Here is a 67,149-nt window from a genome sequence, read left to right on the forward strand (position 1 = left end):
CTTTGCCAGGACTTTTGAAGGTATGTTGGGAGCTGGGGTGCCTCTTGCTGGGAGCTTGGGTGCCCCTGGGGAGCCATGACATCCCTCACAGTTTCCTGTCCTCATCACAGTGGGATGAGGATGGCTTTTGGTGGGGATAAACCTTGGGAACAGACACAGAGTATGATGCTGTAGCTGGGAGTCCCTGTTGGGCACCTCTGGCTTCAAGGGGACCCTGATTTCTCTGGATAAAAGGGACAAAGTAATGTATTTGTCTCTTCTGGATGCTGGTCAGGCCACCATCCCTCCACCCCCTTTGGACCTGAGCCCATGTGGGGCAATCAGCCCACAGCCAGGGTCCATCCAGACTGCCCCAGGGACAGGTTGACTGGGAGTCTAATCCTGTCCAGGGTTGGTCTGGGCTTCTCATGTAGATGGCCTCCGTTCATTTGATAACTCCATCTATGTTACATCTGCCAAGAAAAGGTCATGCACAGGGGCAAGGAGAGAGCCCTAAATCTGTGCCCTTTGTCCCTGGGCTGTGGGAATAGCTGGAGGGTGCCAGGGAAGGTGGGAGGACCTGTCAGTTTGCTGCAGGCGGGCAGCATGGTGGGGAGGGTTGGTTGTTTATCCTTCCTCTCCATCATCCATCTCCTTGCTTTGATTCTCATTTCAGGGAGCAGCAGCATAGTGGAATGCCTTGTTTGCAGGAGCCAGCTCCTTCCCATGCACGGTCCTGCATGGGCAGTAAGCCCTTCCCGAAGGGCTGACCATCCCCAGCCAGACCTTAACACCCTCCAAGCCAACCGGCAGCTCTGCAGGAGGGGAAAACGTGGAGCCTGACCAGGAGAGCGGAGTAGCTCCCATTGGAACTGATCCTGGCTTGGGACTGAGGAGGATGCTCTACGGGGACAGGCAGCTCCTTTGCCTTCAGTCCTCGGCTCTAGAATCCCTACTGATTCCCTTATAGCTACAACCTCACCCGCTACCTCTCAGCAGACCTGATGTTATGCCCTGGGGACTGCCGCCGTTCTCCCCAACACTGTTTGATGATGAGACACGGTATGTCCCCCTTGGGGACCATCCTCCCCTGCCTGACGGAGGCCTGTCCCAGCACCAGCTCTGCCAGGGCAGCTTTGCTGTCCCTCATCTTCGTGGCCACGCTGAGCAGCCCCTCGCTGCAGAAATCCCTGCCTGCGGCGTACAGAGACCACGAGAGTCCCCAGGATGGCACGGGCCTGATCCAGTGCGGGGAGTACAGCAACCAGGTGCTGCCCAACGGCCGCTGTAAGATCGTGGCCACGCTGCCGCAGGGGGACGAGCAGCGGTGCCCGGATTTGTTCCGTTGCACCGACGAGGTGTCCTACTGGCTCCATGAGAATGAGGAGCGCAAGCAGCAGATCCTGGAGCTGCGGGAGCTGATTTCAGAGCTACAGGAGGAGCTGAGGAACCACCGGCACCGCATCAAAGCCCTTGAGCTCCAGGTAAAGGGCTGCCCCTCGCAGACTCCCGTCCCTGTAAGTCCCTCCCCTTGGTTCCTTCCAGCTCCCAGCAGTTTGCAGGGTGAAGACGCCCGGTGAAGCATATGGTATTGCTCTGACCACAGGCTGGGATATCTGTTAAACCCAGCTGCTCCTGGCTCAGGAGCCTTCCAGGGCTGACCTTTCTTAACATCAGCCACAAACCCCTCAGTCTGTCTCTGTGCTGTCTCCTCCACCTCCAAGCCTGCCTGGGGTTGCTGATCCATCCCATTGCCCATAACAGTATCCCAGATTACACGTGGAGTTTCAGGTGCTCAGTGAAGGACCACATCTTAGACAGCAACAGCTGAGCAGGAGAATCCCTGACCTCCAGCCCATGGTACCATTCCTGCTGTGTCCTTTCTGAGGCTCATCCCACCCCAGCTCCATTCACCAGCCCCACAGCCTAAGGTTAAGGATCTTCACAATACTTCTGATTGCTAGGTTTAAGAAATGGGGAGAACAAAGGCTGTGTCGATGACGGACATGGCCTTGACCATCTGTGTGTGATGGACATGGCTGCATGGGCAGCACACACCGGCTGTGTGATGGGCACGGACTTGACCATCTTGGTTTTGTCCACAGGACACAAGAGGCAAGTTTTTCATTGTAAGAACAATCAGACATTGGAATAATCTCCCTAGGGAAGTGGTTAGGTTTTGGCTGGACGAGGTGCTGGCCCATTTAGTCTAGGTCATGCTTTGCCTGGAAAAGTTGGACCAGATCATCCTTGAGGTCCCCTCCAATCTGGGATTCTGTGATGCTGTGATTTTATGACAAGTTACTCTCAAGGGTGCTGGAGTGTGCCAAGCTGTGTGAGCCGCACCATGAAGCAGCTCTGAAGGAGATGGGGCTGCTGTAGGTGTTGCTGGGCTCCTCACCAGCAGCGGGGAGCAGAGGGATGCAGGATGCACTCAGGTGTCCCAGAGCAGCCAGGTCCCACGTCCTACCTGAAGGTCTCCAAGTAGTTTATACCTGGGGGGACAGTACCAGCAACATCTGCACCACCAAGATACTGCCCCACTCAGAAAGGGGACATCCTCTGAGAGCATCTGTAGAGCATTCCAGACTTTGACCAGAAAAGGCCCTGAGCAAATGGATCCAGCTTGGAAATTGTCCCTGTTTTCTGCAGGGGGGTGGGATGAAGGCCTCCAGCCATTCCTTCCAACCTCAGTTTTTTGCCATGAGTCTAAAATCAAAGGGATGGGAGGCCCAGAATCATAGAATCCCAGAATGGTTTGGGTTGGAAGGGACCTTAAAGCTCACCCAGTTCCAACCCCCTGCCATGGGCAGGGACACATTCCACTAGACCAGGTCACCCCAGGCTCTGTTCAAAATCAGGAGAGTTTAGCTGAGAAGTAAGTGTGCCTCATCACCCTCCAAGCACTGGATAGTGGGGGAAACAAGAAGAAAAGTTCCATGCTGCAAAGGCTGCTGTAGCTGAATGGAGGAACCCAGAGGCAATAGCAGAGCTGCTTTCCTCTGCTCCCCGCCAGTGTTGGGATTCTCCCACAAGGAGTTTACCTGCGGTGTTGCTCATTTCCCCATGCCTGTGCCCAGCCCAGGAAGCTGCTTTCCTCCTGCATGCCTGTATCTCCACCGCTGTGTCAGCCTGGGCAGATCTCCTCCCACTGAGGAGCTGTTGCTCCCTTAATCCGCCTTCATCAATCAGCCTCCGGCTGCTGCTGCTTGGTATCCCTGGGGTTTGCCATCAGTATATCTGTGGAGCTCAGCGTGGGCTTGTCTGTCCAAGCGGAGACATCTCTCTGAGCTCAGCATCCCTTTCTGAACTGAGTGAGAGCAACAGGCTCTTCCAGGTCACAGCTCCTCCCGGGCTTATGGGGACACCAAATTGGGCCAGGCAGGTTGCCCCCATCTCTGCCATGCTTCCCTTCTTCCAGTGCAATTCAGGGAGCATAAGGAACCCCCTCACCCAGCCCTCCCTGTGCATTGCCAGTCCTATTTATTGCATTTGCATGGCTGGGGTATGCACAGAGCAGGACCCTGAGGTGCAAAACCACAGCCCTGGTCCCACCAGTGCAGGGGGATGCAGGGAAGGGAGCAGCACCAGGTCGCTGTCGTGGTGGTCTGGCTGTGCTGGCTTTAATCAGCAGCAGGAATAAAGGAAAGGTATCAACTGTGGAGGAGGGGACTGTCTGGGAGAGCTCATCATGGGATTTACTTGGAGAGCTGATGTGTGGGTGAAGGAGCTGGAAGGAGCCTGTGTCAGTCACAGCTCACAGAGCAGGTCAGGGGGGACATGGCTGATTTATGGTAGAGCTGGAGACATTGCAGTCCTGAAAAGGAAAGCACCGTGGCGTTGCATGCTGTAATTCCCTCTTCCCTGCCTATCTAGCTGCTCTGGATTTCGGGATACAGGCAGGCTGAATGGGCTTTCAGCAGGGCCACACAGATGATGCTCAAGCAGCATTGGGAAAGATATAGAGTTTCTGTTAGTTGCTGGTACAATGACCCAGCAGTGGTGATGCCATCTCCTGGGAACAGCAATCTGAGATGTGTTCCGGCAGGAATGGGGACTGAGGTGTGAGCTGAGTCCTGGGAGCAGCTGAAAGGGAACAAAACATACTTTGGGATGCAAACCCTCCAGTGGAAGGAAATCCCTGTCCCTCGGCAGCCCCATGGCAGTTTTGCCTGTAGGGATGATTCAAGTGCCGAATCTCTTGCTCCCAGGGATATTCAATAAGCTGCATGCTTGCACAGACATCTAATAATCCAGATTTGCCCCTGGTGCTGTGACATAGAAAATAAACAAGCTCACTTCTTTCCAGGGTCTTGGGGTGGTTTGTGAGCTCCAGGCAGTGACAGCGAGTGGGTGATGGAGGAAGAGATGATGCACTCGGGACAGAAAAGAGCAGTGCTGGTGGAGAACCAGCACCCCTGCACTGCAGATGGGGGTCTGGGGTTGCCAGACCCGCACAGGATGGATTGGGGAGCACGGGGTAGAGCTGTTGCATTGCCCAGGGGAGGGAAGGGGGGTTCCCAGGCTGCTGTGGGATTTTGGAGGTGCTGTTTAAGGCCTGTTCTGCCATCTAATGGACAGGGAGCACTGAGCAAGGCAGGAGAGTGTGTCTGCAGTGAGTGGCGGGGCGTGTTTGCAGAATCATAGAATTGTAGAATCCTAGACTGATTTGGGTTGGAAGGAGCCATAAAGCTCATCCAGTCTCAACCCCTGCCATGGGCAGGGACACCTTCCACTAGACCACGTTGCTCCAAGCCACTCCAACCTGGCCTTGAACACTGCCAGGGATGGGGCAGCCACAGCTTCTCTGGGCACCCTGGGCCAGGGCCTCAGCACCCTCACAGGGAAGAACTTCTGCCTAAGATCTCATCTCAATCTCCCCTCTGTCAGGTTAAAGCCATTCCCCCTTGTCCTGTCCCTACAGGCCCTTGTCCAAAGCCCCTCTCCAGATTTCTTATCAGCCCCTTTAGGCACTGGAAGCTGCTCTAAGGTCTCTGTGGAGCCTTCTCTTCTCCAGGCTGAACAAGCCCAGCTCTCTCAGCCTGTCTCCATAGCAGAGGTGCTCCAGCCCTCGCAGCATCTTCATGGCCTCTGGTCTTGCTATGATTCCACATCCTTCTTATATTGGTGGCCCCAGAGCTGGACTCAGTGCTGTGAGCGCTGGCAGGGCTCGGGGTGCCCTTCTCCTGGTATGAGCTAAGGGCATCTCCAGCCAGCTTTTGAGTATTTTATATTTGATTAGAGACTGGTTGTCCTAAAAACAAGCAGCAACAGGGTCACGAAAGGCGTTGGGGTCCCGCATCACATCCCCTCCTTGCATAGCATGGGTGTTGTCACTGCTGTTTTACAGGACACCAGCTGATGCCCAGAGAGCAGGAGATGGCTCATATTGCAACATGTTGAGAAGCTGTGGAGCTCCTTGCAATGTTATAAAATATAATATGATTCAAAAGGAGATTGGATAACTTTTTGGAAGGAAAACCCAGCTGTGGTGCATTGCTAAACACTTCCATGTTCTTCCAGGCTGCCTCCATGTTGCAACAGGTTGCAGACTGAAGGGTGTTTGTATATCCTATATGTTTGCCTTGTTCTTGCAGCTTGCCTGTGCATGCCCTGCCTGCACCAGAGCCTGGGAACATTGAGCTACTTATGGTTCCCATGATGGGCTGGGGGCTGGTATGGGGATGGGGATGAGGATGAGGGTGCAGGCACCATCCTTGGGGTCTTTTATCTCTGCTGATGCATGCAGCAAGTGCTCCTCTGTCCTCTTGCTCCCCTGACTGCCCATCTCCATGAGGTCCTGGGGCCACGACGGTCCCCAGGCATCTCCCACATGGCACCTTTCTCCCTAACCACAGCACGAGGAGGCATCCAGCCGGAACCACAGCCTGGTTCAGCGGGTGCAGGACCTGGAGCATCGGTACAGCGAGACCAGCACCCTGCAGCACATCCAGGCCACGCTGCTCTACGACATGCAGGCACAGATTAACAACATTTCTGTCCTGACTGACTGGGCCTGTCGCAACCCCACCTGCCTGGGTCCTGCCGAGATGAGGCTGCAGGAGGAGATGCACCATCCAGGTGACGGGGAGCTGCTGGGATGGATGGGATGGGATACTTCATCCTCTCTCACGGGTAGTGAAGGAAAAGGCTGTGGGGAAACTGCTTTAAATCTCCTTTGCATTGGCCAGGAGTCTGATCTCACCCAACCTGCCTTCCCAGGAGGGCTCCTCAGAGCAATGGACACCTCTAGGGATGGCTTCCATGCTGTCTAGGAGATGGGTCCTGTCCCTCAGTGCCTCCTTTTTGTCTCTATGGGTAGTGTAAAATGCTCGCAAGGACCTGCTTGGGCTCTGGCAACCAGGCTGGCATTGTTCCCACCATCACCCCACTGCAGTCAGCTGCATGAGCTTTCCTCACAGACTCAGGGACTGTTTGTCATCCGAAAAAACACACAAAACATAAACAATTTTTTTTTCCTTCAAAAATCACAGCATGAAATTAGGGTTTTAATAAAACTCTATGACTTTGAAAAAAAGCAACAAACCTCTTTTCTGTTATTACTCACACTTTTCTTTAATGAATGCATTTAGATTTTTGCCAGGATTTGGGCTGTTTTCCTCAGAGGGGTTCCCATGCCAAGATTGAACAGGGCCACAGGCTAGCCAGCCTCTGCAAAGCTCAGCCTGGAGGTGCTAGCAGGGAAACTGAGTTGCTTTCACAACCTGTTCATGGTTGTGGGTCCATGGCAAAGGGTGGTGGTCTTTGAGAAGACAAAACTAGATGAGCCAGTCTGGTCCCCATGCCCCAGATCCCGTGTCTAGGAGGTGCATTGGAGAAGGATGAGTTGATACTTTTCCAGCATATTTTTCCAGCCCTTGAGGCTGGAATTCAGGTTGAGGGACAGAACTTTTTCCATATATTGAATCTAAATCTCCCCTCTCCAGCTTTCTTGTCAGCCCCTTTAGGCACTGGAAGCTGCTCTAAGGTCTCTCCGGAGCCTTCTCTTCTCCAGGCTGACCAAGACCAGCTCTCTCAGCCTGTCTCCATAGCAGGGGTGCTCCAGCCCTCTGATCATATCCCGATTAAAAACCTCTTTAGATTCACCAGAATGGTTTTGATCCCCTTCCCTTGTAAGACAGAACCCAGGTTTGCATTACAGCAGCAGTTTAGGAGAGGGAAAGCCACCTGCTTTTGTCTGCACTGACCATTGCTGGAGAACCAGCCTATTCTTTATCAGTGTAGAAGACCTTTAAGGTGTGAGATACCATCTAATTTGAGCCTTGAGAAACTCATATAATTTCTGTGTTGCCATTAACAAAAGAGTTGAACCAAAGACCATTCTCCAGCCCCAGCAGAGCTCAGCTAAGGAACCTTATCACTGATCACTACCCTCAGACACGAAGCCAGTGTGCTTCGGAGGTTTTCAGCTCCAGAAGAAGGTCTAAATCCAGGATTATTTGACTGACTGCATGAACACTGTGCTGGCTTTTGTTGTGTGCCCCTTCTTCCATGCCATGCACTAAACACTGCGTTTCTCTGCTTCCTTTCCTAGAGGTGAGGCACGGCAGGAACTGCCCCATAGATTGTGCCTCAGTTTACTACAATGGGCTGCGGCGGTCTGGTGTCTACAGCATCATGCCCATAGTCGGAGGGATGCCTATTGAAGTGCTGTGTGAGATGGACACTGAAGGTACTCCTGGCGGCACCGACAGCATCTTCCAGCAGAGCTTTGGGTGGGATTTGTCAAACCTGAGAGTTGTGTCTCATATCTGAGTTATTCTGAGGCTACCTTATAGTCAGTGGGAGCAGAAGGGCTCTTCTCCAAGGACAGAGGACTTGTTCTCTCTGCTGGATATAGAAAGGGTTTGGGTGAATTGCTCAAACTAGACATTATGGCTAGAATTCGGTTGCCTGAATGCAGGTGTTCAGTGGTCTTTAGGATGTCCTCATGCATCCAAGATATTTGCACTGCACTAGTGGACATGACACAGGGCTTAGGGGAAAATAATCCCTTGTGGGGTAGCAGCTGCTCACTGGGGGTATCTGGAGCATCTCTGCGTAGTTGAAAGCTATGTGTGGGCAATCACCAGTTGTAACTGTGCTGGAGTGAGGAGGAGGGACATAAATGCTCTCCCACATTTCTTTTGTAAACGAGGGTGCAGGTGCCTTCTCTGACCCTTTCTGTCTAAATATTCATATGGAGACAGTCCTGTCATCACAAGGCACAAACTTACTAACAAAATTAGTGTGCAACACTTCAGTTTTGGAGGAACAATGTCAATCAGCAAGGAAATGGGGCAGTTCCTTGCCCCATGGATCTACTCCGGTCTGGATGGATGTGTTCATCCACACACCCTATTCTGGGGGAAGGGGTTCAGCTCCCTACATGTAGGCATCTTGCCTGTTGGGGGATCTACAGGTGAACACAGCCTTGGTCATTAAGAAACAGGCTGTTCAAACAATGTGGCCTCTGTTATGTCATCTCTATTATTTGCCTGACCATCAACACAATCTTGGACACTGTAGAGTGACAGGCTGTACAAACAGCAAATAGAAAGATGGTCCCAATTCTCAGTCTCCCCCCCAGCTTACAATATTGGAATAAAATGAGAGGAGAGAGTAATTTGGACAGATGGGAGAGCAGATGGAGACAGTGAGACAATACTGGGAGAGCTCGTGTGCTCGTGTGCCTCTGTGGTGCTGCAGGAACAGTACATAATAATCTCCAAACTCCAGGATCTCTGGTTTGTTCCAGGCCCAAAACATTTGCCTCCTGAGAACTACCAGCTCCCTCTCATCTAAAAGCACCTTAAAATCTGAGGCAGTCAAAGTGGAACATCATTATGAACCAGTGTGGGAGAGGTGGGAGCACTTTTCTATGACCTTTTATCCCTGTGCAATAACCAACACTATTTTGCCACTTGGTGGGATGCGGCATTACCTTGTTGAGCTGCAGATGGATCCTTCTAAGGTGGTCACCTCTAGATGACATCACTAAGGAGTCTGTCTGGGACCCCGTGGATGCTCCCTGGATGCTCCCAGCTTACATTATGTCTCTCCTGGCAGGTGGGGGCTGGACAGTCATCCAGAGGCGTCAGGATGGCTCAGTTGATTTCAACCGGACCTGGAACGAGTACAAGGAGGGCTTTGGGGACCTCAATGGCGAGTTCTGGCTGGGCAATGAGAACATCCACAAGATGACAAACCAAGGGGACTACTCTCTTCGCATCGACCTTGAGGACTGGAACAGCAAGCACAAACATGCCTTCTACCAGGCCTTCAGGTAGAAAGTGGGGTGTCAGTCCCTGTTTCTCATAGTTCAACTGGTTCAGTGTTGGGAGACCTTGAGGCATGGGAACCCCTTTGAGGTCAGAGTGACACTGTCTAGAATATATTTCAGACTGAGCCCAGGCTGTTTATCCTTTCTTTCCCACCGGGATTTGACCATCAATTTCTGCTGTGTAAGCTAGGGAATGTTCAGTGTCATTCAGCCCTGGCCAGCATCCCTAGGGGAAGGGAGCTGCAGGACGCAATGGACAGTCCCTAGTTGCTATGGGATATGATTTTTTTGTCAAAAATTATTGATCTCTATGTCAAAACCAGGATTTTGAGTCCTTGCTGGGCAGGCCCTCCTGCATCTCCCTGTTTTAGTCATGTTTTGTTTTTTACCCTCTCCATTCATGGCTTTTGCTTGCTGGGCCTGATGTAATGTCTTATAGCATTTATAGCCCTTCCCCTCCACTGGTGTTTTATTTATCCATATTACACCAGTCACACCCTTTCTTAATCAGAGGTGACCAGATCTGTCTACACTGTCCCAAATGAACTCCTTCCCTGTCTCTACTGGAAATGCTTGTGGGAGTAATCCACCACAGGAGGATGTTCAAGGGAAGCACTGAACTTTAGATACATTGAAAGCCTGAGGTCTTTGAATAGACCCCAAAACTGCTGGAAGAAAATATCATAGAATCATCATGGAATCACAGAATGGTTTGGGTTGAAAGGGACCTTAAAGTTCATCCAGTTCCAACCCCTGCCACAGGCAGGGACACCTTCCACTAGACCAGGTTGCTCCAAGCCCCGTCCAACCTGGCCTTGAGCACTGCCAGGGATGGGGCAGCCACAGCTTCTCTGGGCACCCTGTGCCAGGGCCTCACCACCCTCACAGGGAAGAACTTGATTTAAATCCCAATTTCCTAAGTGTGCATTAGAGCATCCCCCAGGAGCAAATGTGTGCTCTGAATGGCCATCCTGATTTTTCTCATCAGATGTCATGTGCAATGGCATTGACCTTCAGTCTTTGTTAACCCAGGGAGAGATTACTCATTAGCTCCATTTAGGTGAAGAGCAGGATACTTGTTATGTGGAGAGGAGGCAGTGCTGTGTAATTAGAGGGACTGCCTTGCCAAAGCTGCTGCAGTCCTTTATTGTGGTTTTAGAGTCACAGCCTGCCTGGTTCAGCCCTATAACAAGTGCCTTGAGTCATGACAAAATCATGCACATCCCATTGAAGGGAAAACCACACAATCTTGGGCTTTTAGAGTGATGAATCATAGCAGGGAGGCTGGCCAGAGCAGCAAGATGATTGCTAGGTGTCCACACCAGGAATGCAACAACCAGGTTGGAAAGGAGACTCAAACACTCCCTATTGAACAGTTCCACCTTTGTTGCTTGCAGCATTGAGGACGAGGCAAACTATTACCGCCTGCATGTGGATGGGTTCAGCGGGACAGTGGAGGATTCGTTTGCCTGGTACCACAACAAGAGGAGCTTCAGCACACCCGACACAGGGAGCATCTGTGCTGAGATTTCCCATGGAGGCTGGTGGTACCACCAGTGCTTTTTCTCCAACCTCAATGGGGTGTACTACAAGGTAAGGTGGAGGAATGAGGATGCAGATGTCAGCACATGAGATCCAGGGCTGGGAGGAGGCTGCTGGTCCTCACAGTCCAGCAGTCCTTCCTGGATTGCCTTGCTGTCCAGGGAGGGAACAAAATGAGTGCTGGGCACCAAGGCAGCCTGGCTTTTTCTGTGTCACGGGTCAGGTACAAGTATTGTGACATCTCTGCACACTGAGGATGGGGCTGCATGGTGGAAACTTGTGGTACAGGTGACCCATACTGAGATGGATGGATGCCAGCTCCATTGGGACCATTTGGAAAATGCTAGGTTTTACGTGCTGTTTTCACCATAGTGTCATTAAGCTCTTTGCTCCAGTGTTTCAGAGCAATTGTTTTTCTGATGCTCCCTTCCTGATGACACTTCCGTGTGTTTCCCATACCTGACCATCCTTCTTCCTCTGCACCACAGGGCGGCCGATACTCCATTAAAAATCGCAAGGCCCTGGGGCCGGATGGTATCGTGTGGTACTCATGGAAGGACACAGACTACTACTCCCTGAGGAAGGTGGTGATGATGATTCGACCGCGCACTTTCCGACCTCACCTCTCCCCGTGAAGGAACCTGGGGTGTTCATTTCTCTTTGCATTGAACGCTGGGGATAGAGAGCTGGGAATAGTTTGCTGTGAGCAAAAACTGATGCTGGAGAACCTGGAGGGACCATGTCACCATGCCTCTTGCTGCCTGTTTGCCTTTGAGAGGATTGAACCAGCAGCAGAGGGGTCAAGACCCTCAACAAGCATTTGGGTGGTAAAAGCTCTCCTAAAAATGTGGAGGTAACTGCTGAGAAAGGCTTTACAAAGACAAGCATTTGACTTGCCGTTTCACTGGGTAGCAGCAGTCCTTGACAGGCTTGGGCATCCCCAAGGCTTGAGACTAAATCTGATGGAGTGATGATGGACTGAGGCTGAACCTTAAGCTGAAGGGAGATGCTGAGTGCTCTGGCCACCAACCCAATGGTATTTTAGAAAGGAGCAAAGAACCAACAATTCTGTATGTGTTTTCCACATGGGATGTGATAAACCAGTTACTGTGCTGTAAGGTGGGACTTTCTGGTGCTGGCAGAGTTTCTTTGTTCACATCACCGAGTACGTATTTGAAGGTCCACCACTGCAGGGATGTGCTAGGGTGCTGAGATGGCCCTGGGGAAAGCCAGGAAATCCAGCATGCATCACCCAGGAAGAGTGTCACAAGCAAATGAGGAGAAAGGTGTGCAGTGACCCTCACCTTGTCTGGCAGAGATTGTGTTACACATGTGGACATGAGCTAGCTGCAGTAATAATACTCAAAATGAAAAGATTTCCAACTTTTCCATTCCATTTTCACCTTTATGTCCTTTCTCTGGCAAAGAACTTGGAACCAATTTTGTATACACCCTAAAAGTGGTCTACAGGAATGATTAGACATGATTTTAAGTCTTTTTTTACTGCCTTACAGTGGATAAAGAAAAGTCATTGTTGCTGTCTTTACATTTCCACTTGTAGTTGCAGTGAGAGACCCTCCTTTTTTCCTGACTTTGCCTCTTTGCAGTTATCAAGAGATGGAGGCTGGGACTTGGCCTCAGCCCTTACTGTGTTTGATGATGGATATTTAATTAGATTCTCTTTTTCCTGTTTCATGTGCACAGATGAGTTCAAAGAGGGTTCAGCAAAGGGGAAAAGCAGATGTATTGTAGACAAAGGACTGTTCCTCTCAAAAACCTGCCTCCCAACTGATGCTCTGCTCACTCCTTGATGGTTTCTGTAGCTTTTTTACACTATTCTGGACTATATTTTTCCTGGAACTTCATTTTTCCTGGGCAAATGAAGCAGAAAAGTTACCTTCCAAGCATCCTACAGACTAACATCTGTAACATAATGAAACAGCATCATTTGTCTTTCCCTCTGCTGGGTTTGTCTTGGTAGTCTTCCTTAGGGGATGTTCCTAAGACACGTCTGATGATGTTTGGGAATTGCAATGGGCTGGCCTACATGCGGTTGTACCATTATGCATCATGAACATCTGGGCACTACCAGCAGTGGGAGGAGAGCTTTATTGGCTCATGGCATATGCATCTCTAATATAATGCCTTTGTTTCATGACCTGACCTTCCCTCTTTGGACTGCAGGTGTTCAAAAGGCCATGATGTCCCCTGGTTAAGCAATCCTCTACTAAGACACTGATAAATCACTTGAATAAGCAACAACCTAATTAATTAATGTTATCATTATTAATCTACAGTCTGATTTTGCACATTATTGAACACAATGATAAAGGTATTGCAAATCTTATGAATTGCATGCTACTGTTGCTGTATTACTTTACTATCCTTCCCTCTCCACATCTGTTCATACCAGGGTGCAAATGTCTCCCTTTTTAACCTTCGTGCTAAACCTTTTGTACATAGCCCTGATGGAGAGTCTAGCAGGTTGTCCAAGGGTATCCCATGTAGCTGAGTACTCAGGTCAGAGTCACCACTGTCTGTAGGCATTCATCCTCCATCTACTGAAAGATCCCATTCTCCCGTGTTCCTTACCCAGTTCCATAACTTATTCCTCTTTTTTTCTCTATTTCTACTTTATCACATTTTTTTCTAAGCCAAATCAGCCCCTAGTTATTTTTTATTTATTGGTCCAAATCATGTTACATCCATAATCAAATTTGTTATATCTGATGTCATGACTGGCAGTCTTGGCCTTCTATGGCATTCCTGATACAGTTGTCTGATTACAGGTGGCTTTGCAAGACTCTGCACCCCAAAACTCCCCTAAAGTTAAGGGATTCATATTGGACTACACTAAGACAAATCATTCTGCCTCATTCTATGATTCATTCTATGATTCTGTCATCCTATGAGTCTATGATCTGCTGGGTGCTGGGCTTTGGGCAGCACACAGCGGTGTGTGGCTAAGCAAGAAACTAAAAACACTCAATCAAATGACCCTGTACACTCAATCCTGACTGGGGGAGGAAAGTGTGTCTGACTCCCCTCAGGACAGGATGCCCTACTGCGAGCCTGGCTCCTTCTTCCACTCTTCCCTTTCACACTCAAGCTAACCCCTGCCTTGTTAATTTGGCTGGCTGCATTATAGAGCTGTCTAAAGTGATATGGGGCAGGAAATTATAATGACAGAGCCTCATCGAGTGCAGCCATGAGGCAGACACCCCACAGGGTCTGTGCATTGCTGCACTGACCAGACAGCCCTGCAGGCCCCTGCACACTTGGACGTGCCCATTCTTGCTGCAGAATACCTTGGGCTACCAGCTGCTGCTGAGCTCTGTGTGTATGTGTGTATCTTGCTGGGGGAACAGCTACAGGACCTTACATTGTTTTGGCTCACAACTACTCAAAACAGAGGAAGGTCCAAGGACAGTTTACATCTGACGTGTTAGGTCAATTCAAGTATTTCCACCTCTGTGATAATTAGGACCTAGTGTCCTTACTGGAGATGGAGGTGGTTTATAAGGGCTACCAGCCCATGCTCTGCAGTTTCCAGTCCCATAGCTGGGAAAGGCATCTGGACTGAGACTGGAAAAAATGCAAGAAAGGGGCACTGGGGTGGTGGTCATCAAGAAATCCTTGGTGAGGGTGGGATCTTGAAACCAAAACCATTCGAGGATTCTGTGAACACTGGTCCTGTGTCGTTTCTTGAATGGTTCCTTTTGATACAGCCCCTTTGCTATTATACCTGCCCATAATGGGAACCCTGAGCACGGCTGCTGTGTTCACAGGGAGGTCTGGCCTTTGTTTTAATGTTGGCGCTGAATCCCACACCCATGGGACCACCAGCTCTTTGGCTGGATACCCACCTTCCAAGGCTTCCCAGGGTCAGAGAGGGCCTGCTGAGCCCAGATCAGAGAGGATCAGGTCAGGGAGGACCTCCTTGGACCAGGAGGAAGGGGCAATTGTCCCCTCTGGAGTGCTAATCCTAATATTTGATGCCATCACCTCTCTCAGGGTGAGGAAAAACAAGAGGGGAGTTGGTGCTGCTTCCTCCTTAGGGCTGGAGAGCAAGAAATTCCTGGCTCTTCCCCTTGCCTTGAGGATGTGACGTTTCCCTGTTGCCTGCTCCATGAATAGACGGAATGGCCTCAGCTTAGACTTCGGCATGTCTCCAGCTACCTCCGTGCTTCCTTGCCATGCCAGCCAGCTCCCAGCACATGGCTGCAATCTGGCTCCAGCTCCCTGCTCCAGGTGTGGTGTAGGAGAGCATCACCACTGGGTGCCCCGAGGGGTGCATGAGCCCAGGGTGCACAGCTGGGTGCAAGGGGCTGATAGTGCTGGAGGGCCAAGGGACTCCAAAGCTGCAGCAGTCCCACCATGCTGGGGTTTGGGCCGTGGGGGTGAAACAGACCCATCCCCTTGATACAAAAGCTCCCTCCCTCCCTCATTTGCCCCAGCCATGGTCCCTTTCCCCTTCCCAGTCTGACACTGGGATGCCCCCTCTAAAAAAAGCCACACGGAAGACACTGCACAGATCATGAGAAAACGAAAGAAATGCCAAGGCAGTTTATTTACAACTGTTGTATACAAAAAAGGACAGCTCGTGCCACAGCTGGAACAGCCCCCCCATCTCCTTCACCCGCTGCCCTCTCCCGTGTTCTTCCCCCCAGGGCTCTGGGGTCTGGGTGAGCATCTTGGAGCACCGGTAAAGAGATGCGGTTCCCTCCAGACCTGAATCAGAGCTTGGGAAGCCTTGTCTGGCCATAGCGGAGAGCAAACCCTCTGCTAGCATCAGGGTTGGAGGCTGATGAGGTGCCAGGGCACCACAGCACTGGGACCGCTGCCTGCTGCTGCTTTCCCTCTTGTTTTTCCTTGTCCCTTCCATCATGGTTTCCACAGCCCTGCCCTGTTTTCCTCTCCTGCTCTCACTCCCTTTTCAATAGCCATCTGAGCCACCACCTCTAGAAGCCGATGGCTTTCCAGCTGCTCTAAAGCAGAAAAGGGGATTTCATCTAAGAGTTCCCACAGAGATGATTCTCAGGAGGTTTTTACCACCCCACCCCCCAAAAAAAAAACACCAGCTCTTTGGGAAGTCATGGGCTTTTCAGTTTTTTCTCTTGAAAAGGATCATCAGCATCTCCTACACATAAAGCCTTTGGAGCTGGTGAGCCTCACTCTCTGACCACCTCCAAGGCAGGGGATCTCTTCTCCCCCTTCCCCAAAATGGTTCTGTAAGGTCTATGGGCAAATAATGCCCACTGGGGGCAAGAAACCTTGAATCCAGGCGGGAAAAAGAGAGGGAGGGACACCAAAAGATGGTGCCCATCGATGGGGTGGGATGAAGGAGAAGAGTGATGCCGGAGGGATGCCCGCCTGCCCGCCCTGCCTGCCCAGCACCAAATTAAAGTCACACACAACGCACATTTCCCCCCCTTTCCCTCCCCACCCGCTTCATCCCCCTCCAGCTTTTCCCTGGGGGGGGTTCACCTCCTCCGCTTCACCAGCTCTTGGCTGTCTCTCCGGACCTGGTTGATGGGTGGCACACGAGACCCACCAAGGAGGTGGGCATCCCGAAGCCAGCTCCCTCCCTCCCACCCTCCCTCCTTTCTGCTCCCTCCCCACCCACCCCAAAACGACTAGGATGGCTTCACTGGTCAACTCTTTACATTCACGAACAAAGAAAGCAGAGGAACGTCCACCCTTTCACCGTCCGACCTTGCGCTGCGGCAGCCTCTGCCACCTCCCCGGAGCTGTCAGTTCAACCATTGCCTCTTTACCTGGAGGCCTCTTCCTTGAGCTCCTTGTTTTTCCTCACTTCTTCCGCGTGTTTGTCCTGTGGGAGGGGGTAGGAGGGAAGGAGGGGGGGGACACGCGTTAGCTGGATGGACGTCAGGGTCCCCACGGGCAGGCCAGCGGCTTCAGAGGGGTTCGAAGGCACGAGGGCGTTCGCGAGGTTCATCCCCCGAGGGACACCACCGATGGGTCAACAGCGTCCTCTCCTCCCCTTGGGGTGTTTTAAGGACTGTGGAGGCACTCAGGGACAGATTGTCCTCGCCCTCTAGCTAGGAGGTAGACGTCAACCAGACAGGATGGACCGGGAGCCCCAAGGAGATGGGGTTAGCTCGGATTGTCCTTCATTATCTCGTGCTCTCTGCCTCTGACCCAAGGCTAGCTGAGGCGTTTGGAGAAGGGCACTGGGCGAGCTCCTTGCAGAAGGGATGTATTGGAGGGAGCTGGAGGTGGTGAGGGTGGGACCTTCCATGCTGAGGTTGGGAACAGACCTGCTTCGGGGAGAGAGAAGAGGTCTGCACAAGCTGGCAGGGTGGAAGCATCTCCTAGCACGGCAGCAAGGACCCCTCCAGCTCCACCAGGGAGCTGATGGATCCACAGCTTCCAGGGAAGGGACCAGAGGAAGATCTGCCACCCAGGAGGTGGAAAGCTTGAAAGTGAAGGGTCACAGCCATCATGGTGGGACATGGGGAAAGCAAAAGGTATGGGTCCCAGCTCTCCACCCGCCGACCACTCGTGAGCCTAAGGACACGTCAGGCTTGGTGGATCCCTGGGCAGGACCCCCCACCCCGGGTGGGATGCTGCACTTGGGTATTGCTGCATGGTGGGAAGGGAAGAGGTGGCTCCCATTTTGGTGGTGTCCCCAGGGGATAAAGCCAGCCCAAGAGCCATGCAGGGTGCCCAAGTGTGCCGTGACACCCTCCTGGACCAGTGACCCAGCATGTGCCCCCATCCCTTCTTACCTTCTCTTGCAAGCGCTCCAGCATGGCTGCTAAATGGGCCTCACGGTTCTCCTTGTTGGACTCCATCTTCTGTGCCAGCTTCTCCTTGGCCATTTTGATGAAGTTGTTGTTCTCCTCAATGGCTTTCTGGATGACCTCCCTCTCATGCTCCCGCTTCTCTGCCAGATGCTTCAGCAGCTCGGCTTCTTGGTACTGCGCAGACAAAGTAAACATGATGGTCATGGGGACCATGGGTCCCATCCCCACCTGGCTAAAACCACTCTCTCCAGACTCAGCAGTGTCCCCAGAGGTGGGTGTATGCTGCTGAGTGAAAGCTTGCATGTCCCCATGGCATGTCCCCATGCTGCACTGCTACACAGAAGCCACTGGACTTACCTTCCTCCTTTCCTCTGCCGCCTCCAGCTTCTTCTGGATCTCCTCCAGGGATGGGTCGCGTCGCCGGGGCAGGGAAGCATTGAACTCAGGGATGCCATCAAATGATGGGGGCTTCAGGATGACCTCAAAGGACTGCCCTGAGGTGCGCTTGTTGAGCTCAATGACTTCCATGTCGGAGATGACACACCAGGTGAGGTCTACCGTGTCTGCTGGAGAGGGGCATGGGGTGACCACCAGCACGGACACATCCCATCCCTTCGGGCAAACCACCTCCGCCTGCAGCCCCACCAAAGGGCCACCACCTTCACTCAAATCCCCATACCCTATAGCACCCCATTGTCATGGGCTGGGATATGCACACCTGTTAATGAGGCTGAGTGAGATGAGGGGCTGTGCATCCCACCGAGGGAGACGTGAGCAAGGCAGAGTTCACCCTGCTCCAGGGAATGGGAACAAGACCGTGAAGCTCCTTTTTCTGCGGATTCCCCCCCACCTCCAGCTACCCAGGATGAGCACCCCAAGGCTGGGCATCCCCCTCCATCGCCGCTGTCGCCTCTGAACCTGCTGACATGAATCAGCCTGAATCACCCGGCACCGTCTGCCTAAAAATACCGAGCCCACGCCTGGTGCTTCGTGCAACGATGGAACCGTGGTGGAGCCGTGAAGGAGCGGAGCTGCCAGAGCCCCCCCATCCCAACCCAGCCCCCTGCTTCCAGACACTGCCAGAAACTGTGGAGCCACCCCTCTTGGTTTGAAGGTGACCCTGCTCATGCCAAGGGACTCCTGCAGACCCCTGCATCCCTCCCTTCATGCACCCCTTTGGCACGGGTGGGCAGCAGGGTCCTACCTTCATATGTGTATGCAGGCTTGCTCAGGGGGTCTGAGAGGAAACAGGAGCAAAAGAGGGAGACGAGAGGCAGCTCCTTCATCTTCTCTTTATAAGCTGGGAAGAGACGGTGGGATTGGGGTCAGAAGAGTGGGAGGCTCCATGTGCCAGGGGAGGACAGGGATGGGGATAGTGGCCGGCACTGAATGTGCCCAGATGTTGCAAGCAGGGTGAACTGACTTGGGGAAGCAAAGCGTGCAAAGGGGAAACTGAGGCACGCAGGGGTGGGGTGCTTTATTGATGGCCACATGGGTTATGTCTGTCCTGGTGTGTTAACCACACGCATGACACCTTGCTTGTCACCACTGGGATGCTGTGAGCATCTCAGGGCACGGCTTAGCCTGGGGCACAGCCATCCCCAGGGTGGTTTGGATGGGGTCCTGCTCAAACTAGGGGTGCCCCAGCATGGGGTAGGTGCGAGGGTTGGATACACAGGGCCAGAAAAGCCATGCTGTCCCCTCTCCCTATGATGGTACCGTACCAGCCAGAGTCATGGCTTGAAGATCCTTGGGTGTCTGCAGCAAAGAGTGTTCCTGGGGCCTGGAGAAGGAAAGAGCCAGGATCAGTGCTGGGTGTTCAGGGGCTGGGGGTATTGCCATGACCACTGCCCATGCACGGCCTCCCACCCTGCACACTGGAATGAGCACACACTGGTGTGATGGGTACCCACCAGTGTGGTGAGGGACACACTGGGAGGTGTGAGGGGCACACAGACGTGGCACGGTGTGATGGGTATGTGCTGTTGGGATAGGCATACCCTGGGATGGTGTGATGGGTTGGACATGCACTCGCCAGATAGGATGGACACACACTGGTGGTGCGATGGGCACGCACTGGGATGATGGCAGCAGCTGGTGGGGAAGGAGCCTGCACAGCCCACACGTGTGCACACATGTGCCGGGAGCAGCAGGAACACACATGCGCACACACATGCACCGCAGACAAGGGTGACCCCTTTGCACAGCCTCTGCTGTGACCCAAGCACACCCCTGCTGCCCCTCCATTCACGTCTAGAGAGCCGCAGTCCTCAGCTCAGCCCCTGCCAGACCACACACAGAAGGACCACCTCTTGCATCCCCCTCTCCAGGGGTCTCTGTGGCTGTGGGTGAGGTGTGGGGGCACCCCCAGGGCTCCCCATCCGTCTCCCAGAGTGAGCACAAGAGCTGGCATGGGACAGCAGCACCCAGAGATTCATTAAAACCTGAATAAACAAGGGCCATCCTCCTTTCTCGAGGTTTCGGGGGGACACAGTGAGGTGTCAGTGGCATCAGAGGGTTTTCCCAGCTGTACCAAAATGGGGGCTGAGTTTGTTTTATGGAATTATTCATGGCTTTTGTTTTTAAGGGAAAGAAAAAATCCATTCTTTAAAATAGGGTCTTAAATCCTTGCAGCCTCCCAGGGAAGGAGCAGTATCTGTATACTGCTGTCCCACAGCAGTAACACCCCCAACCCAGCTGAACAAGGGAGGGTCCAGAGAAATCCCAGCCCCTCATCCCTCATCCTGCTGAGATCTGACACTGGGATTGCACAAATAACCTGCCCACAGCTTCCATGGATTGCTGGGGAGGAAACACAGGGGCAAAATGTGGGGGCACCTTTTGGGGACAGCTTCCCTGGAGATGCCCCCCTCTTCTCAGTGACCCCTGGAGCCAGGGCTGTTGGGTTTGGGGGTTACACAGGGGTTTGCTCCTCACCTGGCTGAAGGGTTTTGCCCAGGGCAGCTCCTGCCAAGCACAGTGCCGAAGCAGGGTGGGGATGCTCTGATGGATCGTGTGCCAGCACGAGGATGTGCCTGGCTGGAAAAACCATTTGCCTTGCTCGTGCCTCCCTATCCCTTGCACAACCAGCCCTAATCCTCATTTTCCCTGGTATCTGGATGCATTTTGTGCTACAAAAACCCCTGCTTCCAGACCTCACGTGGCTTTCATGCCCTGGCTGGAGGATAAAATGAAGACATCATCCATCAGACCCGAAATGGGGAGGAGGATGTGGTCCATGACCAGCGATGCTGTCAGCAGCCCCATTCCTCCTCCTTGCTGGATGAAGATGATGTTCAAGGCATTTGGAGAGGAAACACCCTCCGTGATGAGCTCCCTTCCCTCTCTGCCACCCCAGTGCCCCCGACCTGCATGGCCAGCCAAGGGGAGCGGGGTGTGGTTGGGGACCTGCTGCTGCTGTCACCCCCAGTCTGAAACCTCGCTCAAAGCCCAGTGTGGAGAGGCTGTGGGAATGATCCTGCTCCCAGGGAGATGCACTGACTGGGAATCAGTGGGAATGATCCTGCTCCTGGAGAGCACATGGCGGAGGAGGCGATGCCACCCCAAAGAGCTGCAGCTCTGAAACCCATGCATTGGGTTTCAGAGCTGATCTCCACTGTAGATCCTCTGAGCCGGTGGGGCCCCCCCATTTTCCATCCCCTTCCCTGGGAGAAGCAGCAGAGGGAGGTGATGGAGGAATGGAGGGGCTCCCCACTCCCCCCCTTGAAGCGATGGATTCTTCACCCCATCTTTCCAAAGGAGAGACAGGGTGGCAGCTGCCTCCTCCCTCCCTTCTCCTTTCTTTTCCTCCCTCCCTGGAATAAATCTTTCAGCGCCTGCTGGAGCAGGTCACCTCCACCAGCATCCTGCCACCATCAATAATTCAGACCAGCCCTGCCCTCCGGCTGGGGGCTCCTGTACCCGCGTTTGGGATGAGTGTGCTCCGGGCAGGGTGACGCCCCCACCTCGGGGTCCCGGGGATAGTGGGGTACGGCTCCCCCCAGGGGTGCTGGGGCAGAGGATGCTGAGCCCCATCCCTGTATCCCCACAGCATGGGCGTGGGCTGCCACGCGTGGCTGGATGAAGCCCGTGGAGCGAGGGAGATAGAAGGGAATGCGAGGAGCTCTCCAGCAGCCCGAGCTCGGCTGTCGAGGCGGGGAACACACACCAGCCCCCTGCGGGAAGACGTACCTGCTCGGGTCGCAGTGGGTACGTCCCAAAAGGGATGTACTGGGGGACGATGGAGGGATGGGGAAAAAGAGGGGTGTCGCGGGCACAAAGCGACATCCAGGTACCCCCCTGGAAAAATGCCCCCTCCTCAACCCCTCCCAGAAGAACTTTTCTCTTTCCAAACCACACACACACCACACACAGACACCCCCCCATGGAGCAAAGCGGTCCCCCCCATCGCACTCACCGCTCCGCCGGCGCTCAGGCTGCTCCTCCGCGCTCTCTGGGCTCCTTTAACGCGGGCGCGGGGGGTCTGCACGGAGCATCCCAGCCGGGGGGCCCGGAGCCCCCCATGACATCACCCCCCCGCCCCCATGACATCACCTCCCCGGCCCGCCATTGGAGCAGCAGCGCCGCCGCCGCTGATTGGCCCGGGGGCTCTACGAACCGGGTACCAGCCCGGTGACATCACACCCAACTGCTATTTTCGGGATGGGCCTGGGAATAATAATGGAAAACGTATTAAAAAGGGGGAAGAAAAAAAGGATAAAAGGGAAAGGGGGTGTGTGGGGGAGATGCATTTAGACCCAAAAAAAGGGGTTTTGGTGGAGTTCTGGGGGGGGGGTGATGGGTTGAAAGGGGTGTGGGCATGACGGAATGCAAGGTTTGATTCTCTGCTAGAGCAGGACAAAGCTGGAGAGTGGCAAAATGACAAAGAAGGGAACACAGAGTGTTTAATGGGCCTTAATGGCATCCCCCACCTCACACCCATGGGTTGTCATCTCCATGGCGGGGAGAAACAGGGTGTCCCCTCCATCCTCCCAGGGCTGGGATGCGGTGTGACCCATTCCCAGCCCCAGTGGCACATAAGACTCGTTATCCTTCTCCTACAAACTGGGTAAGGGGAGCTTGGAGAGGCCGAGTCCCAAATCCTGAAGCTATTTTGGTGCGATGCTGCTGAGGATGCTGAGGTGAGAGGGGATCCCCAGGGAGCCCCAGAAGAAGTCAGACATCCCTTTAGAGCTGTGCCCTTCCCTTAAACTGACTCTCCTTTCCCCAGATCTGCTTCACCCTGACCTATTTGTCACTGACGGCGGCTCCTGACGGTGATCACAGGCCCGGCACCCCTGGGAAACCGTGTGGGTATATTTAGGTGCTGGTCTCCTCTATTATGCAATGAGCATAAGGGCAATATGGGGAGGTGGTTCCCCATGGAAAACAAATGTAGGGTGGTTTTGCAAAGCCCACGGCTGCAGGACATGAGGAAGGACAGGGTGACCCAGCTGGAAATGGGGTTGAGATCATACATGTGACACCGCAGCTTGGCTTTGAGTTATCCAGCACATCCTGCATAAACAGTATCAATGACGTGTTGCTTCCCTCCAACAGGCTCCTCTCTGCACGAGTGATGAGCGAGCTCCATGCCTCAGCCCCCAGCTCAACAGAACTCATGTGCCCATACAGATGTGGGTGCCATGGATGGAATGCCCTTGGGACATGCGAGGAGCTGAAGCCCTGAGACAGACTGGACAAGGGGAAGAAAGAGTCAAGAGGCAGCGGCCAACTGGGGGACAAAGAGCCATTGTGGGGATCCACATGGCTGCAGGATGGTCCCTGATGCGGCTGGCACCAGGGATCATGGCTCTCTCAGCCACTGCAGATGCTCTGAGGGGTCTCATCTGGAGCTGTCTTCTTGTCCCCTGGCTCCACAAGACCAGCAATGTTGGGGAATGGAGCTTGGTTTCAGTCCCTGGAGACCCTGTGCAAGGCTGTGGCTCTGGGGACACCATCCCTGAGGGCTTCCACCCTCTGCCCTGCCAGCTCTTCCAGCTGTCCCAGGGAACTGCTTTTCCCTGGCAGGGTGTGCTGGTGCCAGTGAAACAAGGTGCAGAAAACGGAGACCAAGGAGATTTGGGTCTGCCCAAGGTGGTGGGGACTGGGGGCTGCCATGGACCACTTCTTTCACATTCAAGCTTTCCCTGGGTTTGGGACCATCTCCAGGATAGGAGGTGGCAGGAGGAGAGGCTGGCCATGGAGCCAGGCTGGTTTTGGGGTGGAAAGAGCTCCGGCAGCAAGAGGAGTCCACAGGAGAAACATGAAGAAAAGGGTTTGCTTATTCCTATGGCTGCAGCCTGCTGGCTCAGGGAAATTTGCTCAGCATCCCAGTGCCAGCATGGGCGGAGGGGATAGGAGAGATCGGGAAAACCCCGTGTGCAGGCTGTGCTCCATCCGGCTGGCCACGCAGAAAGGTCCGTGTGTGCAGGGATGATGCCCCTCTGCCCAGAGTGGGCATCCCAGGGGGACCCTGAGGATGGGGCGAGTGTATTTGGTGTTTTGCCGTCCTACAGCCATACTCGGGGGGTTGCAGGGCTGGAGGAGGGCTCTGCACCCCCTCTCTCTATTCCTCTCCCTGGACATCTCCGACCTCCACCCCTCCAACATTCAATATCCACAGATCCTTCAGCGAGAAGATCCGCAGGTTTGGACTCCCCTTATCCCAGAGGATTCATGGTCCTGGGAAGACGTGGAGCATCCCAGTCACCGCAGTCTCATCCCCATCCACCTTCCCCAGCGCTCAGCACCCAGAGCAGGATACGTCCGCAGGATCCCTCATCCAGGGCTGGGCCATCCCGGGAATCCTCCTTCTGGGGGGTCCCCTCCATTTTTGCTCCCCACCCCTCCGGGATGCACCAGCCCTAGCGCTGGGTACCAGCGGTGAGGGAAGGCGGGCGGGGGGAAGGGGGGGGGGGGGGGAAAGGTGCTGTTCTCCCTCGGATTGGTCAGAAATTACATCATCGCGGGGCTGCGAGCCAATGGGAGAGCTGCCTGCCCCTCCGAAATATCATCCGGTCCTAAAAACGCTGGGAGGGGAGATCAGTACAGCCTGATGGGCGAGGGGGGGGCTGTCTATACAGCAACCCCAGCCCTCACCTGCTTAGATTCACTCCTTCTTCCCCACCCGGATACCAGGGAGTCCCATGCGCACCCATGAAGCCATCCCACTTGCAGGGGAAGGATGGATGGGGATGGGATGCATGGGGATGTGGATAGGGATGGGGATCCTGGGCAGCTAGAGGGCTCCACCCTCTGCAAGAGCAGCCAAAAATGAGGCTAAACCAATAAACATCATTATAATCATAATAAATGAAATCGGGTGTGCCAGCAAGTGCTCAGTCCTGGGGAAGCATCACCTATTTATGTGCCTCTGTGGGACAAAATCAAGCCCAGGGGAAGATGCAGCTACCATTTATTAAACTAACACCTGCAGAGTCTTCAGGATCCAACCGGTTCATTCATTCCTATCGGTTCCTGCAAACCAGTTTTTCACCAAATGATTTGGAAAAAATCAAAATGCTTCTGTTTCGCTGCCCAAAGCAATGCCTCTTTTCACTTTTTATTGCTGTTTGCACCCCGGGCACCTGCTCTGGCACTTGCAGCCACAGGAGGGAAATGTTCCCTTCGGGCCTTACAAAGAGTAAACACCTCCTCCTGCTCCAGCCCCATCAGCCCAGAGAGCTCCATTGGCTTTTGTTGTTCCCAAACAACACCTTTCTTGTGCCTAAGCTGGCTGCGGGATGCCCGAATTTCCAGACACCGCCAGTTTGTAAGGGTGTGATAAGCAGCATAAGGGTATGGCGCAGGGCGGGAGATGGGATGCCTGTGCTCATTTTCCTCTTTTCCCAGTATCCAGGGATGTTCAGTTGAAAACAGATAACATGAGCTGAAGCAAAGAAGGCGGAGGAGTCCCCGGGTGGCCCCCGCACCGCACACCTCCAACTCTCCGTGTTGTTTTTCCACCCCCAGCTCTAGTTCCTAAGAAGCATCCTATGCAAATGGTGAGAAACCATAGAAACCACCCGTTAATATCAGTATCCTGCCAGTGAGATCCTGGCTGGGCCGGCCCCAGGCAGTGAGGGCAGCGTGGCTCCCCAGGCATCCCCCCTTTCCCCAGGACATCACCTTCAAACCCCAAGGGTTCACCAGGCTGGAGGAAAAAGCCTTTTGGGAACTATTAATGTCAGGCCATACCCAGCAAGGGGTTGTAGAGGCTGTTTTTGTCTCTCCCCTTCCCAATTCTGAGCCTCCTCCACCTCCAAACCCCAACTGCACATTGGCACCCTGCTCTGGGACATGGGGATTTATGGAAAAGTCCTTCAAGGGGTGTGAAGCGATGGGGATAAGGGTTGGAGGGGATGGGTTGTTGCTCTCAAGGATGTCCCCACTAATAGTTTTCCTTGTAGAGGGGAAAGACAAGCTTCTGCCTGAGAAAAGCCAAGCTGTGTGGGATTCCTCCCTCCCCACAGAGTTCAGGAGCCCCCAGATAGTTTAATTTCCTATTTACAGCCCCCTGGCAGGGAGATACCTCTTCTGCAAAGCCTTCCCAGCTTTGATCCAGGAGGGATGCAGGAAAGGAACAAAAGTGATTTGAACACCGAGAGATGGAAAAAGAGCAAAATGTTTATTAATGAGAAAAAAAATAAAGAAAAGACAGTACATCCATACATGGCTTTTGTCCTGTTCTTTTTCCTGAGGAAAGCTAAAAGAGCACCAGAAGAACCTCAAATACAGGTAGAGGCAGTGGTGGCAGGAGACGGTGGCCACTAGACAGGCACATTCTCATGGACTTGGACCCGGAGGGGACAGATGCGGAGCGAACTGGGCATCGCACCCACCGGTCTACCCCCAATGTAGAAGTAGGGGAAGACGGTGCCACCAAACTTCTCATGGAAGGTGTAGATGTGGGTCTTGTGGTCAGCGTCGTAGAAGGACAGCTCCCCTTCATCACAGTCCAGCTCCACACGGATCCGTCTCACGTTGCCCATCGCCGTCTCAGACCGTGCCATGTTGGATGCTCGGCACAGCTCACTGTCCTTCCCGGACAGGCTGTAGATGTACCAGAACCCGGAGCGAGCATCATGGTGGAAGGTCCAGTGGCTGCCACTGCGCAGCCGGGCCACCCCCACCCTCCAGTTCTTGATGGTGCCCAGGTCCACCTCCCATGTGTGGAAGCCGGTGGAGAAGCCACAGGAGCCCAGGATGCAGGGGGCTGAGGTGAAGCGCTCGGGGTTCTCCACCAGCAGCTTGTAGCCCCCATTGGTGACGCTGGTGAGGTCCTCGGACACCGAGAGCCAGCCCGCCGCGGAGTTAGGGTTGAAGCTAAAGGGCACTGTGGTGGGGATGTGTGTTAGGAGCCCAGCTTGCTGCAGTGATGAGCTTACAGGCACCCACCCGTCCACCCACTCTCCCTCCCTTTCCTAACCCAGTTCACCATGGAGAAATGCACCATCCAGGGCTTCCCTTTTGGGATGCAAGTGCCCCAGAGCACCCTTTATTCTCTCCAACCTCCCAGCTATGGCCATGGCTGCTCCATGCTCCTCTTCAGCACCCACCACCCCTTAGGCTGCCTCATACAAAGGCTGCTTTAGCCCTGGGATGACCCCTTTGGAGTGGACCCAGTACCTCACCTACAGTGATGATGTCCAGCATCTTCTTCCACACATTGTACTGCAGTGAGCCCAGGTACTTGGGGACATCGAGAAGCATCCCTGACTGCACAGGCTCTGGCTCCTCAGCTGTGCAGGCAATCCTAGGGCAGGGGCAGAGGACGGAGATGCGTCAGGGATGAAGGGACTGACTGGGTCTCCTGGCATCTGCATTTTAGCCAGAGCTTCCCCACCAGCACCCCACATCTCCCAAACCTAGCTCTCACCCCACAAGGGTCCCAGCACCAAATCCCCCCAACATCACAGTTCTAATGCTTCCCACAACACCTGCAATTTTGATTTGTTTCTGCATATGTGCCCCCTATCCTGCCCAGAGGCACCTAGGGGTGCTGCCTGGCCCTGGGGACCCTCTGAGCTGGAGCACCCATACCTGAGGGGTACACAAAAGGAACTCACCTGGGGCAGAGACCTTGCTCTGCAGCCAGGCAGCAGACCCTATTCACCCCCAAGGAGAGGATATGGGGGCTCAACAACCCTGAGCACCCTGTGCCACCAGGCAGGGGACACAGCAGGGACCAGGGCTTACCTGCGCTTGCGGTTCTTGTGGGTCTGAAAGAGAAGGAGACATGAGGCATCAGACCCTGGCTTGTAAGGGCTCACAGGGGCTTGCAAACACTGAAAGGATCACCCAGTGCCCTGCTCGCACCCCAGCACAGATGCCAAGCATGGGGCAGCACCCCGGCAGGGCTTTACCATGAGGAAGGTGTAGTCATCCTTCTTGAGGTCCACCTGGAGCTGGCGGGCTTCGTTGAGCAGGGCCCGGCTCTCATCCGCCAACTGCTTCATCTTGCCCTCAAGGGTGCTGTGCTTGCGCCGCGCCTCCTCCTGCAGCTGGGCCAGCAGTGCCTGCTCCTCACTCCGCAGGAACTCATGCAGCTTCTCAAACTCCTTCCTGATCTGCTCCTCCAGCCGCATCACTTCCACCTGCCCCGTGTGGGGATGTCAGCACCTCCCTTTGGAGCACCCCACTCCCCTGGGCTCACAACAGCCTTCCGTAAGCACTTCTCCGGAGCCCCCCCAACCAGCTCCAGCACTCAGGGACCTGCCAGGCTCCAACCAGGACCATGCTGCCCTCCCCAGATCCCAATTCCTGCTCCCACAGCAGGCACAGCCCCATCACCCTGCTCCTCAAGTCCCCATCTGAGTCCTTCCTCCCCCATCATCACCCTCCTCACCGAGGGATGGAGCATCCCAGAGTGGGTGCAGTGTCCCACACCAGAGCCACCTGCTCTCCTGACCAGGGTGTGTGCATGCATGCGCATGCATTTACACATGTATGCATGTGTTTGCACACGTGTGTCTGGATCCACTGCCTCCCTGCTCATAGGGACCATGCACCTGGTTGTGTTTGGAGATGGACTCGTAGGAGCGATGCACAGCCCCGAAATCCTTTGCCTTATCCCGCAGGGAAGACTCCATGTTCTTCAGCTTGGCCTGTGGGGAGGAGATGCCTTCAGGACCTTCACAAGCCTACACCCAGGGTTTCCAGTGCAGAAAGACAAGAGTTCCAAGCCCAGTAGGATGTGGTTAAGCAGGATGCTTGCTCCATCCACACATTCCCCTCCTGCGGCTGAGGTCAGCCCCTCACAGGGCCATGCGAACACGCTGCTGCTGTGAGGCAGAGAAGCTTTGCTCCCTGACAAATCCTCCCTGCTGTTTTAAGCCCTTCTACTGATGCACCATCAAGTCCCTGCCTGCCCTGGTGCTGCTGGCAGCCCGCCAACACTTGCAAAGCAGCAGCCCCACGCCTGCCCCGCCACATTTGAAATCTGGCTCGTCCCTGTGGGCTGAGTCAGGGCAGCAGTGGCTGCTTTCCCAGCCAGGAAACACGGTGGATCCTGGCATGATGCCCGGCTGCTGGCCAGAGCCCATCTCCTCCTCCTCCTCCTCCCCATGCAGCCATGACCCATCCGACCCCACAGGGCTTGGGGCTGCCTCCCCATCCCACATCCCTCCCTGGCTGGGGGAGTTGTGCAACCCCCATCCCAAACACACTCCTAACCCCGAGGCGCTGCTGCAATAATCAGCTGCTGCAACAACCAGCGTGGCCAGATCCAGCCCAGCCCAGTGGAGGAAATGCAGGGACCTGGCTGCTCTCCAAACCCCTAGAGCATTGCCCTGCTCCCCTTTCCCGTGGGGCAAAGCACCATCGGGGGGGCACTGAGTAATTACTGGCCAGGGAGTGCATTGGGGGCACTCCTGTGGGACTCACTCTTGCAGTGTGGCAGCTCTGTCCCTCATCCCAGCACACTGGTGGGTACAATCACACTTTGGCGCGAGTCAAAGCCATGCACTGGCAAGTTGGTGCCATGGGGTGTGCGGGCTGGACCCCTCCAGATACTGGGGTGCCTCCGCCTGCCATCCCTCCTCCCTCTATGCCTAGAACATTCCTCACCCTGAAATCCGTCGCCACCTCCTGCACCGGCCGCATCTTGTGTCCTTCGTGCTGCTTGGAGCTCTGGCAGACAAAGCACGCCAGTTCCTTATCCTCCAGGCAGAAGAGTTTGGCTTCCTCGTGATGCAGGGGACAGAGGGTGGCCGCGCGGCCCTGACGCTGCCCTTCATCCTTGAGGATCATCTCCACCAGGTTGTTGAGCGTGTGGTTGATGCGCAGGTCATCGAAGGAGGAGGGCTCCTTGCAGACGGGGCAGACGTGGCGCTGGTGCTCCCAGGAACGGCTCACGCAGCCCTTGCAGAAGTTGTGGCCGCAGCAAAGTGTCACGGCTTCCCGGAAAGGGTCGTAGCAGATGGGGCACAGCAGCTCCTCCTTGAAGGTGGCCGTGGAAGACGTAGGCAAGACCTCCGAGCTGCTGCCACCGTCGCTGGCTCCTTTCTCCATGGCGCTGGGGAGAGGGGGGGATAGAGAGAGATTGGAGCGGCGCTTTCCGGGATTCCCGGCTGGAAAAAAAGCCCCGTTCCTGATGCAATCGGTTTCCTGCCAGTGACTCACCCGCTCCCGCCCCGGGCAGCGCTCGCCTGACTGACACCACCCAGGGCGCGCTCCACAACGCGCTCCGACAGCGCGGGGAAGCGGCCGGACCCTGCGCGGGGCGGCTCCGGGGCCCGGACCCACAGCTCGGGGCTCTCCTCCATCCCAGGGCAGCGCCGGTGCCCAGACCCAGGTCCCTATACTCGGTACTTGCGCCCGGACCCAGGCCGGCAGCCCCGCGGCAACCCCGGCGCCCCAACTCAGTGTTGCTGCAGCGCCCAGACCAGGACCCTCGCAGCCGGCACCCAACCTCGGTGCTGCTCCGGTGCCCTGACCGCCACCTCCACCTCTGGCGCTGCTTCGGACCCGCACCCCCAGTGCTTTCCCGCGGGGTCCGGACCCGGACCCGGTCCCGGATCCAGACTCCCTGCGCTGCTCCGGTGCCCTGACCGGAACCCCCAAGCCAGAGACAGCCGCGGTGCCTAGATCCGGGGTCCCACCTCCGGTGTTCTACCCTGGGGCCCGGATCCCCAAGCTCAGGACGGCCCCGGTGCCCAGACCCGGATCCCTATGCCCGGTACTTTACCCGGGGCCCGGAGCCAGGCCGCCAGCCTCGGATCCCCAACCTCGGTACTGCTCCGGTGCCCTAACCGGGACCGGGACTACCACGTCCAGGGCTGCCCCACAGCCCAGACCGCAGCCCACGAGGCAGCCCCAGTGCCCGGACCCCGGCGCTCCCCTAGTGCACGGCGAGTGCTCAGCGCCGTGCTCCCGGGTTCCAAGGAGAATAGGGGAGTTAGGGGGTTCCTACCTTGCCGAGGGCGAATAGCAACGCCTGCAGCGGCCCCTCCACCGCGACAGGCGGCGAGGGGTCCGGGCGGACATCTGCAGCATCCCGGTGCCGGGGCTCGTTTAGGGCTGGCAGCGGTGGGGCGGAGAGGGACAGAGCGGGGCGGAGCAGGGGCCGGGCCTCAGGCGCCGGGGCGGGTGCTGAGGGGGGATCTTCACCGGTTCATGACACTCCTCCGGGGACAAGCACGGTCGGGGGGGGGGGGGGGGTGTTGGATATTAGGGCTCTCCTGAGCCCCCTTCCCCCGGTGGAACTGGAGTCACTGACACCCACTTGCTCACTTCCCTCTGTAGCTACAAGAGCTGGAGGCTGCTCCATCCCTTGTCGGGAATGAGGTTCCCAAACACTGAATCCTAGAATCCCAGAATCCCAGAATGGTCTGAGTTGGAAGGGACCTTAAAGCTCATCCAGTTCCAACCCCCTGTCACAGGCAGGGACACCTTCCACTAGACCAGGTTGCTCCAAGCCCCATCCAACCTGGCTTTGAACGCTGCCAGGGATGGGGCAGCCGCAGCTTCCCTGGGCAACCTGTGCCAGGGCCTCACCACCCTCACAGGGAAGAACTTCTGCCTAAGAGCTCATCCCAGTCTCCCCTCTGTCAGGTTAAAGCCATTCCCCCTTGTCCTGTCCCTACAGGACCTTGTCAAAAGCCCCTCTCCAGCTTTCTTGGCAGCCCCTTTAGGCACTGGAAGCTGCCCTAAGGTCCCCCTGGAGCCTTCTCTTCTCCAGACTGAACAAGCCCAGCTCTCTCAGTCTGTCTCCATTGCAGAGGTGCTCCAGCCCCCAGAGCATCTTCATGGCCTCCTCTGGACTCGCTCCAACAGCTCCATGTCCCTCTTCCGCATGTTGGGGACTCCAGAGCTGGATTCAGGACTGCAGGTGGAACATCCTCTGACTCCTTGATTGGGGATTGCCTTGGCAATCCTGGGAGCCCAGCAGACCAAGATGTGCTGGGTGGTGTCTGCTGCTCCCCTGTCCCAGGCAGCTTGCCCATCCCTGCCTCCCCTGCCCCAAAACCCTTTTCCTGTCCTCCACCCTCACACTCTTGGCATTTTTATTTGAATTCCTGCCCCATGGATCCTGCTGTACTCCAGGGGTGCAGACAGCAAGCCATCCCACAGGATCACCGGCCCTTGGAGCTGGCTGGATCCCTGATGGGGACCAGGAGAAAGGTAAAAACAATTCAAGGACAGCAAATAAAAAGTCAATACAGTGTTATTCTGCTCTGGTATGAGAAACTGCATGTGCTGTGTTAGCACTCAGCAGGGGAGTCAAGGCTAAAGATAAAGTCTGTACTGGGAATGAGATAGAACTGGTGTGAACCAGGGGGGTGGCCTGACTGATGCAAGGTGGCCACACCAAAATGCAGAATTTGGGTACAGATGTAGCAGCCTTGGGACCACTAAGGGAAAAATAATTGGGAGTGGATTGTTTGTGGGTATTCTGGGGGGGGAAAGAGATGTTGGGGCAGTAAAAGGAAAAGTAGGGAATAAGGTGTAAGAACAGGTAAAAGAAGGTGAGCTCTGCCAAAGCCAGGACACAGCAGTGGGATGCTGACCCTCGGGAGGTGCAGGGTCCTGGCTTCGGCTGCATGGAGAGAAGGGACGACACTGACCACATGGCTTTGTAGCATAAGTGATATGGGAAAAGCTTTCCCACGGTGCCATGAGTCCCCTGGATTGGGGTTATGCTTGGCTGTGGCTCCCCAGCATCTTTGGAGGCAAGCAGGGCGCTCAGGATTCACACACAAACTGCCTGGTGTGTGAAGGGTTTATTAGCCCTGGCCCCAGACACAGCTTCAGCTCTGGGCAGAGAAAAGCTGTGGCCTGGCCCTGGGCACTCACTGTGCTTCCCCGGGTCAGGACAGGTTCAGGTCCATCCACTGTGTGGGAGGGCAGATCAGTTTGCTGTTCAACTGTAGGGATAATCTCCCTGAGCCTGACAGCGATGGGCTCTGGGCAGTGGCCCCATGTCTGGGAGCAGTGTGTGGGGCACACAGCATGGGGTGGATGAAAGAGGGGGATAATGCACTCACCCCAGAGCTGATGTACTTCTCCAGCAACCGGCACAGCTCTGAGTTCTGCTGCTGAAGGATGCCTGCTTCGGTGACCAGGATGGCCCTCCGCCTGAGGACCTCACTGAGCCAGGAGGGCAGAGGGTTGGTGGTGGTGCCAGCCCCACTGTGGTTTCCCCAGCCACACCACCAGCCTGCCCTGTCCCCAGCAGTCATTGCCGGGCACTCACTAATAGTCCTCCAGTGCTGCTGCCAGCGCATCCCACAGCTTCAGCGTCGTCTCGGGGATAACATGTGCCACAGCTTCCCAGTATTCCCCATCCTTGGAGCTGTCCCGTACCTGTAGCACCTCCTTATCCTTGTCCTTTTCCTTCTCCTCCCCCTTCCTCTGCCTGGGGGACAGAGAACAAAGCCCTGGGGCTCAGCTCCTCATTGGAGAGGAACAGCCCCTCAGCTACCCTGAGCACCACTGCCATCATCACATGGATGAGCATGACCCCACAGCTGGTACCTGCCTGCTCCAGGGCTTTGCTTCCCTCCCCTGCTGCTCATCTCCTGCCTCGTTATCCCCAGTCATCCCTCACACAGGCACTGCCTGTACCCCTGCCTTGGTGGGACCCTCCTCACCCCTCTGTAATCTTGCAGGACAGGCAGGGGGAAGCTCTCACTGCAACCAGGGCAATACAGTCCACCCAGACCCCTGCTGTGCCCCAGCCCGGCTCCCTCCTAGTGACAACTGCCCCGCTCTGCCCATAGTCCTACCTCAACTTGTCAAAGTCCCGCACAAACGCTTTCAGGATCTTTAGGACATCATCAGTGTGGATGTGCACAGATGGGAGCGAGCTCTGAGGGGATTTGTCCCTCTGGGTGCCAGATCCATCATCCTCTCTGCTCTCAGCTGGATCTCCATCTGGGCTGCTCTGGCTCTGAAGGGAAGGCCAGCAAGTTGGGCACAGTGCCTTGACCACCTCCTCCTCCCCAAGAGCCACCTTCCCCCTGAAAGCTCCAGCTGCCCATAGCCTTGTGCCTTGGCAAATTTAGGGAGCTGATGCAAAAATTCATGTGCAAGAGGCTCTATTTGGCCAAAACAGAAGATTACATCCCCTCAGCCCTGGCATGTTCAACTCGCTTGTCCCATCATAGAGAAACATTTCAGGGTCAACACTCTCTTCCCTCTCTCTGCCCTCCCTGGGTGTTCAGATGTTCTGCTCCTCCTTCCCGGAACACCTGGGCTCTTCCCCACTGCTGCCCCTGGTGGTCCCACCTGGCTCGCAGCCACCTCCTGGGATTTGTACTTCAGGAAAAAGTCCAGCAGCTGGTACAGGTCATCCTCACTGTTGATTCCGATGGCCTGGGGAGGCAGAGGAACCAGGTCAGCCTCCCCCTGAGACATCACGGGAGGTGGAGTGGAACAAAGAGCATCTCCCAGGAGCAGAGGGTACCCCTCCGGCGATGCCACTCAAGGCAGGAGCGAGTGGTAAGAAGGGGATAGTGTGGGACAGCTGGGGCTATCTGTGGATGGGAGAGTCTGAGGACAGTTTGGAGGGGCCTGGAGATGTCCAATTCATCAGCAGGACGGCCTTGAGTTGAGAAGCATCCAGCCACAGTGCTTCACACCCTCTCACAGTGCTCCTCTCCCCTTGCTGCCCCAGAGTACTCCCAGAAGCCCAGCCTGACCTCACTGGAGGGGCTGAGACTCCTACACCCCATGGACATGGGGCAGAGAGCTTTCCCTTCCCTGCAGCCCCTGATGGGCCAAGCCACAGCTCACCTCAAAGATGTAGTCGAGCTTTATGAGGATGCGGTTGTGCCTCTCCAGCGCTTTCAAGGGCTTCAGCAGCTTGTTCTCAATGAGGAAATCCTAGGAGACAGGCAAGAGAAGAGGGTGCAGAGAAACAGTGAGTTTCTCTGCCCCTGCCCAGAGGCCAGCCCATGCCATGCTATAGCTGTGTCATCTCTGTGGTGGCAAGCTGAGCAGGGAGGGTGGACAGCAGCCAGGCAGTGTGAAGCTGGGCAGGGCCAGGGGGCTCTGGAACAGACACCTGGAGACCCTCTCCCAGCCCCTGGGGCAGCTCTCTGACAACAGGCTGCTTGGCATAGCAAGGCAGTGCCATGCAGAAGCCTTCACCCCAAGACATGGAGCTCAGAAGAGATCCCCTACAAGCTGGAGCAAGCAGGGGACGATATGGCCGCTCCCTGACCAAGGCACGTGCTACATCATCACGCACCGACTCTTTGCTCACGAGCTCCAGGATCCTCTTAGCAGTCTTCTTTGAGATATTTCCCAGGGCTGTGACTCTGCCCTCAACCTTCACTGTGTCTTCTTTTCCCCCTTCACTGCTGCCCACTTCTTCTTTCTCCTCTCTCCCTTCCTCTTCTTGTCCTTCCCCAGAGCTGCCCTCTGAAACATGGAGAAAGAAGGACAAGCAAACGCCTTTATGCTTTGACTGCGCTCCCCAGTCACATCATTGCAGGAGTCATCAGGGAAATCACAATTATTCCCTGTGACTTGAAAAGTGCCCCAAAGAACCTGGGACACAATCTCTGGTCAGCTTGTCCAGAACTGGGAACACTGGGCTAAAGTACAGCACAAAGATCCTCACATTGCTTTGGCATGAGCCAGCTCAGGGCTGGGCACAGCCTCTGCTTGGACTCAAAATGTCACCTCCTACCTTGCAATGGCAAGGACAGGAGTAACAGAAGGAGATGTCATGGAGGAAGGTGAGGCTCTCCCACTGCTACAAGGGTGACAAGGGCACTGTGCATCCCACCTGTCAGGACCTCTGCAGCCAGCTTGGTCGCCCTCCTCTTCACCTTATAATGCCCAAGGGGGCCGACATTGTTCAGGAACCAGTAATGAGGCTCTTCCCAGGGCAGCCCCAGCTGTTGGGTGTGTATGATGTGATCTGCATCGAGGGCTTTCCGCATCAGGCCTTTGGCTTCTGCCTCATTCATAAGCCAGACCTCCATGAACTTCTCGGCATTGGCGACAGCAAACTGCCTGTACAGAAGGGAGATGGCCCATGGAAGCAGGCTCCATGCCTCAGAATGATGAGTCGGCTCCCCCTGCACCTCACTTAGGTGCTCTGAGGCTTTGTCATGGATGGATGCCCACGCACACCCCACCTCATCCTCCTCTGCACATCCTTGCACCGCACTCTGATGCTCTCGCAGTCGACCGCCATGCTCTGTTTCTCCTCTCTGAATTGCTTCTCTCGGTTGGCCAGTTTTATTTTCAGGTTATTGAGCAAGCTGTGGAGCCTATGGAGGGACAGCAAAGCTGGGCACCCCAAAGAGGCACTTCTGGGCATACCCAGCTTGTATGAAAGCTTTGGGACTTGAGGCTGTTTATCTACTAGCAATGACTCAGTGACAAGGCCTGAGTGACCCTGATGCAGCTGGCCATGGCCAGCCTATTCCAAGTGCGCTGGGGATGACCCTGCTCTGGGCTAACCCCTGCCCGGGGATGGGTTGGGACAGAGCTTGTTGGCCTGTGCTAGGTGACGGGCTCCCCAAAAACTGGCACAGGGGAGGTGATAGCTGGTAAGGCAGAGCCCACCTTCCAGGGATGTTTTTTTACCGGTTGAGCTTCCTCTTCTGTTTGGCTCTGATGATGGTGTTCTCCTCATCCCGCTTCCTAAGCACTTGAAGGTTGAACTCCAGCTTCTCCTGGTTCAGGCGATAAACAGCTTTCATCTGCTGGAGCTGCCTCTCCAGGTTCTGACATTCCAGAAAACATGAGAACAAGTTGTGCCATAAGCAAAGGCCACACTGAAGCCTGGATCCTACTGATCCTATGTCTCCAAACCCCATCTTCCCACACACATTTTCCCAGCTGATGTGGCATCCCTCATGTGTGAGTGGTGGAGATGTTGGCTGTCCATCAGTACAAGCTACAGGGCCATGTCTGGGGAAGGGAGAGCAGACATGTTTTATCCAACTTGCACTCAGTGGAGCACTAATTCTGGGCTCTCTCTTCAATGCAGATGCTGATTTGCATGTCAGTTTTAAGGATTGCATGTCTCTCAATTAACCAAGAGGCTCAGAAGTTATTTGGCAAGCTGGAGGAAAGGACACATAGGACTGCCTGTGCTCCAGGTCTTAATGAAACCAGAACAAAACAAGCAAAGCATCTGTTTTGGCAGCATCACACTGCATAGCCTGGACACAGGACAGAGGCAGTGAGTTCTGCTCCCTTTGCTCCACAGGTGCAATGGAGGAGACATCTGCAGTGGAGGAGACACCTCTCTCAGCTTCCCAGCACCTTGTTTGCTTGACAGTTGATGGAAAGGAAGAGCCACTTCATGGGCTGATTGTTACAGTCTCCTGGGGCTGCTCTGGGCTGGGAGGTATCGCACCCTGCCAATGAACTGCTCTCTGACAGCTCTACAGGTCACTTTGAAATGAGCTCAAGGGGCACAGTGGCATCACAGGCAGAATGACTGCATGGATGGGTGAGAGGTGGTGTGGTTTAATTCATCAGTGTGTTTTCCAGGTGCAAAAGGAGGCAGGAGTCTGAAAAAAATCTCATAATACTGTGCTTTACTGAGGAGCCTATAAGGCCTTCTTCCACATTAGGAAGTGATTGGTATGAAGCTCCTGCATGCCCCTAAATTACAGCATCAGCTACAGGCTTGGTTGTGCACAGCAGTCTGCACAGCAGAGATACCCAGCAGGGTCTCTCTAGGCCCAGGGACATCTCTGAGGGCAGGTAAAGAGTCCTGAGCGGTAGGCTAGAAGCAGGCAAGACACTGGTACCCAAGTTAGCTGGCTTGGAGCTCTCCCGGGTAGCCCTACTTACAACAGAGAGTGTACACGCAGCCTGAGAAGACACCCAGAAGCTGTCCCACCTGGTTAGGATCAGCGCTTGACTGAAGAAAAGATGGAGGTAAATCCCAGCAGGGCCAAGGGACCTCCTCCTTATAGCAGATGGAGGAAAGCCATGGCCCAACCCCTGTATTTAAAATGCTGATTCCCATCTAGTGAAACTGGTGAGTATTCAATAACCCTCAAACCACAGACTTCATTGTTAGGTGTTAGCTAAATTCTTGCTTCAGAGATACCTCAGGATAATGATACCACAGGTTAGTCAGGAAAACAGGTACTTCCAACTTCTCTTTTCTTCTGAAGGGAACCAGGAGGGCATGTAGCTCCTCCCTCTGCCCCAAAGAGAGAAAACTTCACCAAATCAGTCCTAGCAGAAGTTGACTTCAGCTGTTCCTAAAACCATGTATCACAGAGCAGCAAACCAAGGTCACAGTCACTCTTGCTGACCAAGCCCTTGCCACTTTCCTAGCTTGAAATTTCAAACCAAACTCTGAATGCCAATTTAAATCTTTCCTACCAAAACTCAACCCCATTACTTTTTCCTGCATTTACAGAGGACATGTATCTGTAGATATCTCCCTACAGAACTCTTTCCCAGACTAAGCAGCCCCAGCCTTTCAACTTTTTCTTAGGGGTCATTTGTCTGCTTGGTCTGTTCTAGACAATCTCACCTGTTCCCAAGGATGTTGTCAAACCTGGACAAGGACACATAGATATAGAGAAGAATAATTCCCTCCCCTGCCTTACAGATAAACCCTCCCACAACTACAGCTAAAGGCAGCAGGTGCCTTTTTCAACAGCTCCCCATCACCATCTGTGAACCTTGATCTCCAGCATGCTGCTAGTTACACACCCTGTCACTTCCAGGTTATCAACATGAAGAACCCACAGTCAGGACTGTCCCCCCGGGACATGCCCTTTCAGGCTGACAGGGACCTTGAAACAGTAATATTTCACCTGCAGTTGTGCAAAACCTTCCAGACATCAACCCTTGCCTGTATTTCCCTAGGCTTCCTAGGAGGACTGTGCTCTTCTATAGCATGCCCTCTTACCTGAGTACGGGCAAACTCATTACAGTTCTCACACCACGTGGGCTTCAAGGGCATTAGAGATGGCTAGATGTCAGAGAAAAAGCTCACACCTCCTAGGCCAAGACCCTGACAAAGGAGGAAATTGGGCTGATATGAAATGATGTAGTGTCAGGACAGTTGCACAATTTGATCTTCCTCTCAATCATGATGTCAGAAGAAGCAAACCCCTTGACTTTCTCAGATGTTTCATACACCTAGTTCAGGTGCTACAGACCTCTGAGAGCCAAGGGCAGAGGGACACTATGGTATAGGATCCATGGAGAGAACAGCAGCTCACTCACCCTGTTGACACAGGCCTGGACTGTGCACACTGAAGAGCTGAGGTGACCAGATACCAGCTGCAGCTTTCATACCAGAGCCAGCTACACACAGAAAAGCCCAGGCAGATCTGATCCACTGCCACATGGCACACACCAGCCTCTTCTGTACCTCTGCATCGTTCTCCAGCTGCATCTTCATGGTGTTATACTCCTCCTCATCCTGCACCCGCAGCTGGCTCAACTGTTTCTCAAACTCTTCCACCTTCCTCATGCGGGCACTGAGGTATTCCATCTATGGGCAAAAGGAGAATGTTGTTTATCAACAGTGACAACTTCCTCCTGTGATCAGTTCCTTTGGGTAGCCCAAAGCAAGGTCGTGCATGGATAATTCCCCTGCAGAGAAGGCTGAAAAACTGCGTCTTTGCTCCCCACACTCCTGAGGGACAGGCTGCTTCCATATGGGGAGCGGCTATGGGGAACTGAGGCTGATTAGACTGGAGAAAATGAGGCTCAGGGGAGGCCTTACCACTCTCTACAACTGCCTGACAGGAGGTTGTAGTGGGGTGGGGTCAGTCTCTTCTCCCAAGTAACAAGCAATAGGACAAGAGGTAACGGCCTCAAGTTGCAGCAGAGAAGGTTTAGATTGGATATTAGGAAAAATTTCTTCCCTGAAAGGGCTGTCAAGCAGTGGAAGAGGATGCCAAGGGCAGTGGTGGAGTCACCATGCCTGGAGGAAGTTAAAATATGTACAGATGTAGCACTCAAGAACATGGTTTACTGGTGCTCTTGGCAGTGCTCGGTTAACATTTGGGCTTAAGGATCTTAAAAGTGTTTTCCAGCCTAAACTATTGAGTGATTCTAAATCCCACATGGACCTTACCTCCTGTGCATTGTGGGCCTGGATGGCTTCCTCCCATTTCTTCCTGTTGCTGTCCAGCAGCTCTCTCCGCTCCTCCTCAAAAGCCTTCTGTGAAGAAGACAGAGCCCTTCACCATCATGTTGGCACCATTCGTTGCCAATTTTCACTAATCCAGGCCAGCAGCTTCCAGGAGAGGATTGGCTGCAGATTGCTGCTGCTGTCTGATGAACAAACACTGGCCTGATGTCTCCATAACAGGAGACCTCCCTCTGCAAACCCAAGGGGACTGCTGCTATCAGCCACCTGGAGCTGGGAGGGATGCTCTGGGTGGTGGGTAGCAATGTCAGCTCACTGGAAATCATTGCTTGGTAATCAGCAGTGAAGCTGGATCAGGCAGCCATTTGATTCCACCTTACAAGACATTGAATGGAGAAGGATGCCCTCACTCAGCAACAAGTACAGGTTTGATCCGTGAGGTGGGACTTTGTGCTCTGCAGAAGGTAAGACTAAAGAACCACAATAGTACTTTCTGGCTTTTAGAGACATGAATAACCATCCATCAAGCAGCAGCAGTTTTCGTACATGACTGAGTTGCTCTGCACTGAACCACAGTCATTCACAGCACAGTATAAACCAGCCCCTCAGCACTCAGCACCATTCAGTACTCTTGCTTGGCCAGATTTCAGCCTCATTCACCAAGACATCAGCCATGCTGCTCTGCACAGTAGTCAACCCAGCCAGTGCAATGAGCCTGAGATCTTTTTGACATAGGTATGGAGAAGCAAGCGGATGCAGGCTTTGTTGTTGGGCTCTTCCTCCACCATATGAACTGGATACCTCAATCTGTAGGAAGTTATGATGGTAAGTTTTCACCATGGTCCTGATCTGTTCCTCCATTCTCTTCAAAAGCAAGTGGATATCATCTGACTGCTTCTTAATGGCCTGCACATATTGCTCATCTTTGTTTTTCAGCTCCTGGAGGAGAAGAGTGGATGCTGAAATCAGAGAGAAGGATTTGACCAGGAATCCTCAGGGGATAACTGAAAGGGGATAACTGAAAGGGATAAAGGACCCAGATGGGTCCTACTAGGTAGGGCAGGACTCTGTCTTTTCCAAATAAGAGGTGTTAAGAGCAAAGAGCCAGAGAGGGGAGGAAAGACAGATCATCACTGCCAAAGGTCCAGGTGAGATGGAGTGGGAGGTGACAGATGTTGCAAACACACCACTCCTTCTCTGAGGGCAAGAGAACCTGATGTGGGAACGCCTTTTTCCCCTCTACAAAACCACTCCCCCCCTCTGCTCATGTGCCTTTTATTTTTGTCGTGTAATTTGGGCCCCGCCAGCTTGTCATACTTCTGCCAGTGTCCTGTGCGTCTGTCCCTGTGCACTGCACATCGCTAGAGCACCCATGTCAGGACACTGGCATTGCAACTCGTGGCACGATTTCAACTCAAAGCAACTGACACTGCACAGACCCCAGCCACCTGCTGGCGGATTGAAGATCCAGACACTGGGATGCTTCAGAATAGTATCCTCCAGAGCCTGAACCCTCCCCAGCCTTGGAGCTGCTCCTGCCTGGTCCCCATGCTACCTGCTGCAGTTCACTGATGAGCTTGTTCTTCTGCTCCAGAAGCAGCACACACAGCTGCTGCTGTTGGTTCAGCAGCTGCCACAGATCCTGTGGGATCGTCATGTCCTTGGCCAAGGCCCACTTGGAGGTGATCTCCGCAAACTTCTGTGCGCTAGACTTGGCTTCATTCTCCAGCTTCTGCATCCTGCATGTAATAAGGAGTACATGGCAAATGGGGAGCTGGGGCAGGGCAGCAAGTGCTTAAGACATGGTTTGGTGGCCCAGCCTACAGGAGCACTTTTTCCTGCATAACCCAGTTTGAACTCAAAATGGCCTCAAGATGCCAGTGGAACAGCAGCTTTCTTGCAAGTGCTTGTTAGAGCTGGGATCCTGCATGCCCTTCTCTTCAGACAGGCATTTCCCCAGCTCTGCCCTTACCCAAGGGAGAAAAGGCTGAGGAGCTCAGCTCAAGCAGCAGTCACCTTTGTAAGAAGCACTACTGCTTCTGCCAAGCAAGCTGTCTCTGGGCAAGAGGAGATGGACAAGCAGTGCCAAACAGCCTCCCAGCTGTCTAGACTTGGTAGTCAAACTATGCAGAGACCATACTCCAGCTAAAGCCAAACGGTGCTGAACAGCCAGCAAAACTCATTCCTCTTCTGGAGACACCATTCAATGTGCTCTGTGAATGGCTTTTGGCTCAGGCTGAACAGCGGCCACTATCTTTGCCACCCTCAGATTTGCTCTACGGGCAGTTCCTGGACACGGCACCTGCTTCCCTAATGAGATTCCCACGGGGAAGCACACTGAGCAAGGGACATGCATCCTGCTACAGCCAGCCTTCCACAAACTGTTCCTACAGTGCCCTCCAAAGGCAGCGGGAGCGAGGACTCAGGGTTTGCTAGCTGATCGAGTCCTGGGGACAGGGCTGAAAGAGCCCATCCCTTGGAGGCTGCCCAGCTCCTCTGGTGAAGCAGGGCAGGTTTGCCCAGGAAAGCACACAGAGATGATCAGAGAATAATCGAGGCTGGAAGGGCTTCAGGAAATCACCAGCCCCCGGTCACAGCAGGATTAACTCCAGTGTCAGAGCAGGTTGTGCAGGGCCTTGTCCAGGCATGTACTGAATATCTGCAAGGAAGAAGATCTCTACAGTATCAGGGGGCCCTGACCCAGCATCTGACCACCCTCACCACAAAGACCTTACTATCCAGTTCACCAAATGAGCACATCCTCACATTCTTCCCCCTCCTCACATACGTCCTGATGTGGCTGTCCCAGCCCATTCCCTTGCTATGGCTAATAACTACCTCTACCTCCATGACTGGAGGACAGCCTCCGGAAAAAGGCCACCTCTTAGCACAACAGTAGCACGTTCTCCACCATGGTTTCACCTCCAGGCTCAAGAGACCTGTTCAGCAAGGAACACTCAAAGACAAATGTGCATATGCTTCTGGAACAAGGAGGACCACAAATATAGACGGTAAAGGCTCCTGGGATGAAAAGTTGAGAACCAGCTGTGTTTCTGCAACTCTGGAGCTGAAGATGTGTTGGGTTTGTAGGACACTGGTAACCAGGCATCCATAGTACTGCAGTGCCAGCTGGGGAAGCCACCAGCCTTGACCCTCAGAGCTCTGTAAAGATCTCGCTGTGGCAGGTAGGACCTGGAGGCTCTTTGCCTCAGTTTTCCTTATAAACATAAACTCAGTGTAGCCCTGATTGCTGAGTGCTCCTGGATGACCAAGAAAGCTGCACCACATCTGCACTGCTCCTTCCCAACAGTGCAGACCCACCACACAGTCTCTTACCTCTGCAGCTTCAGATCTTCATTCTCTGCCCTCCTCTGCGTCTCTCTCAAGTCAGCAGCCACCTGGATATTTGTCACCATCTGCATGCTCTCAAATTGCAGCTTGGCCAGCCTCTGTGAAGTAGGTGGTACACATCTCACACACAGGGACCTGAGCTCTGGAGGAAAGCATACTGGGGGAACTCTTGCTATGCCCACCCAGGGTCTGGCTCCTGTCCACATGCTGAGGTGCCTGTGTGGACCCATAGGCCCTGTCTTATCATGCTATGGCAGTATTGATGAGCACAGCAAGGACCTGCTGGAGCCAGTCCAGAGGAGGCCACAAAGATACTCCGAGGGCTGAAGCACCTCTGCTATGGAGACAGGCTGAGAGAGCTGGGCTTGTTCAGCCAGGAGATGAGAAGGCTCTGGAGGAGACCTTAGAGCAGCTTCCAGTGCCTAAAGGGGCTGACAAGAAAGCTGGAGAAGGGCTTTAGACAGGGGTCTGTAGGGAAAGGACAAGTGGGAATGGCTTTAAACTGACAGAAGGGAAATTGAGATGAGCTCTTAGGAAGAAGTTCTTCTCTGTGAGGGTGGTGAGGCCCTGGCCCAGGTTGCCCAGAGAAGCTGTGGCTGCCCCATCCCTGGCAGTGTTCAAGGCCAGGTTGGACGGGGCTTGGAGCAACCTGTTCTAGTGGAAGGTGTCCCTGCCCGTGGCAAGGGGTGGAACTGGATGAGCTTTAAGGTCCCTTCCAACCCAAAGCATTCCCTCATTCTGTGACTTCAATGCACCCATGGGTCCTCCCTCTCCTGCAAAGCCTTCCAGGCCATCAGCACAGAGGAATGTGCACAGAGCACCTTCTTGGTTTGCTTCTCTTGCATATTTAGATGGGTCAGGGGTGTTGTGCTGGGGTTTGGATGCATGATGTCAGTCCCAGATTGTACCAATATATGGATTGTTTGTCACAGGAAAATTGTATCCCCAGGATCCAGCCCAAGAATCAACCTCGACCCAGTCCTGAGGAGTTTCTTTCCCTGCTTCTTCTCACCTTCTCACATAAATGCTGCTGCATAACTCTGAGCACCACACAAAGCTAAAAGTAGTGTAAAGCCAAATTTCTAGAGGTCAGGGCCCCAGGAAGACCTTCCTGCCCTACTGCCGCACCTGCCGGCTCTCCTCAATCTGCTGGTGGCTCTTTCTCTGCTCTTCCTTCTTCTTCTCTACTACCTTCGGCTCTGGCTCTTCTCCAAGGGCCTCTCTGGGCAGAAAAGGGAAAAAGACAGGACATTTTGAAACAGAACCATCTTCCTAATGCTCAGACTTGGCCTTGGACCTGGGATCCCAGCCCAGACAGCACAGTTCAGTGCAGATTTAGTCCCAGGCCAGGATGTCCCCACAGCTGCAGAAAGGAGACACAAAAGGGTGGGACAGCCCTCAGAGGGAAAACAGGCTCTGAGTTTCCCTTTCTGAAGCTGGGAGGGGAGCCCATGGCTGGCTACTGCACAGGGCTTGGGGGTCCCAGTTTCCCCGGTTTGCTTCCCAGAGGGAGGAGAGCAGGGGGCAGAGACTACCTGGGGAGGTGGGAGGGGTGGCCCTTGCTCAGCCATGAAGACAGCCAGCTTCTGTCTGGTGCCATTTCAGCATTGGCATGGATCCCACACTAGATCCTTGGGCTCAATTTGACCTTTAAGGAAGGCTCTGGGACTGGAAAGGAGGAAATAAGCCTGTTGGAATGGGGGTGTATGTCAGTGACCTAGGTCTGTTTTGGCCCCATGGTTTGGTAACAGGGTCGGCAGGCACTTTCCTAGAGTTCACTAGGCTGTGGAGGGGGTGGTGGGTTCAGACCTGGTTTGGGGAAAGGTGTGCTTCATTGCTGGTGCATCCCAGATTGGGACTCACAGATTGTGGATGCCATGGGTCTGGTGCTGATTTGTCCACAGGGGCAGAGTGTCCATGACAGGACCATATCTTGGGGAAGGGTTATTGCTGCCCTAGAGATAGGCTGGGGACACAACAGGGATATCTGCGAATTTGAGCTGAGCTGGGATTGGAGGCATAGCCTCTGACCTCCTGCCATTTGGCAGGGCATGCAGAATGCCTCTGAGTGGTCCAGGGTTCAGGGTGGTCCCTGACCCAAGGCCGGTTTGGGGAGAGATCCTGCATCCCATGAGGGCTGTTAAGGCCACGTCAGGCCCCTGCCCTCTCAGTTTGTGCCCCAGTGTTGGTGTGGGCAGGGGATGTTCTGAGCCGTGGGGATGGTCTCTGAGCCAGTGCTGGCGCTCAGTGGGTTTGGGTGACTCAGACTCCTGCCAGTTTGGGTGAGGGATGGGGAACTGGCACTACTTTGGAGCCGGGGACATCAAGCCCAGTGCCAGCTGGTGGAAGAGGAGATCACCTATGACCAGACGCTGGTCTGGGAGGAAGGTGCGGGACGCGGTGCCGGTTTAGGGCACGGAGGCGCCAGGACCCGGCTCTGATTTAGGGCGAGACAGCGGGGGGTGCAGCCGCCATAACCGCGGCGGCGGAATCGGGCCCCATTTCTCACCGGCGCTTGGCATCGAGGCGGGCAGCGATGCGGCGCTGTCGAGCGGCGATGCGCTCCTCGGGACCAGGGCCGGGGTCGGTGCCGCCAGGGCCCTGTCCCGGGTCCCCCCATCCCGGCGCCGCAGCCTCCGCGCCCGCTCCGCGCTTCATCCCGCACCGGCAGGCCGCAGCTGCCGGGACCGCTCACCCGCGTCCTGCCGTCGCCAGGCAACGCCCGCACCGCGCATGCGCACCTGTGCCGGCTCCGCTCGGCTCGCCCCTCCCAGAGGCCGTTGTCGCGCATGCGCGCTCCGGTCGTGGTGCTGAGGCAGCGGGGGTGGTGTAGGGGAAGGTGCTGGGTGTCATGGGGCAGGAGATGGGTCTTGGGGCGGGTAAGGGGTCTCAGGGGGCAGGTAAGGGGTCTCAGGGGGCAGTTATTGCTGCTGGAACGTGGCCGCCGGGTTGCCCAGAGGCACCACCGCGGTCCTGTGTGCCCTGCGCCGCACTGCTGGTTTGGTCCTGTGTGCCCTGCGCCTCTGGCAGCACCCACCCTCAGGGACACCCGTGCCCGTGGAGACCTGTGAAGCGATCCTCGCCGCTTGCCGGCGACATGAGATAAGGCTCACGGCCTACCACGCAAATCAAACCCATGCCCAGTGTATAACGTAAGGCAAGGTTCATTGGAGCCTTTGGCAGATTGATTACGTCAGAGCCTTGAAGCATTCCAGTGGGGAACAGTATGTCTTGATAGACGTAGTGTTGGGATTGTCTATGGCTACAGCTTCAGTACTGCCACCAGAGATGAGACGGTCAAGGCTTTGTGAGAATGGTTCAGTGTTCTCCCATGCCCACAGCCCCTGGGTGATGATCTCCAGAAAAGCCCATAGGGCCCCATTGCTGGTGGAAGGCATTTGGACTGGGAAAATAGGGGTTCCCTGTGCACTTCTCCAAGCAGACTTCCAGCATTCTCGAGGGACATCTCTCTGCTGCTGCTGGGCCTCCTCTTGCGTTCCTCCTCTGGGGGTCCACTCATGGCTTTAGTCCTAGAGAAGTGAGGCGGGAGGATGACATCAATCCCAAGGCTATGCATCCCTCACTGGGGATGAGTGATGATGAATGGAGAGGTGCCCGGTGGTTACTGTGGGGCTCTCAAGCTGCAAGTCTCAGAGCCCAGAAATGAGGAGGGAGCAGGGCTCTGGGATAGCTGGGGTTACATGCCAGCCCCTCTCAGGGAGGGGACGAGGCACAGAACAGCCCCAGTGCCTATGTCCCCCTGCCAGCACTGTCCCTGATACCCCTGTAGCCGTGGAGGGCATTGCCCACCTGTTCATTCAATAAATAAAGAGCTCTCAGGCATGTTTTAAGGATGTTACTGGTTTACTCTGGTAAAGGCCTTGTTTCACCCTGAGTTATCCACGTAGGTCTTGCATTCCTGAGGAAAGTGCTCATGGCTGCTCTTCGGGGATCTCTGCTGCTGAGGGCCTCCAGAGGTGACCATCCCAGCAGAGCACAAGGCACTCGAGGGCTCCTTGGTCCTGTGGCTGCACAGGGAACAAACCAGCCTGGCCTCTGCTTTCCCCTCTGGGCAGGATGGGGGCAGGCAGACAGCAAGGTCCTGCAGCCACTGGTGGTGCTGGTGGCACCTGCAGGAGGGACGTTTCTGCAACCTGAGCCAGGCTGTCATCAGGGGGTCTGAAATAGTCCAGCAGCTCCTGGACTTCCTCACTGAAGTCCACCATCTTCCTGGCCCCAAAACAGACACGTGCCCACATGCACCTCACCTGTACCTTCTGCAGGTCTTGGGCAGCCACTGCTGGAACTCTGGGCTGCTTCGAACAGGGAAGACACAGTGACTTCTCTGTTCTCTATGGGGGGTGGCCCAGCAGAGCCAAGGCTCTTCTTGGCTACTCTTGAAGAGAGAAGGGAGGCAAGGAGGGACACCAGAGCTCCGTTTGTCCCCCAGCAGGACCCCCGGGGTAGGGAGGCTCCTCAGAGCCCCAGGCTGGGGGCAGAGCGGGGCCCTGAGGTGCAAACAGGGGCCCTGAACAAAGGGCTGCCCTTGAGCTGTGGCATGGGCATCTCCCGGACTTCCCTGGCATTAACCCTCTCCCCCCTGCAAGCCCTTTAGGATTCCACCTTCCTTGGCCCCTTCCACACATCGGGGCCCTGTGCCTCCTCCTGGATCTGTGCCGGATCCTGCATCTCCACTTGCTTTCCCTCCCAGCAGTACTGCGTGTGCACAGGAAGCACTGCCTCCAGGCAGAGGGCGGGCTGAGGAGGTTGATGGTCTCCTGGCTCAGTGCACACAGAAACCCTGTGGCTGTCAGCTTGACCATCCATCTCCAGAGGGGCCAGAGGGACAACACCTTGCAGGGAGTCAACACTTTAGTGTCAGTCCCATTCCTGTTTCAGAGCCCCATCCAAACCAGAAGTCAGGGAGAAGCCATCACATCCCTCACCTCCATCCCAATGCTCCCAGGCTACACTATATCACTGTACAGAAACACCTGAACACCACAGCTTTGATGGCTGCCCAAGACAGTCCTGTTCTGTCCACATCCCTCCCTCCATGCTTTTCCCACACCACATCCTTGTCTCTAAATTGGAGATAAAAATCTGAGGGGTGGACTGCGGAAGATCAAGGGACAGCACACCGATTAATGTAATCAAGAGCTGAGCTTTATTTGCACAAAATCCATGCCTTTTATAGTATTTCTTACATGCAGTTACAGTGATTTGGCATATTATGATTGGATACATGTCTTGAAGACCCTTAGTGACTAACATATAATTGGTTAAGCACAGGTGTGAGAACTTGACCTCGAAAGCTTGCCAACAGTCCACAGTTCTCATTAACTCAGTGAATTCCAGCTTCTTCTTATCTTGCTTGCTTAAGCTTCCTCGGGCCTCTCATGGTCTTGCTGTATCTTTCAGGATTATTCAGAGTTTATGTACCAATTATCCTTTCTCCTGTGAGAACACTGCCTCCACAATGGACCGCCTGGTGGATAAAAAACTGGTTGGATGGCCATACACTTGAGAGTTGTGGTCAATTGCTCAATGTCCAACTAAAGATGGATAACGAGTGGTGTCTCTCAGGGGTTGGTGTTGGGCCTGATCCTGTTCAACATCTTTGTTGTCGACATGGAGAGTGGGATTGAAGTGCCCTCACCAAATATGCCAACAACACTGTGGGTCAGTTGATAATGCTGGAGGGAAGGAATGCCATCCAGAGGGACCTTGACATAACTCAGAGGTGGGTTGATGCCAACCTTATGAAGTTTAACCACGCCAAGTGCAAGGTTCTGCACCTGGGTTGGAGCAGTCCCAGGCACAGCTACAGATTTAGCAGAGAAGAGATTCAGAGCAGCCCTGAGGAGAAGGACTTGGGGGTGTTGGTGGATGAGAAAATGAACATGAGCCGGCTTCAGTGTGCGCTTGCAGCCCAGAAAGCCAAGCGTATCCTGGGCTGCATCAAAAGGAGCGTGACCAGCAGGTCGAAGGAGGTGATCCTGCCCCTCTACTCTGCTCTCGTGAGACCTCACTTGGAGTATTGTGTGCAATTCTGGTGTCCTCAGCATAAAAAGGACATGGAACTGTTGGAACAAGTCCAGAGAAGGGCCATGAGGATGATCAGGGGACTGGAGCACCTCCCATATGAAGATAGGCTGAGAAAGTTGGGGCTGTTCAGCCTGGAGAAGAGAAGGCTGCGTGGAGACCTCATAGCAGCCTTCCAGTATCTGAAGGGAGCCTACAAGGATGGTGGAGAGGGACTCTTCATTAGGGACTGTAGTGATAGGACAAGGGGTGATGGGTTAAAACTTAAAGAGAGGAAGTTCAGGTTGGTTATAAGGAAGAAGTTCTTTATTGTGAAGCTGGTGAGGCACTGGAACAAGTTGCCCAGAGAAGTGGTAAATGCTCATCCCTGGCAGTGCTCAAGGCCAGGTTGGACAGAGGGTTGGGCAATATGGTCTGTTGTGAGGCATCCCTGCCCATGGCAGGGGGGGTGGAACTGGATGATCTTGAGGTGCTTTCCAACTCTAGGTATCCTGTGATTCTGTGCTGTGCTCACCCTGCCCACGACAGCCCCACCTGCTCTCTCTGAGCTTCTCACAGGTTCACTGGCCTGGCATTGAACTGATTGACAGGCTGATACCGGAGCTTGGATGGCATTGCCTGATCCCCATCCGTGGTGCCTGTGGGTGCTGAGCCCCCTGAGCTGGCCAAAATGCTGCTTCGCACGCTTTTCTTCAGTTTGGCCTAGAGCTCCCTGAAGCACTGCACCCTGAGACCCTGGTCCAGGCCATTGCAGTCCACAGAGGGCAGGGGCTCCATGGCAGCTCTGTGCAGCCAGGCCAGGGCCGGAGGGGAGGGTGCCTATGCCCACAGGTGCTGGCACAATGTGGGGTCCACGCTGGGGAGGGTAGCACTGCTGGTATTGCCCCCTTGGGTGTGCTGCGGAGCCCCTGCATTCTGCCTGGCCAGTCTTGGGTGTGCTGCCAGTGTCCCCTGGTCATTGAGGTCGAAGAATGATGCCTGCAAGTCCTCGCCATCCCCAGGGCACCGCTATCCAGAATATTCTGCAGCTCATGCAGCAGGTCAGGGTAGATTTGGGTGAAGTTCAGGGCCTCCACCAGGGATCTGGCAATGGAAGGCTGGTTCCTGAGGAGCTCTGCACCAAGATCTCCACCTTCATCCGTGGATCCTGTCCTGTACTGGTGTCCCCTTGCAGAGGCAACTTCCCCAGCGTGGGTTCTGTGGGGGGAATAATGGCTGGCTGTGGGGCCCAGCATCTTCTCTCTGCCTTCTGAGTGGCTTGGTGAGCTCCAGCTCCCTGAAGCCAGCCCTGGGGTGCTCTGGCTCAGGTGGGGTTGTGGGGATGCTCAGGACAAGCCCAGCCCTGCAGCATGAGATGAAGGGCAAGGGGCCAGGCACCTTGCAGCCCGAGGCTGAGCACAGAGAGGGGCACAAGGGCCACCAGTGGGCTCTGCGGGAAGGGGTGCAGTGGGTGTCAGCAGCAGGCAGTGCCCTGGAGACCTGGCATCTCTGCAGAGCTTTTCCCTGGCCCTCCCCAAGCCACCAGCCTCTTCCCTTGCCCCCCAAGCTCTTCCCTTCCTCAGCTTCTTCAGGGGATCAGGGCTGACCCCAAGACCTGGTTCTGTGCTGGGTCCTGCCCTTGCCCACCTGTTGCCTCCCCTGGCAATTGCACGGTCCAGAGGGACCCACATGTGGGGTTCCCCAGACAGGGGTCCAGTACGGGGCTGCCCCCACACAGGGAAGGGCTTTGCTTACTTAGCCTTCAGGTTCTCCTTAGACCCCTGGTGCCATCCCTCACGATAAAGGCTCCTGGGAAAGGAGGAGGCAGAGGGAGAATGAGCAATGGCAGCCTTTGCGGGGCCTCCTGGTGCAATGGTATCTCTGGGCTGGGAGCCCCTGCAGAGCCGGCGCAGCTCTGGGATGGGGTTGCTCACCTACTGGGTTCTTCCTCCTCAGCTTTTCCAACTCCACTTCCTGGCAAAGGTTCCCTGCTCCCAGAAAGAGTGCCTGGGGTTAGTGTGGGGTGTCTCCGGTGGGCCAGCAGGGCCCCTGCATGGCAAACAGGGACCCTGGGAAGGGTAAGCGGAGTCATGGGCACAGGAGTGTCCATGGCCACAAGCCTGGTGCCTGAGCAGAAGCGGCTCGGTGGCTCTGGAGCAGGGGCCTGGCTTGGGTGGGCAGCAGCCACTGTTCACTGCTCCCTCCCAGCACCCCAGGGATGGGCCTTGTCCTGGGCTAACCCTGCCCTGGGAGGGCTTGGGGTGGTACCAGGGTGGACACCTACCTTGTACTTGCACTTGGGCCAACAGGACATGAGGTTGCTCACACACACTACAGCCATCAAGCCAGTGGCACAGGGCAGCACGAGCATGCAGAGGACCCAAAGGCTCAGGGTTGCCGTCAAGATCAGCAACACCAATTTCCACTCCTCCATCATTAACATGGACTTCCAGCATCTGCTCCAGAAGCTCTACACAACAGGGGGGTGAGCCAAGGTGTCAATCGGGGAGGCCAGGGAGACCTCCCGAGGGGAGGAGAGGCTGGGGTGACACTAAGCACACTGCTCCGACCTTCTTGTGTTCTTTTCCTGCCATCTCTCACAGTGTTCAGTTGCTCGCTGGCTCATACACTGTCAAAGGGACAGCTGAGTCTCCCCAAAACCTCCTATGGTACAGGCCATATTTGTGATGCACGTCTGTGGGGAATGGGCTGGGATGATCCCTCTGGGCTACCCACCTCCACTTCAAGGACATCCCACAACTCCCATTGCAAGGGTTCTCGCTGGCCAGGGGCACCTGAAGGTAAGGATGGGAGATGGTTAGGCCAACTCATCTCAAGGGTTTTTTAGTGCAATTCCCACCCCACTTAGGAGCTGTCACAGTGACTTTTCTTGGCAGTGCTCCCCTTGCTTCCATTGCAATGGTGCTCAAGAGCACATGGTCCTTCAACCAGGCATGGGGTAGCAGTGGCCTGTCCCCTCCTGTGGTGCTAGTGGGTGTCATGGAACCAGTAAGTTAAACCAAACAAAAGAGGGAACCATAGGTCATTCAGGCCTCTAACTCCTTTGTGTGGGGCCTGGGGTACATCCTGTTAGCCCTGGCATCAGCCCCTACTCCTAACCTCCTCTTGTCTCCATGACAACAGCAAATACAAAATACCATGGCAACCCCATGGCAACAGCACAAGCAATGCCACCAGTTCCCACAGCCCGGAGGCGGGCATTCCCGGCCGTGCTGAAGCTGGAAATCTCTTCCTCTGGGCTTCATGGCTGCCTCCCAACCCTGCAGTGGTGACCACCAGTAGCTCTGGATGGAGGAAAAGAGGTCATGCTGCCTGGAGGTGGCCAGACGTGGTCATCTTAGCCTCATCCATCACACTCATGGAGCAGGTCCTCCTCTCCAGGTCTGCATCAGCTGCTTCACATCCAACCTGGACCCCAGGCAGCCCCTTTTATGGGGCACTTATTTTCTCTGGGACAGGAGCCTGACAGAATAGTGGGGTGTTGGGGATGGGTTTGGGGGCTGCTCCAAGCCCCTGCCAGGATCTTGGCTCTACAGGGCTGAGTGAACCCATTGTGGCTGGACTGAGGCACCAGGAGGGGGATGGCTGGTCTGGGTGAGGAAGGACAGCCCAGGGTCTGCAGACATGGCCTGAGTTGGGGTCAATGAGCAGATATATGCCCGTAGATAATTTGTGGAGGACCCTATGGGCTTCTTAGATATCCCAGCTGGCCCTGCCCACTGCCTGTGTGGCCCCTTTGGATGTGCAAGAGGTGAAAGAGCTCCGGGACACAGTGGGACATGCAGTCTCCTCACCAGGGACTGCCAGGTGGCAAAAGAAGAGCAAATCCAGCACCATGGCGGGTGCTTTCCTGCTAATCCTCACGTCCTGATTCCCCAGCTGCTTCCAAACCTGAGGGCCTGACCCTCCCACTCACGAGGTCTGAGGAGAGCTGGGGTGCTGGCAGGGAGCACCCACACTGTGGACCCCCCATGCTCACATGGGCGGTGATATTCCCATCAGGTCCCAGCTCCTACTGACAGCTCCTGAAAGAACACTTGAGAACCATGACTCTCTCTCCAGCATCTGAATCTTGCTCCAACACCCTGTGCTGCCATGGCCTGTGGTCTCCTCATCGCTGCCCATAGCAGACACCCACCCGCCCTGACTCCTGCTCTTTTCAGGGGTTTGGGGCCTGAGCCACTTGGGTAAAAAATTATTCATCCCCTCTAAGTGAAAACAAGATTGATAATGATAGAATCCTAAGATGGTTTGGGTTGGAAGGGACCTTAGAGATCTAATTCCAGCCTCCTGCCATAGAGAGGGACACCTTCCACTAGACTAGGTTGCTTCAAGCCCCCTCCAACCTGGCCTTGAACACTGCCAGGGATGGGGCAGCCACAGCTTTCTCTGGGCAACCTGTGCCAATGAAAACTGGCTCCACTTATCAAAGTAAATAATACAGTTACTGCTTGGCTGGAACTTGCTATAGGTTGTGGGGGGCAGGGGAGCCCCACATCCTTGGGGTGCTGTAGGGGGGGACAGAGGAGCTCAGGTTGGCCGGCCTCAAGGTGGCAGCAATAACCTGCAGCATCCCTCTACCTGCTTGGAGTGAGTGGGGACCGCTCCATCCAACCCTCCTGGCTCGAAGGACATACTCAGCCTCCTCTCCTGGCGTCGCCTCCCCACTTCTTCGGTGTGACTCCTGCGTGACAAAACTTCCTCTGCTCCTTCGTGGTGCTCCTAAACGTCTGCTGGTGGCTCCGGAGCTGCAGCTGGTGCCCTCCTCCATCTCCCCGACCCTCCGGCTCCGGCCCCAGCCCTGCTCCCTGGCAAAAGTAAGTTGTTGCTCTCCTCCCTCCAGCAGCCCCACACTGGGATGCTCAAAGCCGTTCCAGAAGCACCGCTCCCTAGTGATAGGAGAGGTGCTATTAATAAATCCCGTCAGATTTTATCGCTTCTCTCTGTGCCAATGAAGAGGGTGGTTTATGGAAGGGGGGAGGCGGGGGGAAACCTGTTTCTCTCGAGCGTTTCGTAGCTACGAGCTCACCCTCAGTGCAGGAGCATGGGATGGCTCAGCAGACTGTTCAACCAGCTTTCCTGTAAGTCACGGGGATGAATCCGCTGGGGGCTCCGGGGGGGCTCTTGGGTTAGTTTTTGGCAGGGATTAGCAGGTGGGAAAGGCTGCCCTGCTCCCTGGGGGCTGTGCTGGCCAGGGCATGGAAGCAGTGTGCCAGGGTCTCTCCCAAACTTGTGTAGAGCCCAGGCATCTCCTTGGGAGTACGTGGATGAGACTGGACTAGGGCAAGGGGATGAAGAGGGAAAGGGGTGCGGAGGAAAGGGTGTGCAGGGCAGACATGAAGCCACAGCAGCAAACAGCGGGGTCCCTGGAGCTGGTGCTTTCTCCCCACTCCAGCTGTCCCCTGTCCACCATGCCTCCCCTTGCCCCTTGCCAGGAGATGCCATCCCACCCGAGGCATGCGGAGGTAGCTCCATTCATCCCCTTGACTGCATTTCAGCTTTTGAATAGCTCGGCTGGCTCCGGGCAGGAGAGTGGGCGCAGGCTGTCAGAGCTGCTCTCAGTGTGTGGGAGAGCTGCTGAGGGAGCTCCGGCACCGCCGGTGGCTCAGCTGGGCTGGGAAGAGGGTGACAAGTGCTTGACCCATGTCCATCCAAACCTCTCCTGGTGCCTCAGAGGGTCTTGCTAGTGCACAGAAGCTTTTTGGTCTCTATGCCTCTTCTCCCGGCACCTTTTGGGGTGCAGGGAGGTCCGTGCCTGGCTACACAGGGATGCTCCAGCTGTGCTCCAGCGGCTGTAGCAGGTTGTGCCTGGTGTAGCACCAGTGTCTTCCAGGCATCATGCATCGAGGGAGGGTTAATTTAGGGGCAGCAGGGAAGAGAGGGAGCTGAATGGAGGAGGAAGGGATGGGAAGGAGACTGTGTGAGACATGTCTCTGAACCCCATTCCGAGTCAGAGGATGCCACACAGTGGGGGACCCCACTGTGCCGGTGGTGAGGCTGTGTGATGAGGGTGCAGCCATTGATGGGGTGACACAGCAGGGACCTGCTGAGCAACGGATGATGGGATCCAGGGGGGGCTGCAGCTCCCCAGGACCCTGCATGCTCCTGCCAGGGGGTTGAGTAACTGCCCAGCCAGCTTCACCCCACCACTTCCCCATTCCCACTCGGCACGGGAGTGCCACCTCCACCATACATCCGGGACGGCAGCTGCCCCAGTGCATGCTGTGGGGCTGAGGCCATGACATGCACCCCATTGCTCCCCTCCTCCTCCAGCTCTTCCTCAGCCCACAGAAGCCCCCAGTGCTGCCCAAACCATTCCATCAGAGCCCTGCGGTCGGGGTCAGGTCTTCTGGGGGTCTGTGTGGCCAACCTGTGTCCAGCTGTAGAGGGGTCCTCGGAGGAGCCTTAAAGCAAGCACTGAAGGGGGGCCCAGTGCACCCCAGGAGCAGGGAGGTATTGCTGTGCCCCGGGGGTGTGGCGGTGCCCCGTGACCCGGCCGCCTCTTGGCACCGTTCTCCTCCTTCCTGCCTCGGGTTCTTCCGCGGTGCCGGGGCGGCCCCCCCTGACCCATGGTTCTGGTGGGGGGGCCCTGCAGCGGGCAGCCAGCCAGCTCCCCCCAGGTACGAGCGGGACCAGCCGGAACGCGGCTGCCTTGGGCTCCCTGCCCAGATTCCTGACCGATCCCAAGGCCTGCTCCGACCCGCCCGCGGGACAGAGGTGGGGAAGGCGAGGTGAGGGGTCCCCGGCCTTCCTCACCTCCTGCCTCCTAGTCCCGGCGTCGGGGGCACCCATAGCGAGCCCTTTCCGGAAGCAGGCACCGGGGAGGAGTGGTTTCAGCACCGATACCAACCCGTGGGACACGCACCCATCGGGGCACCCTCCGCACCGGCAGCGCAACAGCGGGGCTGGCCCGAAGGGACAACGGTGACTCCGGTGCCCTCGCCAAGGTGAGAGCCTCTGCCCGCTCTAGGGGGGACGCTTGGATGCTGGGGAGATGGAGGAGAGCCAAGGAGAGGGTGCAGGAAAGGGGCAGCGGGCCCATGGCGTTTTGCTGCCGCCGTGCTGGGTGAGGAGTTTGGGGCACCATGGCCGGGTGCCGGGAGGTGCCCGGGCTCTGCTATCTCCTGCCGGCGTCAGTGTTTGCCCAGCTGCGGGGCGGTTCCTGCCTGCGCTCACCGGCACCGTGCCCGGGGGCACATGGGGGGAGCCGGAGCCGGGAGCTCTGCAGACCAGGGGGTGATGCAAGAGCCCTGTGCTGGGGTTCGATGCAGCCGGGGGTGCCTGGTCCCAGCGGGACACACCGCTTCCGCTAACACAGCCCTGGCTGGGCAACTGCCCCACATCTCCCAGATGGAAAGAGTGGCCCCACTGTCGGGTCCCGCGGGACAAGGACGTCCAGGGGATGTCTGACCCTATGGGCATGGATTGGAATGGACTTGGGAGTCTTGGAAGTGCTGTGTGGGGCTTGGACTGTCCCAGGATGATGAGGAGCTGGTGACAGGCAGCAGGCAGGGAAGGATGGGTGTGTGCCTTGGGACTGCGCTGGACAAGGCACCAGCGATAGGGCAAGGAGGTGGGGAGAGGTCAGCACTGGTGGCTGGGCCTGAGCCTGGGGTTTCTGGTGGCTTCAGAAGCAAGGCAGTGCTTCAAGAGAGTGTCCTCTACCTCCATCTGGGCCCAGCACAAGGACAAGGTGGCCATTGGAGCCCTGAGATCTGTTGGATGAGGGACAGCCAGTGCAGTGTCCCACTGCATCCATCACATACCCCTCCTTTGAGCTGGAGGAAGCCCAAGGAAAGCATGACATTGGGACTTGCCAGGGCACAGGAGCACCCCAAGAACAGCCCCGTCCCCACCATCGCTCCTGCTGGCATCAGCCGCATGGCAAAGGCCAGGGGGATGCTGTGAGTTCACCTCTGTGGTGCTGTGATGAGAGATCCTCATAGCTGGAGCCAAACCCAGGCGCTTGAGAGTTTGCTGGTGCCGGGCAGGGAACAGCAGCATCGGGATGCAGATCATACTTCGGGTTGGAGTCTGCAGCCCTGGTTTACAGCTCACAACCTTGTCTGTAAGGGCATAGGTGAGAGTCAGAGCAGGAAGAGCTGCAAGGGACCTGGCTGTGTATGTGCCTGGGGAGCAGTGGAGAGCAGGGGACGTGTGGGGCAGCAGGTGGTGGCAGTACTGCAGGGGACAGGGGCTGCACAGCATCTCAAAGGACAGGCAGGGATGCGGACACGGTGCATGGTGGTGATATGCATCGGAAGCACACCCTCACCTTTGCCAGTGGTGCTTCACACACACTAATGAGACACATGGGTGTGCAAGGGTCTGGTGCACAGGGCCACAAGTGCCACTGTCCCCAGGCTCTGCATTTCCATGCCTTCGTGCTCAGCTATTATTAATGTTCAGCATAAAGGCTCTTCCAGGCGCTGGGGGCTGGGAAAGCGATGTCTGAATCATTTTGCTTTTTCCCTGGCAGAGTTATTACTCATGAGGGTTAGACGGAGCTGGGAACCTTTCGTGCAAAGCCTTGCTTGTGCTTCACATTGCAGTGGTGGCAGACCTCATGTGATACCCACGTCTCCTCCACCAAGGCATCCTGGCATGCAGCAGGGGTATAACCTGGGATGCCTGGCATAAAAAACTCAGGGAGACCTTTCCCTGGGCAGCCACAGGGGTAAATTAGGTTTTTCTTGTGGAAAATCCTCCCAAGGGGTGTCAATCCCTCTGGCATGGCTGTGTTTTCCCCTAGGATGGGGCATGGAGGGAGAGGCCCGGTGGCTTTGGTGGCATCGCAGTGAGGCCACCCGGCTCCATTTGGGGAAGCGGTTTCAAAGAGGGAACAGGAACAGGACGACGTGTTGGAGTGCAGCTCCCATCAGCCCCCAGTGAAACCTCGCAGGGCTCGGCTGGGCTTTCTGTTTCCGAGCGGTTTGCTGTGCTTGTGCTATCAAATAGTTTTAACAGACCTTAGGTTACCACAGGGAAAAACCCAGCAACCACGTCCCAGGTGGAGGGAAGCTTCTCCCTGGTTACCACCACCAGTAAGGCAGGTTAGCTGGTGCTCTGGGCTGAACTGGGATGGTCCCGCTGTGCAGAGAAGGAAGTGCTGCAGATTCACATGCGCCTGGGAGGCCCAGCGTGTGTGAGCGAAGAGCTGCCTGACAGCATGAGCAGGGTTCAGGGTGTGAGTTATTTCATCCCTAGAAGGGTCACGTCGCTGCTCAGAGCAGAGAGTTGCACGGTGTTGCCCTGCCGTGGGGACAGGAGGTGATGTCCATGGAGGTTTTCAGCATCTTGGCCCTGTTTGTTGATGGACGAGAGCTCTGCCTGTTCCCTGCTCATGTGTCTGCCTGGCACAGAGTCCTGGTACTGGTCCTGCTTGGCTCCCAGCTCCACCATCCAGCCTCAGCCCAAGCACTGCCATGGGCAGGAGCTTGCCATGTGCAACCTGACCCTGGTCTTGCATCCGAAACTGTCTCCAGCAAGTATTTGGGGTGCTCTGCCTCTGAGCCTTGTGCAAGCTGCTGCAGAGGGGGGGGCACAGTGCACGTCCAGCCACACTGCACGTCCAGCCACGCTGCACATCCAGCCACATTGCGCATCCAGCCACGCTGCATGTCCATCCACACTGTGCATCCAGCCACACTGCACGTCCAGCCACGCTGCACATCCAGCCACATTGCACATCCAGCCACACTGCACGTCCAGCCATGCTGCACGTCCAGCCACGCTGCACGTCCAGCCACATTGCACATCCAGCCACACTGCACATCCAGCCACACTGCACGTCCAGCCACGCTGCACATCCAGCCACATTGCACATCCAGCCACACTGCACGTCCAGCCACACTGCACGTCCAGCCACGCTGCACATCCAGCCACATTGCACATCCAGCCACACTGCACGTCCAGCCACACTGCACGTCCAGCCACGCTGCACATCCAGCCACATTCCACATCCAGCCACACTGCACGTCCATCCACATTGCATATCCAGCCACATTGCACATCCAGCCACACTGCACATCCAGCCACACTGCACGTCCAGCCACGCTGCACGTCCAGCCACACTGCACGTCCAGCCACGCTGCACATCCAGCCACGCTGCACATCCAGCCACGCTGCACATCTAGCCACGCTGCATATCCAGCCACACTGCATGACCATCCGTGCAGCATGCCTGACCACGCTGCACACTGTGCTCTGTTGCACACCCTGCCATGCTGCACACCGTTCCACGCTGCACACCATTCCACGCTGCACACCCTGTTGCCCCTGCCCAGCTATACCCCTTGCAGGCCTCTGTGAAGAAAACCATCTCTTCCCTTCACAGCGGTCAGCCCCTCAGAGGCTTTTCCTTCCCCCCTCTCTGTACAGCACTTGATGAGGTAGAGCTGGGGGAGAGCTGGTTGGGGCCACGCTGGGGCTCCTCTCTCTGCTGTGACCCACAGCAGGGCAGAGGAGGGGAGGAAGGGGGATTGCCTTCACTTCCCTCTGCCGCTGCAGCCAGAGGCAAAATACCTGCCTGGGTTGCCAGGATCCGGCCTGTCCCCATGGCGCCCTGCTGGGGCCGCTTCCAGCCGACTGGGAATTTCCACCTGGCAGAAACCGGGGCATTTTACTGTCTGGTTTTATCTGTGAAGGCTGAAGCACAAAGGGATTTCAGACGGGAAATCCCCCACCATCCCCAAACCTTCCACTTGCAGAGACAGCCTGGGATGCTGAACCAGCTCCAGCATTGAGAGCATCACTGCCCTGGCCCTGCACTAAGATGGGTGCAATGAAATGAACTCCTGGGACCTGCTGCCCTGGTCCAAATCAAAAGAAAACCTCGAGGTCAAAAACCAAGGACCTCCTGGTGAAAATAAATCAGAAATCAAGGAATTTGGGTGAATTCGAGGGGAATAAATGTCCTGTTTTGGCTTCAGGTGGTGGTTCTGCAGCTCATGCCAGGCAGGCAGAGGGTTGAAGGTACCTCAGAGAGTCGTCTGCCTTATTTTGTTGTTTCAATTATCCTTAAAAGGTTTGTCTTTATGAGAGAAAGGCTGAAAACTTTGCAAAGGGTAAAAAAGTTCCAGTTTGGTAGTGGAGGCTCGTGTGAGGCGGTGCAGCAGTGCTAGGAATGACTGACAAGCAAGAACATAAAATGCCCCATCCCTGGCAGTGTTCAAGGCCAGGCTGGATGGGGCTTGGAGCAACCTGGTCTAGTGGAAGGTGTCCCTGCTCGTGGCAGGGGGCTGGAACTGGATGAGCTTTAAGCTCCCTTCCAGCCCAAAACATTCTGTGGTGGGTGGCACCAGAGCTGCCTACCAAGTATAATAGTGGAGCTTGGCAGTTTGGAAAGGGAATTAAATTTCAAAGCAGGGCTCAGGGGTGACTTCCAAGCTGATGCTTGGTTGTGTCTCACCCACAGAAGTCATCATGGTGTGGTGTGAGCCCAGACAAGGGCTTTTCCAGGCTGTGGAGAAGTGGCTGGAGCTTGAAATTCCCGGTTGGTGCAGGGAAAGCACTGCAGTTTGGCACCCTCCCTGGAAATTACTGCTGGAAAAAGCCACAACCTAGCCCGGAGTTTCGGGGGAGATGAGTTTGCTTCATGAAGCTGATGTGAATTCAAGTGGAATTAGTGTAAGCAGCCAGGAGCAGTCCCCTGCCTGCAGAGGGATCCCAATGGGCACCTCAGTTTGGTGATGCCAGCCACATGCCACTGCACATCCTGATGCCAGCTCCATCCCAGCCTCACTCATCGGGCAGTTTTGCCCCAGACCCTCTGTTTTCCTTTTCCTCCTCCTTCACAAAGGGAAGCAGGAGCAGCAACTCCTGCCATTCCCATGGGTTGCTTGGCGACTGGGATGCTTAGCGACCAGGACCCACCAGCACACTTCCCGCCAGGCCAGAAATGATGCTGCAAGCTCTCGCCTGCTCTGCTTCCTTCTCCTACAGAAAGGTTACTGGGAAATACACTCACCCTGTTCCCAGGAAGCTGTTTCCCTTCCCCAAAGGGAAACTTTGGGTGCTGTTCATGGGTTGTTTTTAGCCTGACAGTGTTGTGTGAGTTTGAGTGGTTTGGCTTGGTGGGGAAGGTTGAGCCCTGAGCCCACACCAGCTCCTTGCCCTGGGGATGCTGCCTCAGCCCCATCCATCCTCCTACATCATCCCAGTGATAGAAGCATCTCTAGCATCCCCCCTAAAGCTACCCTCAAGTGCTTTCAGAGCCTCCCAGGCCTGATGTGGGGAGCTGTTGGCACATTTGACCCTTTTTCTTTATGCTTCAGTTGCGTTGCTCTTGGCTGGGGTAGGGTTGGATCCATTTCTGGTGGTGGATGTACATGGAAAAACCCAAGCACCAAGTGGTAAATACATTATTACTTGTAAGAATGAATGGAAACCTCAGGATGAGCCCTGTGATACGGGATTGTAGCACCTCTGTGGGACTTTGGTCCCTTCCTAAGACAGGCAGGAATCCAGATCTGAGAGCTGGTCTGTGGTCGGTTTTGTGTCTGGCAGCTGCAGGCGGTGGGCAGGGGAATGTAAAACACAGTTTGCTGGCTCAGTTGTGAGTTGTGTCTCTTGTGGCATTACAGATGAGGGATTTAGGGTGAAACCCTCTTCCTGCAAAGCCTGGGGCTACTTGGGGGATTGCGTCTTTTTGCACTGCTCCCAGTTGGAGCAGCTCAGATAAGCAGGCAGTTCTGGCACATCTCCATCGGGGTGCAGACCAGAAGGGACCATCATAGCAAACCTTCTTGCATCTGAAACCGGGAGGGGGGGGAGGGTCGGGGGGGTGATGGTGGAAGGATTCTGTTCCCCACACTGCAGCCATGGGGCACATCAAAGGCTGTGGGGTGGCTGCTGGGGTCTGTTGACCGGGGAGGAGGTGGCTGGGAGCAGTTAGCAGGAGTTCAGGGGGATATTTTGCCTTCAGGACCAGGCACTGTGTTATCCATGTCCAAAATATGTGGGGCTGGGAGTGCCGGTGCACCCTGATGGGAAGCCTTGCACCAGCATCCCAGCGCCTCCGGGACTGGCTTTGCCAGCAGCATGCTGTCCCCATCTCCTGGTGAGCCGTTCCTCCCCAGATGGTCCTGCCTCGTCCCATCCCCGGCTCCAGATAAACAGTGCTGCTCTGTGCTGGGAACATGGAGATCTTTCCCCCGTGCCTGAGTCACCCCCTCCCTCTGAGCTGTGTGCGTGGGCTTTGACGGCAGCTCTCCGGGTGTTACTTTGAATTCCTGGGATCGTCTCACTGGCTGTTGGGGTGCAGGTCGCTGTTGCAGTGTTGGGAGATGCGATATGGGGGGGGGGCAATGGGATGTGAGTCCATGTCCAGCCTTGCACCCAAACCCAACCACACGGAGGTTTTCCAGCCTGAAAAGGGGGGTGCCTGTCTGAGGGGGTAACCCCCCTGTTGTAGCAATATGGATGCCCGATGGGCAGAAATGTGATGGGACCTGAGGAGGGCTGGGGTGCTTGTTGTCCACTGGGGGTGTTTTTGGCCCTTGTCAGGAGATGCTGCTAAGGGGGTGAGATGTTTTGGGGTCCCTTAGCAGAGGGCACAGCACCTCTGTACCTGCTCCAACCCCCCATGAGGCAGCTCCATCCGGAGCCTGTGTCACTTCCTTTGCTTTGCAAACACACATCACGTGAGGAGCCCTCGTTCCCCAGCCTGCCCCAGTGCTGCCTGCTCAGGGCTGGGAACTGGGGCAGTGGGACTGTCCCTGTGCCCCCCAGCCAGCTCCCACTGCTGGGCCCCACGCCCTGCTGCCATCCTCACATCCCCTGAAGTCACAGAATGGCAGAATCACAGAATGGTTTAAATTGGAAGGGACCTTAAAGCTCATCCAGTTCCACCCCCTGTCACAGGCAGGGGCACCTTCCACTAGACCAGGCTGTTCCAAGCCCCATCCAACCTGGCCTTGAACACTGCCAGAGATGGGGCAGCCGCAGCTTCTCTGGGCACCCTGTGCCAGGGCCTCAGCACCCTCACAGGGAAGAACTTCTGCCTCAGATCTCATCTCAATCTCCCCTCTGTCAGGTTAAAGCCATTCCCTCTTGTCCTGTCCCTACAGGCCCTTGTCAAAAGCCCCTCTCCAGCTTTCTTGTCAGCCCCTTTAGGCACTGGAAGCTGCTCTAAGGTCTCTGTGGAGCCTTCTCTTCTCCAGGCTGAACAAGCCCAGCTCTCTCAGCCTGTCTCCATAGCAGAGGTGCTTCAGCCCTCGGAGCATCTTTGTGTCCTCTCTGGACTCGCTCCAACAGCTCCATGTCCTTCTTATGTTGGGGACAGATGCTCCAAGTGCCAGTACTGGGGGAGGACAGGGACGGGATGTGCAAGGGAGTGGGGCTGAGGTCGAGCAGGCTGTGGCAGGGCAAGCAGGGCAGTGTCATTACACCCATGGCAGTTTCATGTCTGGCTCAAGCTCAGCTCCCAGCCGCTGCAGAGGTCCCAGCAGCACCCTGAGGCCACACGCTGCATTTCTGTGTTGTAATCCAGGGTCTGCAGCAGGGAGGGAAAAACCTGCTCCCCCTGCCCGCTGGGGACAGGGCTGAAATGATGGATGGGACCTGGGCACGGCAGGTTTGGGGTAAATAATGGGGAATGAGACACAAGTCTGTGAGCATGGTGGACCACTGCAGCGATCTCTTGGAGAGAACCCATTCCTGCTCCTAGTAACATGGTGGAAACTCCCTGGTTTCAGTGCTGAAGCAGGGCTGGAGGATGGTGCTGTAGGTGCCAAACATGGTGAGAGCGTTTCTGTTACTCTGGGAACCTGAGCAATAAAGTAATGAGTCATTTAAATACCTGCATAGATAGGGAAGGGCCTGCTGTGCCCTGCCTTACCTGTCGCCTGCCATTGAGGAATGCTGCTTCCTGGGGTGACTCATTCTGGGCTGGAGTCCCCATGACAAGGTGGCTCCTGGGGGTGTGTTTTCCTTGCATGGAGCCTGGATTCATCTTGGTGGCTGCAAAAGAAGGGGCAGCACGGTTTGGGGTGGGATGTGCCAGGTCCTGGTATGAGAGGTGATGGACCACATGGGCTGATCTGGCAGCTGAGACCCCCCTTGGTGGTCAGGGTAAGTTTCAGGTCACCCCATCCCCTGCTCCCTGCATGTCCTTGGGTTGGATTCCCCTCGGCACAGCCGCTTTGGGGTTGTGTTTTGCTTGGTGGGACCCAGGCTCTTGGCTTTGCAGGACAAGGGGATGTGAGATGCCAGCACCGCCTGCTGCCTTCATCCAGCGCCCTGCTGGGACCACCCAGCCTGGGGTCCCGGCCTGCTGGGTGCTATGCAAATGCCTCTGCGCACACTTGTCAGCCGCAGTAGGAAGTGTCTGGGCTGGGACTGTGTCACGCATCCAACATGACTGTGCCTGCTGGGGACAGAGACAGGGTCCCGTGGGAAGCAGCCCCATGCCAGAGGGGAGTTGCGTGGGCAGAGGGTGGAGGTTCAAGGGGCTCAGGTTGTGGCCATGGCCCCTTCTCCAGCCCCAAAACTGAGAGGTAGAGTATGGCTGGGTCCATATGGGACACGTCCCCTCCAGCCAGACGGCACAGCGATATGCCCCCAGGCGTTGTGCAACGACGGTGCAGGCAGGGTGCAGGCGCTCCTTTACTGCATTCCTGGCTTTATTTGGAATGGGCATTTGGCACATGGAGGGACTACAAGGCTGGGGGGTGCTCTGCTGGAGGGATGGAGCCATCCCCCATTGTCCATGCTGGCCTTGAGGAGACATTGAGACGCAGGACCTGCTCTTGCTTATGCCAGCTGCCTCCAGCCCTGTCTGACTGTGATGGTCAGGGATGCTTCCTGCAGGATGCTCCCTGCATTCCTCTCATCAGGGTAGGGACACAGAGGGGACATCCATCCCTTGCCCTGGCCCCATGGGCTCACCGAGAGTGTGCGGGGACGCGTTGTGGGAATGGGGCTGGAGGAAGAAAGTAGAAAGTGAGAAAAAAGAGACAAAACAAAATATTTTTGGTCTGTGTGCCCTGAGAAATGCCAGCACACTTGTGAAGGCAGCCACTGCCCCCCTCTGCTGAGACCTGGGTTCCCCCTCCCCGGGCCTGGCTTGGGCCATCATCCCACTTCACCAACCCCAGGATGGCCCCTCTGAAACCCAGAGGATGTAGGGTTCATTTTTGAGCTATTTAGTGGAAATACCTTTACTTTAGATATTTCTGCAGGAGAAGTTCTTTAGGTTCTGCATCTGCTGCAGAGCAGCGAGATGCAGAAAAGCCTGAAGGGAGGCGTTTCCGTGTGTGCTGCTGAGCTGGGATGAGGGAGTTGCTGGCTTTGCTTGACCCTGTTGCTGGTTGAGCCTGGTTGAAGTGGAAACACTTGTCTAGCACACTGCAGTGCTGGACAGCCGTAATGTGGACGCAGTCCGTGGGTTGGTGTCACTCAGGGATGGAGCATCCATGATATTGATTGCAGTGTTGGCCTCATCTTCACCTTCACCCCACCGTCATGGCTGATGACGGGATGGAGAGAGGGGGTGCTGTGGTCGTCCTCACTTCAGCCAGCCTTTGGAGCTTGCATGAGAACTGGTCTTGGCTAAAAAGAGCATCAGCAGAGAGCTGATCATCAAGATGTTCTGCAAAGGATGTGGGTTGCTGCACAGTCCTGACTGTGCAGGCTGAGACACTGCTGTGAAACAAACCCCCAGACCAGTGTGAGATGCATATTCACTCACTTGCGTGTGACCATTGGTGTGGCTGGACTCGCTGCTGGCCTGAGTCTTGCTCAGGTCCAGGGTTAACATCCCAGCATCCTGTTAACTGTCGTAGTGATGCTCCATCGCAGTCATGGAGATGCAGAGCTTCATTCCCTGTTCCCTCAGAGAAACCTGGAAAACAAAGTCTGCACCATCCACATGTTGCACCGCTGCTGGCAAACCCCTTTGTACAGACCTGAAAGTGCCAGGCTACGCCATGCTTATTTTTAGGGCAGTGACTCAGGAGAGTTGCTTTAAAAAGCCAAAGCTCGCGGGAGGCAGCACACAGCATCCCGTGAGCGCACAGGACTGTACCAGGCTGTAATTACAGTGGAGCTGCCGCTAAGCTCTGTGCAAATGATGGTGCAAATCCAATGAGGAAGGGGAAATGGGGGAATGGGGAGAGAAAACCTCAGTGGCCAGGCTGGGGAAAGGTTTCTGCCAGAAGGTCCTTGCTGTGTGTTTTTCTTGCCATCTCCCACTTGGTTTTGTAGAGGTCCAGTGCCAAGGCAGCTGGCAGCAAGGTTGGGCTGTGTTATCATGGGTGAAGTGAAGGATGCTCTGATCCTGTTTGACTGGTGGTCAATGAGAAGCTCACCACGACCAAGCAGTGTGCGCTTGAGCCCAGAAACCAGCATTGTCCTGGGCTGCATCACCAGCAGCATGACCAGCAGGTCGAGGGAGGGGATTCTCCCCCTCTGCTCCGCTCTGGTGAGACACCCCCCAAGCCTGTGTCCAGCTCTAGGACAACAACATAAGAAGGACATGAAGCTGTTGGAGCAAGTCCAGAGGAAGCCACAAAGATGCTCTGAGGGCTGGAGCACCTCTGCTATGGAGTCAGGCTGAGAGAGCTGGGCTTGTTCAGCCTGAAGAAGGCTCTGGGGAGACCTTAGAGCAGCTTCTGGTGCCTAAAGGGGCTGACAATAAA

At 55.4% G+C, this 67,149-nt stretch overlaps 5 protein-coding genes and 1 long non-coding RNA gene across 17 annotated transcripts in view; 2 read left to right on the forward strand and 4 right to left on the reverse strand.

Moving 5' to 3' along the window:
• The first annotated feature begins 1,043 nt into the window (after window positions 1-1,043).
• LOC134163612 (angiopoietin-related protein 7-like) lies at window positions 1,044-13,150 on the forward strand. Its single transcript, XM_062618633.1, has 6 exons — window positions 1,044-1,463; window positions 5,838-6,060; window positions 7,535-7,672; window positions 9,049-9,265; window positions 10,660-10,855; window positions 11,293-13,150. The coding sequence occupies exons 1-6, from the start codon at window positions 1,044-1,046 to the stop codon at window positions 11,437-11,439; spliced, it is 1,341 nt and encodes a 446-aa protein (XP_062474617.1). The 3' UTR covers window positions 11,440-13,150.
• A 3,300-nt stretch (window positions 13,151-16,450) lies between these two features.
• STMN4 (stathmin 4) lies at window positions 16,451-22,142 on the reverse strand. Of its 6 annotated transcripts, none has more exons than XM_062618621.1 (6): window positions 21,992-22,140; window positions 19,299-19,357; window positions 18,779-18,874; window positions 17,932-18,137; window positions 17,557-17,748; window positions 16,451-16,637 (listed from the first exon to the last, which is right to left on the reverse strand). In XM_062618621.1, exons 2-6 carry the CDS (start codon window positions 19,309-19,311, stop codon window positions 16,578-16,580), a joined length of 567 nt encoding a protein of 188 aa, XP_062474605.1. In that variant the 5' UTR covers window positions 19,312-19,357; window positions 21,992-22,140; the 3' UTR covers window positions 16,451-16,577. The 6 variants fall into 6 exon arrangements, with proteins under 6 accessions (XP_062474605.1, XP_062474604.1, XP_062474603.1 ...); XM_062618620.1 differs by having other exon boundaries at window positions 17,932-18,140; XM_062618619.1 differs by lacking the exon at window positions 16,451-16,637 and adding an exon at window positions 16,645-17,085 and having other exon boundaries at window positions 21,992-22,142.
• A 4,120-nt stretch (window positions 22,143-26,262) lies between these two features.
• Window positions 26,263-31,116, reverse strand: TRIM35 (tripartite motif containing 35). The gene is made up of 7 exons (XM_062618622.1): window positions 30,989-31,116; window positions 29,644-30,091; window positions 28,587-28,682; window positions 27,942-28,172; window positions 27,775-27,797; window positions 27,210-27,331; window positions 26,263-26,911 (listed from the first exon to the last, which is right to left on the reverse strand). The coding sequence occupies exons 1-7, from the start codon at window positions 31,069-31,071 to the stop codon at window positions 26,346-26,348; spliced, it is 1,569 nt and encodes a 522-aa protein (XP_062474606.1). The 5' UTR covers window positions 31,072-31,116; the 3' UTR covers window positions 26,263-26,345.
• Window positions 31,117-32,781: 1,665 nt separating this feature from the next.
• On the reverse strand, window positions 32,782-46,151 carry DRC1 (dynein regulatory complex subunit 1). The gene is made up of 17 exons (XM_062618623.1): window positions 45,975-46,151; window positions 44,594-44,687; window positions 43,451-43,563; window positions 41,670-41,853; window positions 40,916-41,053; window positions 40,100-40,186; window positions 39,389-39,511; window positions 36,622-36,761; window positions 36,168-36,302; window positions 35,813-36,042; window positions 35,270-35,442; window positions 34,813-34,902; window positions 34,306-34,392; window positions 33,804-33,967; window positions 33,272-33,433; window positions 33,063-33,165; window positions 32,782-32,942 (listed from the first exon to the last, which is right to left on the reverse strand). Exons 1-17 carry the CDS (start codon window positions 46,121-46,123, stop codon window positions 32,886-32,888), a joined length of 2,229 nt encoding a protein of 742 aa, XP_062474607.1. The 5' UTR covers window positions 46,124-46,151; the 3' UTR covers window positions 32,782-32,885.
• A 4,365-nt stretch (window positions 46,152-50,516) lies between these two features.
• Window positions 50,517-52,143, reverse strand: LOC134163577 (uncharacterized). The gene is made up of 4 exons (XR_009964766.1): window positions 52,060-52,143; window positions 51,774-51,959; window positions 51,245-51,477; window positions 50,517-50,707 (listed from the first exon to the last, which is right to left on the reverse strand). It is a non-coding gene; the product is annotated as an uncharacterized LOC134163577 (long non-coding RNA).
• Window positions 52,144-54,191: 2,048 nt separating this feature from the next.
• Window positions 54,192-67,149, forward strand: part of PTK2B (protein tyrosine kinase 2 beta) — a 28,040-nt gene continuing 15,082 nt past the window's right edge. For 4 of the 7 annotated variants that reach the window (XM_062618624.1, XM_062618625.1, XM_062618629.1 and 1 more), the window contains exon 1: window positions 54,471-54,591. In XM_062618624.1, coding sequence (XP_062474608.1) covers window positions 54,555-54,591 — 37 coding nt within the window. In that variant the 5' untranslated portion in view covers window positions 54,471-54,554. Of the gene's footprint in view, window positions 54,328-54,470; window positions 54,592-56,010; window positions 56,458-67,149 lie in introns of those variants that run through there. The other 3 variants (XM_062618627.1, XM_062618628.1, XM_062618626.1) reach the window with 3 other exon arrangements.

The sequence above is a fragment of the Pezoporus occidentalis genome, unplaced genomic scaffold, assembly GCF_034315485.1.
Source record: "Pezoporus occidentalis ecotype Australia unplaced genomic scaffold, CSIRO_AGI_Poc_V1 ctg201, whole genome shotgun sequence".
NCBI classification, from domain to species: domain Eukaryota; kingdom Metazoa; phylum Chordata; class Aves; order Psittaciformes; family Psittacidae; genus Pezoporus; species Pezoporus occidentalis.

Bases quoted from the DNA above. Each gene is read 5' to 3' on its own strand.
- DRC1 (XM_062618623.1), bottom strand. From the start codon at position 46,123: ATGAAGCGCGGAGCGGGCGCGGAGGCTGCGGCGCCGGGATGGGGGGAC. The intron at 39,512-40,099 runs GTAAGGTCCATG...TTTTGCCCATAG, and splicing joins AGGCCCACAATGCACAGGAG to ATGGAATACCTCAGTGCCCG. The intron at 34,903-35,269 runs GTGCGTGATGAT...CCTGTCTCCTAG, and splicing joins AGCTCGTGAGCAAAGAGTCG to GATTTCCTCATTGAGAACAA.
- STMN4 (XM_062618615.1), bottom strand. The intron at 17,749-17,931 runs GTAAGTCCAGTG...TTGTCTGCGCAG, and splicing joins CGGCAGAGGAAAGGAGGAAG to TACCAAGAAGCCGAGCTGCT. The intron at 17,089-17,556 runs GTAAGAAGGGAT...CTCTCCCCGAAG, and splicing joins TGGAGCGCTTGCAAGAGAAG to CAGGTCTGTTCCCAACCTCA.
- TRIM35 (XM_062618622.1), bottom strand. From the start codon at position 31,071: ATGCTGCAGATGTCCGCCCGGACCCCTCGCCGCCTGTCGCGGTGGAGG. The intron at 27,798-27,941 runs GTAAAGCCCTGC...CTTCTCTTTCAG, and splicing joins ATGACTACACCTTCCTCATG to ACCCACAAGAACCGCAAGCG. The intron at 26,912-27,209 runs GTGAGGTACTGG...TCCCCACCACAG, and splicing joins GCTGGACATCATCACTGTAG to TGCCCTTTAGCTTCAACCCT.
- LOC134163612 (XM_062618633.1), top strand. From the start codon at position 1,044: ATGTCCCCCTTGGGGACCATCCTCCCCTGCCTGACGGAGGCCTGTCCC. The intron at 1,464-5,837 runs GTAAAGGGCTGC...CCCTAACCACAG, and splicing joins TCAAAGCCCTTGAGCTCCAG to CACGAGGAGGCATCCAGCCG. The intron at 9,266-10,659 runs GTAGAAAGTGGG...TGTTGCTTGCAG, and splicing joins GCCTTCTACCAGGCCTTCAG to CATTGAGGACGAGGCAAACT.